Raw genomic sequence first — 60948 nt, 5'->3', positions numbered from 1 at the left:
AGATTCTGTCATAACAATAATAAAACTCAAATGGAGCACGGCATGTGATCTCCAGAAGTTTACCTATAACTTGAAAGCAATTAAATAACTAGGTTTAAGTCTAGACAAATGCCCTAATGAATAACACATAAATATCATATCTTCAGATATAAATTTCCATTTATGGACATTGTTTAATTACTTCTCCGGAACATGATGTAATACCGTATGTTTCTAAAAGTTGGAAATGCGTCAGTTTTTGTTTGTTTGATTTGGGTTTAACGCCGTTTTTCAACAGTATTTCAGTCATGTAACGGCGGTCAGTTAACCTAACAAGTATTCCTGGATTCTGTACCAGTACAAACCTGTTCTCCGCAATAACTACCAACTTCCCCGCATGAATCAGAGGTGGAGGACTAATGATTTCAGACACAATGTCGTTTATCAAATAGTCACGGAGAACATACGCCCCGCCCGAGTATCGAACTCGCGATCCCGAGATCCGTAGACCAACGCTCTTACCTACTGAGCTAAGCGGCCGGGCTACAAAGGGAGGTAATTTGACATAAAATCAGTCCACACTATCTACCCTGGTTGCCTCAGTCAAACTAAAAACAATAATGACATTCCAAATGAGTTCTATCAACATCCATTTTTATTAAAATCAGGGGAGGTAATGATGCATCATTACATTGGTATATGCATGTAGAAGATACAGAGTACAAGCCTATACAACAATATATTAGTAAAGTATTTATATCGATAAATGTTCTATCAAAAGTTACCTAATACGACTATTTCTTACCATGAAAGACATAAATAACGTTTCAAACAGATCTCATTTGAAGATGCTAAGGTGTCCTCATTTAGATAAAAAATAAAGGGAGGTAATTTGTCATAAATTCAGCCAATATGTTTCTTCAGTGATTGTCCAAGTCTATCTGTTGACATAAATGCAATTTCAAATCAGTATCTTCGTTGGTTACGGAGATATATCCATTTTAATTTCAAATAAAGGGAGGTAATTTGAAATCAGTCCATAGTTACCTACCCTGATTGTCTCAATCCAACTAATGACAATAATGATTTTATTTTTTTATTTTGTTGGGTTTAACGTCGCGACGACACAATTTTAGGTCATATGGCGACTTTCCAGCTTTTAATGGTGGAGGAAGACCCCAGGTGCCCCTCCGTGTACTATTTCATCAGGAGCGGGCACCTGGGTAGAACCACCGACCTTCCGTAAGCCAGTAAGACAATAATGAAATTTCAAATAAGTCCTATAAGTACTTACTGATATAAATCCATTTTGATGACAATCAGGGGAGGTAATCAGATATAAAATAACTCATGGAATCCAAGATTTATTGTTGTTGAAGATATTTTGGAAGTTCGTATCAAGTCAAACCATAAAAGAAATCTCTATATGGTTGCAAAGGCCAACATAGCCAATTTTTGACCTTTGAGGGGCCATAACTCTATAGAATCCATGATGGAATCTGCCCAGTTCAAGAATGGAACCAAGATCTTGTGGTGATACACATTGTGCGCAAGTTTAGTTAGAGTCAAATCATAAATGAAGCTGCTATTGTGCAGACAAGGTCAAAATAGCTTATTTTTGGCCCTATCAGGGGCCATTACTCTAGTACCCATGATGGAACCTGGCCAGTTCAAGAAAGGAGACAAGATCTTGTTGTGATACAAGTTGTGCACATGTTTAGTTAAAGCCAAATCATAAATGAAGCTGCTATTGTGCAAACAGGTCAAAATAGCTAATTTTGGCCCTTTCAAGGGCCATAACTCTCGAACCCAAGATGAGATCTGGCAAGTTCAGGAAAGAAACCGAGATCTTATGGTGACACAAGTTATGTGCAAGCTTGATTAAATTCAAATCATAAATGAAACTGCTATTGTGCAGACAAGGTCAAAAAAGCTAATTCTGACTCTTTCAGGGGCCATCACTCTGGAACCCATAATGCAGTTTGGCCGGTTCAAAAAAGGAACTAAGATCTTGTGGTGATAAAAGTTGTGTGCAAGTCTGATTAAATTCAAATCATATATGAAGCTGCTGTTGTGCAGACAAGGTAAAAAAGCTAATTCTGGACAGTTTCAGGAGCCATACCTCTGAACTCATAACAGGATTTGGTCAGTTCAAGAAAGGAATCAAGATCTTATGATGATTCAAGTTATGTGCAAGTTTGGTTAAAACAAAATCATTAATGAAACCTCTATCGTGCAGATAAGAAATTGTTGGCGCACGCACGGACTAACGCCGGACGAAGGGTGATCACAAAAGCTCACCTTGTCACTTTGTGACAGGATGAGCTAAAAACCAAGCAATAATTGGTCTTGTGCAGTAATATCTGTCATTCAGTGGATAAAAAAATAGCTGCAACAATCAAACCATTTGTAGAACCCAGGGTTATTTAGTACTTGTTTCAGTCCGCCCGCTAAGCTTAAGGAATGCGCTGATCTACGTACCGCAGGGTCGATTCCAGGCGTATGTTCTCCGTGACGATTTGATAAAAGACACTGTACCTGAAATCATTCCTCCACCTCTGATTGGGGAAGTTGGCAGTTACTTGCGGAGAACAAGTTTGTACAGGTACAAAATAAATGAACACTGGTTTGGTTAACTGTCCGTCATTACATAACAGAAACACTGTTGAAGTATGAAAACTGTCAATCTACTACAATTTTTGAACAAGTTAAGGCCGAATCGGCCTTACAATAAATCAAGCATACGAGATCTTATCATTTTAATAGCTGAATGCCCTTCATTTTCAAAAAATCAGAATTCAATTAAATTCTGCATTTCAAAAATTTTTGTTTCAAAAGTGCAAAATTGCAATTCAGTAGGTATACAGACATCAACAAATAGGAAAATGGCGCGAAAAAATGGCAGAAAATAACGGATTCTAATAGTTCGCAGTTTTGGCTCTGTAGAAATACATTCCTTTCTTGTGATGCATTCTTTTTGGCTCAAATTATTTAACAGATCTATCCTTGATATGTTGGTAGCATTTTCGTCGTAAAAAACAGAACTTGTCACGGAAAATAAGTCATTATTTCAATTTGTATACTGCACTGACAACATTCCTCAAGAAAAAATAACTAAGTCACAGACCTTTCAAATGGCCCGCGGTGTGTGCATTGTTTAGTGCGCGCTGCAGCAGCTCAAAGTCCCCCTATTTCATATAGAGTATTTAGTGAGTCAATACCTCAACAAACTGTCTACGTGGTTACCTTAGCGCGAAGTGATATGTATTGTATTCGTCTGTTCTTGTCTCGCTTCCAATATAAATTGTCGTCTGCAGCAGTGGCTTCGCACATTAATTGTAAAACAAGCTTAGCTTTTAAAATACTATGTGGCTGTTGCTGACTTAACGTCGTAAATAATTATTTTAACATTCTTAAACATCGCTCTACAATTAGACACAATCACAGCACTGTTAACGGAATCGTGTGCCATGATAGCTCAGTCGTATGGCGTCTGCCTATGGATCGAGAGCTCCGGAATTTGAGCACCACCGGAAGGAGAGACAGAGAAAAAGAGGTCACAGGCAGAGTAGCTGGTCCAGCCAAAAGCCTTTATTCCTGAAAGATACTATCTTCAGATGATGGTAAAAAACTGCAGCTGGCCGACGTAGTGGCTTTCTTCTCGGGGATGTATTCACACAGCTTCTGGTTCGACGCAAGATTTTTTTTTCCTTAGCGGGAACATCATAATCGAGTTTCTTCTCTCCACAAGCGAGATATCCGGACTTTATCGCAGATTTTCATATAAAACTATCGTAATACCTCTCGCCAAAGCGGGCCGAAACAGTCAAATAGTCTATCACAACATAATATCAAAAAGAGTTTCCTGTTGGTGGTTTTGCAGCTGCCTCCGATGAAATATGCATGCAAATATCATTTTCCCGTCATGCAGAAGTAAATTTCCTTTCTCACACTGCCAAATGTTAACTTCTTCTTGTTACCTTGAGCAGCATCATTTGAATGCATACGTAAATATTGTATCATCGTTCCTACGAAGAGACACAACTGTTTTACTTGCCATTCGAAAGCACCTTCGCAGTTCGGTTTATCCGCCAGTTTTATGAAGTTATATGCTGAATATTTAAGTCTCAAATACCGATCTGTGTCAACATTTTGATGTCCATTCGCATGACTTTTTGTTACGTTTACATGACCTGTAAAAAGAACAATAATGTCGTAAATATTGTATTTGTATGACCTGCCCCTGGTAATGAGTATTAGAAAAAATAAATAAAGTAGAATACAAACTTACACCAGAAAATAGAATCAGTTATAGGACGAATTATTTAAATATCTTTTTTACAAAACAACATTGTCATATGACTCTGAATTGCTCACCTAAGTAATATGAGCCACATGTTTAGGCAAACTGATGCTGAAGAATTAGAAAGTTGGTCAGTAAATCACGTTCATGGTCACTGAAAGTCAGTTTTAAGATCAGTGTGCAAAAGTTTTGCCCGAGGTCTGCACTGAAAGATCACAGCTTAGATTATTGACTGGATTGTTTTGTTTTGTTTTAATCATTTTTATTTGTTTACGCTGCGCTGCGTAGTTATGACTATTTCCAGTCAAACTAATCAATCGTAGGCCCAGTGAGATTTGAATTTTGAGACCCGTTGCCAGATACAGGTCGGTGTCTGGATTATTTCCAAAATATTAGATTTATACGATATAATAAAAAGGATGCCTTAATTCAAGGCCCGGGTGTTAGTTTTGGAACATGTCGGGGTCTTGGCTGGAGTATTTATTGTTATTGTAATGTTTTTTAAATGTTATATCCCCCTAAATTGTGTCTAAATTGCCAAAATAATAAATAGATTATGAGATATATTATATTAAATTTTGTCATCCAGGTAAGAGCCGCGAGTACCTTTTCTTACACTCCTGAAACGCCTGAGATGAACTGCCACTGACCACACTCTACTACTTTAATTTATTATCAGTAAACTTTTTAAACCTTTAAAACTTTAAAAACACATCTAAAACATAGCATTTATATACGTCCGATTGTTGACAGTACACAGGTTATTTATAGATTACACGCCACGCTTACTGCATAAATGTGTCATATCGATAAATATGCTTATTCTATATTCTCGTAAACTTTGATTGTACTTTAAAAGTAGACATAGTACTAGAGCCGTTTTACGCAATCGAATACCGCCGGAAGTAGAACATTTATGTCAACACCGGTTTCGTATTTCACGTGAAAACAGCTGAAAACTGAGAGGTTATCAACAAATTATTAAGTTACGGGTACCATGGGGATTTTTCATGCATTTAAACGGTAAGTATAATGTTTATGGATTATTCAATACAGTATGAAAGTAAACTTTTACACTTTAAATGGAAATTATGAAAGAAAAATCGATAAGAAAGTATTGACTTTCTACTTTCACTTTCATTGTCGCTTTTAAATTGCCCAAATATGTTCTTTCTGTTAATTTGTTTTTTCTTGTTTTTTGTTTGTAAATCCTATAGCAAATTATTGTGTGAAATGACAGTTTATTTAAAGCATCTGCGATTTACTGGGCCTTAGTTTACCGATTTTTTCCATTTAGAATGACCTTTGACCTTATAATAGCTTATAGTCTGTTCTATGTATTTTAGCTGTAGTCAAAACAGAATGTAACTGAGCTAAAATGAATTTTCAAAATAAACTGTTGCAAATTGTAGGAATAGAATAACGTTGTATATTTATTATTAGTTATTGAAATATTATAATTCACGCATTTCAGACAGAAGTACAAGCCAACAAATGACACATTACAGTGGCTGCAGAAGCTTGAAAAGTTACTTAGAGCAGGGGCAGTCAGAACAATGGGATAATGCTTCTAATAGTATGTAATTTATTTTTAAAGGCAATTTATATAGGATAGAAGGGTATCACATACAATGTTTTACAATTTACATGTAGTTTTATCTCTCTTTATGATGTTGCGAAAACACAAGTCAGTGACATCAAATTTATAACAACACAAACTATTGACCATTGATCTATATAAGGCAGCATTTGAGAGCCTATTAGTATTCAAAAGAGCAAACAGTTGACGATTAACAGGCAGGTCATTCTTTTAAATGACACCATAAATAAACTTTCAAAATTTGTTTTTCCTCAACTTCTGAATTTAGGCTGGGAGCCATTCCAAACTATGAACTGGTAAATTAAATAAGGAGTCATGTAATGATTATGGATGGGATACATTATATTTTTATGGACAATAATAATTTGAAATAATAATATTTTTTTTAAGATCAAGGTGTTAAGGTGATTTTATAAAGATGTTGTTATGTTTTTTGCATGATGAGTCTTTTCACAGATTTTATTATTTATATATTTCAGGGTGTCCTACATGTCTAATCAGGTTGACAGAAGTGGAAGATGGTCTAGTGGTACAATGATGTACGGATGAAAATCTTTAATAAGTTTAACATGTAGAAGGAAATGTAATGCCAGTTATTAAAATTACATTCCCCTAAGCATTTAACAGATATACAGTGTAAATGTAATTAAAATGATTTTATGTAAGTTTCATGTAGGATTGTACAGCAACCATTTTGAATTAAGAACTTTTGATTTAGGTAAAGATATCTATTCAGACTTCTTAAATCTTAGCCCTTCAGATGATACAGGGATAAAAGGTCTACTATTGCCAGCCACTGTCCATGTTTCAAAGTTTTTAAACACACAATAGCAATAACCATTTTGTTAAAATATCTTGTTAATGCAATGTTTTCTTGATATCTGTCACTTGATGTTTTCAATGGATAAGAGTCCTAATTTAATGTAAAGTCTGTATTTTTCAGTAATTGAAGTACAAAATTTGTAGGAAGTTGTTTCTTTATTTCAGTGTAAAATGTTCTGTGGATTCATATGATGAGAATGCCAGTGTTGATCTGTATGGTTTAATTAAACACAGATATTGATACCTTCAGGTAATTGTTTACACTATTCAAATAGTTACAATATAATTCAGTTATTGATTTGGTAAATATCACTTCAAGAGGCTTGTGTAAAGTTTTTTCCCATGAGACCAATGGTCAAGTATGATATATAAACTTTACACTTGCAGTAAGAAATGATACAGTACCAAATAATTACAGACTTATGAATGTAATTTTCCAAATATCTTACAATTTTCTCCTGAAATTAATTCAAAAGGTAAACACAATTCTATCGTTTTAAGCTTAAAAAGGTGAATGTAAGATATAAAATATGAAATGTCAGGTATAATGTGTGTTATTGTTCAAAGGAATTTAAGATATAGCATAAAATATAGCCTGCCATCATAATATTTCAAAATACAAAATATATGCAGGCTATATTGGAGTCACACATGTCTATCTGTCCACTTCGTATCTTCTAAACTTTTTAAAGGGTTTTCATAAAATTAACACCAGTTGTTAAAATGCAGAGTGCACACTGCATGTCACTAGTTCAAAGGGAACTGGTAACAAGAAAAACAAATATAGGAAAGCCATTTGAGAAAGGAATTTGAAAATTGTATTATCGTTTGATAAGTATGAATATTGGCCTGAAAAATATCCAATGGGTTATCTCTGCAGTTTTTTCGTTGGTAAACATTTAGTTAGATGTATACCCTTGTGAAAATCTTGGGCAAGCATAACCTTCCTCTTTCTATAAAAAAGGGATTTGAATGTTGCAGTATTGCTTTCATGTAGATCTATAGTTGGAAATATATTTATATGACTTTTCCTCTTTAATTGCTTGGCGGATCTTTATTAAATTTGGCTCAAAGGTCTTTATTCAAATATGTTAAAATGGGGGCACTTTAACTGTTGCATTTTTTTTTTTATATCAAACACTAATGTTACTATTAATTTTTCTGTGTGCCATACATATATTTTAGATCAAATAGTAAAGGTCAAGTGAGTGACTTACGGTCACTATTGGCCTCTTGATATATTCTACTAAAATGGCTCTTATGCATAAGATATATCGAAGTTTTATTAGTCCAGAAACAGTTTGACTTTTATTCTACCTTATATTCAGAAATATACATATTTTGATTATTAAATAGCTGCAGACATCTCGAATGCAGAGTTACTACATTATGTATTTGTTTCTTCAGATATACCTGTGAAATCTTCAGTGTCACCATTCAGCTATAGTTCAAGATCAGTGTCTGAAACTTGCACAGTTTAGTATAGAGGAGCCTACTGGATCAATTTTGTTACATATTTACTGTTATTGTAGGACACACATGTAGAGAGCAGCAAGTCCTGTACAACCGTGCATGTAAATGTGATTCAGAAACTCTGAGAATTATGTAAACATTACACTGTTATAATTTTCAAAATACTATGTCTTGTAGTGTATCAATACTGTTTTGTCTCAGTTTATAGCACAGTATGTTCACAAATCAAACTTAAGATCATAGTGATCAGTATTATTAAAATCACTGATTATTTATATGGTGACAAAAATTAATTTCATGCAATACCACAGTAAAACGTTGGATAATTTTTGCTTTTGAAGGTGTAAGTTTAAGGTTAGCATAAATTGTTTTTCTCCTTCATAAATCTAAAAAGTGATTAGTCATTATAATTGCAATATCATTTTAGTATGACAAAGTTTATTTATATTTAACTAAAACAACAGTGTAAATTTTTAAACTACTCAATGCGTTTTCTTCAGTCTTAAAACATTTGTTTATCATAAGTATCATGGTCAATAACTCCTCCATATTACTTGTGTTTTGTCCTTTATAATTTCACTGAAGAATAGGTAGAGGTATTGCACATCCATTTTTTAGCATCCCGATTTTGTAAAGTATTGTATGTAAGCTTTTGTCTCAGAATTATGTTTCATCCAAAGGTGGGGAGACGTATTGTTTTTGCCTTCTCCTCCGTCTTTCCGCATAAAGCCTGTCCAGCTTTTACAGGACAAGCTGCAGGCCAGATTTCGATGAAACTACACAGGACTGATCATTACCAAGCATAGAGTTGTGCATATCGCTTGCATGTTCCATTTCGCTGCACTAAATTGCAGCCAGAGCTAAAAAAAAAAGAAAAAACTTGTCAGCTTTCACAGGTCAAACTACTTAACAGATTTTGATGAAACTTCAAAGGAGTGATCAGTACCAAACATATTTGTGCATATTGCTGACACTTTCATTTTGGTGCACAAAATAGCCGCCATAGTTAAAGGTATACAAAGATTGGATACATGTTTTGTCATAAAAACACCTAAAGCACCTTCTAGTTTTCTAATGAAAAATGTATCAAACTTCTTACACTTGCAAAATGTAATAATTTGACATTAAATGCACTGGCCCCTTAACTGCATTTGGCATTTTTACAAAATTATTGCCCTTTTCTTACCATAGAAATATTTGGTGTATTAGTCTTCACGAAACCTTGCAGAACAATTTATTTCCTTATGTTCCCAGTGTCAACTTTGATAGTGACATGTTTACTTTAGAAACACTGCAGTGATGTAACCACTGTACTAGTCAAACGTTTCGTATTTCAGTTTTTTATCACATTACAGGCTACTGGTTTTTATCAGCCTTCATAAAACTTTCATATTTCAAAAAATGTTGTATTTGGATTTGAACTGGCATTATTCAAACATTAAGAAGTAGTACTATAAGGCAATATTTGACCTCTTGCCCAGTACTTTTTGATTTTATCTGTAACTATGAAATTGCCTTTTCCTAGAAACTGGTTGGCTGTTTTTTGGTGAACTTATGTTTTTAATGAATTGTAGTTATGATCTCATGAAAATGTCTATTTTTATAAAATTTATAATTTTTACTGTCAACAAAGTGCAATACCACATATTTATCACTTTCATTAACATACTTGTACTATATTCATTAAACATTATATAAATCATTATATTTCATATGAACAGAATTAAATAAATATTTAAGAACATCAGTATTTCCTGATTACTAGATGAAACAGACCATAGGTCAAGTTGGGGTCAATTCTGACACTTTATATGCAAATTGATAAGGGAGATAACTAGTACTGTCTTAAGTAACCAATATCAAGTTACACAGTTACCTTCCCTTTACACAAGTAGGACTATTTGTTGTTGATCATCTTTTGAACATTATTCCATCACTGATGACAGAACATTGAAAACAAACGTTGTTCTATCATGCAATTAGATCATATATAAAAAATATACATTTTTATTCTATTTTTTAAATGTTCTTTAAATTAGGTACTATGCCTAGTACATGGGGCATTCTAGCAGTATATACACCCCCATCTCTTAAAAATAGCATATTTTAGATAGCATTGACATCTTGCTTAGATAAAATGTTTTTTGATTTTGAAAATCTCATGTGTTTAGGTGACCTGAATTACGACCTCTTGACAAAAGCAAAAAGTAAACCTTTAATCAATATTTGTGACAGTTTTAGCTTAGAGAATATTTTATCAGAACCCACATGTTACACAAAAAATGAAGAACCTACTCTGATTGGTGTTATTTTAACAAATTCTACAAACCTTTTCTGTAAAACTATCAATTTTAACTGCGGACTAAGTGATTGCCATAATTTTATTGCAACATCATTAAAGGAGCATTGTCAAACTGAAAGTAAGAAAAAAATCACATTTAGGAGTTACAAAAACTTTGACGAAATAATAACAAAGAATTGTTAAATATTCTGCTTTTTTCACGAAGAGCATGAATTTGCCGTGTGTGCAAAACCGCGTACAGTGCGGTACCGGGTATACTGACTCTACAGTTACAACCAGCTCAACTCATTCATCCATAAGCGAGGTACGCAACGGGGGAAGAAGTTTACTTTCGATTTTTCTAGCGGTGATAAATTACTAAAAACTTTAAATTAGAATATATCATTTTAGTTTAGGGTAACAAAACTACTAAATATGTTCCATTTAATATGTACCTTCTGATAATCAATGTCATTTAAGACTAAATAAATGGTTTATCTTCTCAGCGCGCACCTGTTCCATGTCCCGATTACTACAGAAACTAGGTCAAAATCCATGTTATTCAACTAACGCCGAAAAACATTTCTTTCTTCCTTAGCTCGTTATTGATTTAGAAAGAGGTGAAATGTTAAATCAAGCGAGGCTTTTCCTAGTGGAGTTTGTTTTTACAATACTTTTTAACCCTTTAATTGCTTCGATGTTTTCAGTTCATAAATTATGATAGTGTTTTTCTTGCGGGTATATCGATTAAAATGTATAATTACTTCACAGTACAGTTTTAACGTTGGACGCTAGGTGATAAATACTTTTGGGATTGGTTTTATACTTTGATAGTGACCACTCGGGATGGATTTTATGTACTTCGATAATGACCTTTCGGGCTAGGTTTATCTACCTTAATGTTTTTCGGGACTGGTTTCTATACTTTTTTTCCAACAACTCGGGATGGGTTTTATGTGTTTTGATTATGACCATTCGGATTTTGATATTGACCGCTCGGGATGATTTTTTATACAAAGAAATATCGCTAGGCAAACGATTAAATTGAAAAAAGTAACCATTTTTACAATAAATTTAAGACATAAAGTTAGTATTCACCAAAACAATGGTTTTGTATCGGCAACAGTTTATCCGGTGGCCATTTTGTTTAAACTCCAGGGTCACGACCTATATTTGTTCAAGGGAAGCTACTCCAACAATCAGTCTGTTATAATTACACTGCACACATAAAAAAGCGCTGCACACAAATTTAAACTGTTAGTAACTGGTAAACAAGTGTAACTTTTGAAAAAAATGTAATTTGAACACCATTTTAACAGTCTTAAACATATTTACAGTTTCTTTTTTTTTACTTTAAGTTTACTGTTCATTTTCTATGTTTTCACAGTTGGGGCACAGAAATGGAGCCCCACACCTCAAAGCTCTTACAGGGGTGCAGAAAGCAATGTGGACCCACCCATTACACCTGTCACAACATCCCCACTTTACAAGAATGATGAAGGGAAATTTAGTTGTGTCAGGGGAGAACTTCTTACAAATTATGCATTTTTCCTCTTCACCTACTTCTTCTTCACTCTCACTGTCAAGTGTAATAGCAGCATGCTGAGACTTCCTGCCCCTTTTTACGGAAAGACCGGATGTACTGGCCACAGGAGATTTCACAGTTTTTCTCTTACTGTTGCTACATTTTTTCTGTTTATCATTATGGTCCTTGATTTTGTCAATTATTTGTTCTTCTGTGATAGGTTTTCCACCAATAACTTTGCTGAGTATGTTTCTTTCTTTTTTAGCACTTTGAACATTTTAAAGGATTTTGCCACCTTTACGCAATAAAAAGTTTTCAGCTGATTATGGCACATTGGAGTTTCCTGAACTTTCTGTGGGTGGAGGATTCTGGGATTTGAAGGCTAGTTGACAGACATCATATCTGGTTATCAATCGCCCGCCTGACTCTCTCATGTACTTCTTGCAAGCAGAATTCCAGGCAAACTCGAAAGGGCCAAAACAGCTCACGTCAAGGGGCTGGAGGATGTGTGAACAGTGAGGCGGCAACACAAACAATATGATTTTCTGTGACTTGGCCCATTCTTTCAGTCCAAGAGAGCAGTGTGACTTGTGACCATCAAACAGGACTAGCACATGGTCATTATCTCGTGAAGGAAGGTATTTCAGCAAATGGTCTTTCATGTACCGACAGAAAATTTCAGTATTTGACCATCCAGTTGGTGAGACTGTGCCCTTTGATCCTGGAGTAAAGCCTTCCATCAATCCATCAATCATGTGTGCACCTGGGAAAATAAAAAAGGGCGGAGCCTGTTGTATAATCCCGTTGACACACCCAATGACAGTAGTTGTCTTGGACTTGCCTGAAGTTACAGCCTGTGTCTTGTTAAATTTTCCAGCGACAACCTGTGGTGGCTTATGGTCAGTATTCAATCCTTTTTCATCCACATTGAAGATTCTGTTCGGTTTATCTTCAAGATCATATTTCACTAAAATTCTTTTAAGTTCTGTGAAATAATTGTCAACTGCATCTCTAGTTGCACTCTTTGCTCTGGCAATCTCTAATGCTCTAGGCTTTTTCAATTTTAAGTTCTGGCCAGCGTCCCAAGAAATTATAAAGCCACTTGTCAGACACAGGTCTATCATCCTTTGTTCTCAATCCAAGTTCAATGGCAAAATCTGTGGCTAAATTCATGGTTTCTTGGCGGGTATAACCATATCCCACTTCAGCCATAGTGTTAAGATGTTGAGCCAGAAGAGCCTCTTGCTCCTGACTAAAGAGTGGGAACACCCCTGACTTGACAGTGTCCACACTGATCCGTCCAAGGATTAAAGATGAATCGTTTCTTGCACGCTACATGGAGATATTTGTTTGTTTTTAGTGTGATATCGAAATATACCGATAAGGGAAACAATTTAATATTTTCACGAAGGTGAATAGAGCTATTTCATGTTCATAACGAGTGTAGGATATTTACCCAACCAAATAAATAATTGTCAAAGTTGACATATGCTCCCCCTCCCCCAGATGAAATGGTAAAAAAGACACTTGCATTCCTTACCCCCATAGCCTATTTTTTAAGTGGACACTTGCCCCACCCCAATATTTGCCCTAATGGCCCGTACATATTATATGACTTCTGTTGCACTTAAGGAACTTTCCAGTTGCCAAAATGTGTTTTATTGTTTAAATAATACATGCCTAACTGCGTAAATTCCCGTTACATATTTATGTTAATAGTTAAATTAGAATATTAGTATTGCTTTAAACTATACGCTGTGAACAAAAAAGTGATAATCGTAAACTTGAAAAATAAAAATTGGTTAAAGCTATACGTATGTAAAAAATTGTATTTTAAGAACCATTGAAGATAAACAAAGACTGTATATAATTAGCGACATCAATACTAAAACTATTTTGCACAACTGAGGATTTCCAGATGTATGCTTATTCTTTGAATCGGTGAAATTAAATATAAATGTCTTAATACCTTTGCTTAATACACTTAGAAGAGAGATATATATCAAACAGAATGGCACACTGGAGTGGATGGAATGTCTTTTTCTGTTTGCATGATGACATTAGAATTCACAGTGAAAGTAACACGCACTAGTTTGAACATTGATATTACAACTTACAATTTACAATTACAGCGGCATGCCGATAGTCACTCCGAGAAACTGTCTAAAGACTAGCCATTGCCGAATAAAGACTCAGCCACAAGTTCAACCGTGAAGTTTTATAATAATGTAACACTGGATATGATGACCATAAGTGTGGAAAAGGTTTCCCCTAATAAGAAGAGCAAACATGAAAATATGTTATCCTTTTGCCTACAAACGACAAAGAGACATAAACATTGGTCAATAGACTACCTTTATAGATTATTGTGTCAATAGTTCAAACTTTAAGGTAAAGGTCGCAGGGGCTTTGAACTTTTAAAGTGGTTTCTCTTCAATAACCTTAGACTCATTTGACGTAGAACATTGGAAGTAGTTTCATCTGAAATTTTCTTAAAACAACATATTAGTTAAAGCTATTTTTATTGCTTTAAATGCATTGTTCTGAAAGGTAATTAGCCCACCACTTCCTTCATAAACAAAATGGATGTCATATGCACTGAGCAATTTGTTTTAAAAGTAGAAGGAAACAGTGTCATGTGTTATTTAATGAAATATATTTTGCACACTTCATTTGTAAGATATATGACATTTCTATGCAAACAGGTCGTTATCATTTTTATGTGATCAACTGCCCTGTTGACCGAATAGTATATTTATTGTCAAGGTTAACTTTGAACTATAACAAACGATCAGGAGCTTACTTGAAGACCATTCCGATTTTTTTTCATGTATTCTAATTGTTGAATGTAAAATGTTCATGCTGTTTGGGTTTAAACATATCTATTCCCAACAATGTACATAGCTATATTTACATCATATATTCGGGTGCAGGAAGACGCGGGTTCGATCACGGCCGCGTCATACCTAAGACGTGAGAAATGGTACCAGTAGCTCCCTTGCTTGGCGCTCAACATTAAAAGGGAAACTTGCCTCTTCTCTCATACCCTCGTGGCGATGGATTCTATCAGGAATGAGGTGTCGAGAGCGGTTAATATAATTTGTTGAACTCACTTCACAATCGACCTAAATTATATTATATTATCATTATATTTATTATATACAAATAAACAAATAATGTTTTGTAAAATAAATCTGTCACAACAGAACCTATTTCAGTATCAATGCCCAGTTTTATGTGGAAGTCATGCACACTCATCACATTTATGCAGTAATTAGCTGCTTCTTTTAATGTCAATAAGTATTCGTTTGTCTTGCTCTTCTCTTTCCTCTTAATTTAGAATCAGAAATGCGGTCTCTGTTATGCAAGCAGTTGTATAATTGTAAAATCATCAAAAGAATTATAAGCCTGTTCTTCAAAACAACTTGCAGTCTTCACTATACCTCATATTAACCAAGTTGTCGATGAAAACATTTTGCGACGACAAGAAATATAGGAAACTATACCTGTTACAGAAAACGTTTCTTGGCAAACAAACTGATTAAAGGCTATTTATTCATCCATACATCTATCTTGTCACATTCTTCCAAATACTGTATAACAATACTCTCCGAAAACCTTGTCTGTCCATTGAATTGCACTCTGTGTAACACTGAATGTTCCATGTACACCTCCGTGTATGTGTCTCTAGATTATATTTTTGTACTGGTGGCATTATGTATATGTTGAGTTCTGCTAGATGGCGTGGTAGCTAGGTAGTATACATTTCCACTGCCGTCACGTCAGTGAACAGACACCTCACCATTTGCCCAAATCAAAGTTTTCCTTCTGTTACAAAGTTGTCCCTTATGTAAGCGGGTTCCATGTATTTTGATATTTTCTGAATGAACATTATTTTTCTGTTATTTATTTTTTCTCTGCATATGTCTGGTGCTATCTTGTGATTTGCCTTTTTGCGGTTTTTGTCGTTAGGATACTATAATATTTTTGTCATTTGGGTGGTGTTTAACAAAATGACATACAATGTCCTTAAATTCGTTCGTCGAGCCAGAGGTACACATAAACAAGTTGAATCTGCAACAAAAATTTAAAATAAAGTATTTATTAGAAGGGCCGGGCTTTCTGCAAGATATAGAGAGTAAGGCTTTCTGGCATCCCAATGCAAAATTTAAAAAGATACTTTTAATTGTTTTTGAGATAATTCATGTTACATCAACTTAAACAATGCTCAGTGGAAGAGTAGAACATATATACATACATTTACAACTGGTAAGCATTACAAAATTTATTGCTCACTGTTGCACTATGGTGACTGTGAGTTACGTTTAGGCTTATTATATAAATTACAACAGAGTAAACGCTATAAATATCAATGTAAAAACATCACGTATCTTCAGGACTAAAGAATTTACTGTTTTGTACTTTGAAAAGGAAATGATAATGTACATTTTGTAAGATTTATTCTGTGTGAGGTACAGGTCAATACACAGTATATAATTATATTTGCAATATACAGTACACCATCGACGCTCATTTATCACCGATTTCTCCGTCATTTGAACATTTACAAAGCTGAAATTCTGCACACATTTTTTTGTATGTAACTAAATAAATCATACCATTCAGAATTTTCATCACAGCACAATAAGTGACGAAATCGGGAGAAATGTGTCCCTGATCTGCATTTATCAGATGATAAAGTTGCTATTTTATTACAAATTTTAGCATTCCTTCATTAGATTGACTCATTAAACGCTTGTGAGAGCATCTACACAGTATCCAGTTATTAAAAATAATGCTCTTTTCTTCTAAAGTAGTAAAATACAATAGTAAATCGGTGTTTTACTTACCTTGTTGGCGGAAGATATGCAAGTTTTCGGAAAAAATGGAAAATACCTTATCATTAATGGCAATATCTGATGTACGCATCCTCACCATGATGCTGTTGATGAAATAACGAGTCATATGAAGATGTTGCAGTTATACTTTTGGCTTTGTTGTATTGTACTAAGAACAGATCTAGACCATTTCTGAATTTCCTGGTTTTAGTTTTACTCATTGAGAAAATGTCTACACACGAATAATTGCTATACAGCATTTTTCATGGGAGTATTTTCATGGAGTGATGTTTTTTTCTAAACAGATTATTTTTCTTATATGTAACATAACATTTCAATATTTTTATTCAGTATCTTTTTCTATTTTTGGTAAGACATGTTATTCAAAATGACTATATATGGTTCCATATCCATGAAATGCTCTAAAGTACCAAAATGGTGTCTCAAGATTTCATTGTTCACACGAAATAAAGACGGAACTGAATTGGTATAGTGTAACCTAAGGTAGCAATTATCTTCCACTAGTCATTAGCGGACATATATATTGGTGTAGCTGGGGTGCACCCATCTATTTTCATTTTAGAAATACGCGGTGGAGGCAAATATCCTTTATACCATTTATATTGGAAGCACGTGTCCAGAAGCCGACAAGATATGTGGCAGATTATAAACCAAGGCATTTTGACCCTTACCAGTCCAACCCATCGAATAGTTTGATTTTTAATGAATATAAACGTAGTTTACGTGACAAATGTATTCCATATTTCTTAAAATTAACATATAAATTGAAACTTATAACTCGAAATTCGGTAAAAATATACCTAAACCTGTCCGATTATTTTTGATAAATATTTGTTTAACTTTTAAAGTTATCGCATGGTCCCACTTTGTGCGACAGACGGACTGATGGACGGACTGGGGTCATCGGTGATCCACCTGTAGGTGACTAATATCTTTTAATACACTCGAGCAAAGTTATTATTAAGTATTTTATAATCATGGTATATAACAGTAACAAAAGTCAGGAATATTTTAAATGTAGCTTTTCTATGTCCGTCAATGCAATACTAAATAAAATAGAGAAAAGTGGAAACTTCACAGGTCGCTCAACACGACAAAAACGAAAATGTTGCAGGCGCGGTTTGATTGAGCCTGAAGTCTATGATAACGGACAAAATAAAGGAAATAAGAACATTCGTTCAGTCAAAGAAAATTATTTAGTCAGTCGAATTATGTAAAATGTGTTCACAGACGTTTCAAGTTCACGATGAAAGAAAACTTTCAAACGATTAAGCGTCTTTTAATAATTCTCTCCATTCATCTCGGAAGATATCAAAGGAAAAATCCTCGTCTTCGAGTTTTTTCCCCTACTACAGCAGTAGTGGGATGAAGATTCATGAAGCGGTTCATGAGAAGAGGTCATTAAACGTGTTTATATTTTTAGCTAAACTGGTCCCTATCCCCATTTGTAACAAAATAGCAGGAGACCTTACGATATTGTTACACATCGAGTCTGATAAAAACATTACATTTTAGTGGTTAATGTGAAGAAAGGCATATCTACTTTTAGCTATAGCGGTCCCTGATACGGCCCAAGTTCCTGTATAAATAAATTTGGAAGAGGACCTTATAATGATGCTCCAGACCAAGTATGACAAAGATCCACCAAGCTGTTAATGAAACGCTGTATAAAGGCATTTCTAGTTTTAGCTCTAGCAGCCCCTAAAAGGGGTTAAATGTCCCAGGTGAACAAAGTTGGCTGCGGGCCTAATAAAGATGCTACAAATCAAGTTTGATTAGAATACATGATAAAAAATCAATTAAAGGATTTTTTTATTTATTATTTTTATTTATTTCTAAAATAGGCCAACTGATCCCGCTTTAACAAATGCATATTCGCTATTCATGAATCTTTGGACAATGACGTCACACCTATAAAAAAGTGAAGGTCAAGCAAAACATACAATTGTAATTATTTCAATATTTCTGTTTCATAAGCAAAGTTTGACCGTAGTCATATCACATAGATAAACTGTATGCAGCGTACCTTCATTTCAGTGTAATGAGATTCAGTCATTATATAGCATATATATAATTAAACAGATTTCAACTGAGTTCAATATTTGCATACCATACTAAAGAAAAATATTCATATATAATAAATCAGTTAAATAATTTATAACAAATATATCAAAGCAAACAAGTACTCATTTTAATATGCAGTCTGAACAAGTCACAAAAGCAAGAAACCTTTTCATATACAGACGACAATTGTTACAAGGAAAATCTATTAAACAGCACTTATCTACATAAAAGACTTTTATCACACCCTTATTCATGTGATACGCAGACCGTATTCAGCTCTTTCTTTAATTTGATATATGTTGGTATTTGAACAGGTTTTTATCATATTTATTAAACTTACTTATCATTTTGAGATATATCAATATTCTTGCTAAATATACTGAGCCAAAGTTAGCTTTAAAACTGTGAACCGCGTCGTTTAGGATAAACGCTTTGTCTACATTTCACTCAACGTAGCACAATCAACAGAGTGAAAGAAATTGACACTCTCGTCCAATCAGACAGAGCGTTGCATAAATCTTCCATTTTGATAAATTATCTATAATGCGTTATCAAGTAGTTTGATTTGCAAACTGAAGTCACGTGGCATAGGTAACGAAAACGAATTTAGACGGCGTTCGCCGAAAAAAAGAAAACTATGTCACTGGGATAACAAAATAGTACGAGCGCGGAAATGTGTTACTGATTCCGGATAGAAACGGTAACATATCTCTACATGTTCAGTGTATCCTCGAGATCCAGTTTACTTTTAGAGATTGAAAATATAGCTTCTCTGGTACCAGTCAGTTAAAAAGACTAAAATGTCACTACTGATTTGTGAGAAATGAAAACGGAGATTTGAATATATATGCAAATGCTGGCCAGTGCAAATGTGTAGACTATTTCAGGCAGTTAAAAAAAAACGGGAAAGTGGACAAATACATAAAACTCCCGTGTTAAGCAAATTCTTTCATATTTAAGAGTAGAAGATATAACACGTTTGATTTAAGGCCATAGTCATTATCAACTTTTAGAAAAATGTTTGGCCACTGACAATGGTACTTTGGTAATATAATGTTATGTATTAAGGTCCGATATTGACAAAATACCCTGTCACAACTTTAGGTAGCATATTTTGGTCTACTAACTCTGCCAGAAAGATGCTTTTGTATGCTGTTTTTGCAAGTAATTGTATAGGTGACATGTACAAAAACAACTTAGCAAAAATATTTGAGCAGTTTAGAAACATAAAGACATTTTTTGCTATATTGTCATGTTACAGAAATCTCTGGGAACTACGTTATCATTTTGAGCTGAACATTAAGTCAATGCGTGTATAGATATGTACTATGATCAGCCTCAAAGACAATCAAAACAAAACATAGACAAGGTGCAGTATGAAATTATTTCGTTCATACCTCTTAAAAATTTTTCAAAATGTCCCCTTAAAATCGATAGTTCTTTTAATTGAGTTATATCTAGTTCACATTTATGTACGTTAACTGTGAATACTTTTATTTTTAATATTAAGCGTAAAGCAGCACTAAGCACATAATTGATCAAAACACTCTCAACTGAAATCCTTATACATAAATGTTGTTCCAGTTTTTATTGTGATCACTAGTCAATATTCGTGAGCTGTTGCAGGGTTGTGTGAAATATTTGAAATAATTGAATTTAAAGTAATTATCAACTGAGACAAAGGTCAATTAAAACAATTGTAATTAATTAATAACAGACTCAATTTTGACAAGATATTGTCAATTAAATCTAATACTTCTTAATCATTGTGCCTCTTCTATTAGTGCTGAGGTGAAATTCCACACTATAAAGTAGTCATAGTTTATACGTATTGTGCCGTAAATAACTAGTAAAGACTTTGATGAGTTTGATATTGGGTTATCTGGGATAGAAAACTAGGGCACTAGGTCAAATCAAAGAAAAAGCTTGTTAACACTCTAGAGGTCACATTTATAAACATATCTCTATGAAACGTAGTCAGAAAAAGTCAGAATATTAATCTTGATGATTTTTAGGTCAATTTCAGATCTGGGTTAAGTGGGGTAAACAAAACTCAGTCACGAGGCCAAAAAAATCAAAGGAAAAACTTGTTAACATTTTACACGCCATATTTTATACTTTGTTTTCATGACCTAGAGTTAACTAGCTTTTCTATTGATTTGAAACGGTGACTTAGTTTTATTCCACATGACCCAAATTCAAATTTGACTTAAAGATTATCCAGATTAACAATCTGGCCAACTTTCATGAACACACAGTATAAAATATGGCCTGTAAAATGTTAACAAGTTTTTCCTTTGATTCTTTGACCTGGTGACTGATTTTCTTTTACCCCACTTAACCCAGATCTGAAATTGACCTAAAAATCATCAAGATTAATATTCTGATAGTTAACAACCTTTACCTTGAATTTGACCTGGCAACTAGTTTTTGAGCCCAATTAACCCAGATTATAACTTGACCTTATAATCATTTAGAATAACATTCTGGCCATGTTTCATTTATATAGGTCATTTAGGTAAAGGTTGTTAACTGTCTAGAGGCCACATTTATGACTGTTTTTTCATGAAACTTTGTCAAAATGTTGCTTTTTATGATCTTTAGGTAAACATTTAATCTGGGTTAGATTAGGATAAAAACTAGGTCACCAGATCAAATCAAAGATAAGGCTTGTTAATACGCTAGACACCTAATTTTAAGTTTGAAACTTACGAGAATTGATTAGAATGTTTGTCTTTTTGACCTCTAGGTCAAATTTAAATCTTGGTCATGTGTTGTCAAAAACTACGTCACTAGGTCAAGTCCAAGCGAAAACAATTAAGGTGTCACATTTGTGACTGTATCTTCATGAAAATGTTAATTGTTATGATCTTTAGGTCAACTTCAAAGTTTGGTTAGATGGGATTAAAAACAAGATCACCAGATCAAGTCAAAAGTAAAGCTTGTTAACACTCTAGAGACCTAAATTAAGTTTGAAACTCATAAGAACTGATCAAAATGATTGTCTTGGTGACCTCTAGGTCAAATTCCAATCTGGGGCATGTGGAGTCAAAAACTTGGTAACTTGGTCAAATCAAAGGAAAGGCTTGTAAACACTTTAGAGGTCACACGTATGACTGTATCTTCATGATAGTTGGCCATAATGTTAATCTTGATGATTTTTGGTCAGTTTGGAATCTGGCTTATGTGGAATCAAAAACTAAGTCACCAGGTTAAGTCAAATCTAAAGCTAGATAGCACTCTAGAGACCACATTTATGACCATATATTAATGAAACTTAGTTAGAATGTTAATCTTAATAATCTTAAGATCAAGTTTCAATCTTGGTCAGGTGGGGTCAAAAACTAAGTCGCCAGGTCAAATCAAATGTAACGTTTGTTAAAAATCTAGAGGCCAGGCCCAAATTTCACAAAAAACTAAAGTAATTACTTAGATAAGTCTGTTTTATTTTAAAACATGCTATTGCTTAAGCTATTGTTATTTAATGTTGATTTTTTCTTTACCAATGTATCTATAGCTAAATTAAACTATGGTTAGTAGTTTTTGTTTGTTGTACTTTCAGTCACACAAATATGATATTTCTATCTAAGCATTTTATAACGAACTTAAGTATTTGCTTAAGTATATTTCTTATTTTTATCCTTCATTTTATGTAAAATTCAGAATCGTGTTTTGAGCTATGAAATAGTCATGTACAGGTCTGATATGAATGAAAAAGTCAACATTGAAGACTCATAAAGGGCAAAAAACAAACATCTCAAATGACAGACTTAGTTAAGCAATTACTTAAGTTTTTTCTTGAAATTAGGGCCTATAACTTTATCTTCATGAAACTTTGACAGAATGTTAATTTTTATGATCTTAAGGTCAAAGTCGAATGAAGGTTATATGAGGTCAAAAACTAGGCCACTAGGTCTAACCAAATAAAAATCTAGTTACCAGGGTTAGAATTAAGTCAGGTGAATGATACAGGGTCTTCAGGGCTCTCTTGTTCCAATTTATTGAATATTTATAAGTTTTTGTGTGTTGATGATCTTTTCATGCTTAAGACGAATAAAAATTTTGTTATGTTATTGAAAAAAAAAGCACAGAAACAAGTTTATGCCCAGTACTGTTTATCAATATAAAATGTTTTTACATAAACTGAAGAGTGATTTCTGAGTAAATACAATAGTGTCACTTCATAAACACGGACAAACTTGTAGGAAATACGTTATTAGTCTGAATTGCTTAGGCACACCATAAACCTGGCTGCATTGAAACGTTTTATTTTGCTGAAAGATAGAAGCGGACATTCAGACTGGCATTAGTCGTTAGCGTCATTAAATGTAAAGCACCTGGTCGTAAAATCAATCCTCTCTAATACCACTGTCTGAAAAAATATCAATATCTCTTACCTGTGTCTCTAGCCTAGAGAGAAAATATCAGTGTCGGAATCAAGAAATTAATATCATTGCAGATTATTGGATCTCAACAGACTTTGTAAGTCTAGTGGACATTTTAAGGCAGGATTTGAAAATTAATTGTAATTAATTACTTGTCAAGTTATTGTAATTAATCAATGGTTTGTCCTCAAAACCAAATAATTTATTGTTATTTAATTGAGAAGAATGTCAACATATTTGTAATTAAATAATTAATATATAAAATGATTAGGCACAACCCTGAACTGTGGTGAATATACGTCTATTTTGAATACGAGGATTGTTCAAATATGAATGCATCTAGAACGTTATCTTGCTCAATAATGCGGAAATCACGAGGAAATTAAGATTATTGGGTAGATAAACATGCACAATTCTGAACTGCGGCGAATATACGTCTATTTTGAATACGAGGATTGTTCAAATATGAATGCATTTTCTAGAACGTTATCTCGCTCAATAATGCGATAATCACGAGGAAATTAAGGTTATTGGGTAGATAAACATGTTAGTTTTACATTGATGCCACATCCATTAAAATTCATTCACTTTAGCTGTGTCTATCGCTCGCTAAACATTGCCTACTCGTGTATACTAATACAGAAATGGTTGGAAGAAGGTCAGCGTACGCCGTTGAAATACGGTCCTATATTAAGAATCGTTGTATTCTTGGCATAGGGTGTAAAGACATTTTTGATGAAATATGCTCTGTTTATTGGCATAATGAAATGTCTTTTTCGACAGTTATTCGTTGGTTTAAGGAATTCTAATGTAGGTTAGTTTCAACAGAAGATGAACCACATGGCCGTCGGCCAAAAACAGCAACGTCTGCCAAGACGTTTGTTAGAGTGAAAGAAATAGTTGCTACTGATGCAAGATACACCGCTTGGCAAATAGCTAGTATGGTTGGCATCTCATTAGGAGCAGCTCATACAATTCTGAAACGTAATTTGAAAATGAGAAAGATCTGTGCTAGATGGATTCCTCATCTGTTGACAGATTAGCAGAAATAGGCACGCGTGCAATGCGCAAAATTGTTGCTTAAACAGTTTCCAAATTACAATGCACGGTCTTTCGCAAATGTTGTCACTGGTGACGAGACATGGGTTCACCTTTTTGAGCCCAAACGAAAGATTTAGAACAAAATATGGACAAGAAAGTCTGGCAAAATACCGTGCATTGCAAAGCGGACCATGAGTGTCAAGAAGGTAATGTATGCCATATTCTTCACAACTCATGGTCCTGGCATTCAGGCTGCTGTACCTAAAGGCAAATCTGTAAATGCGAAGTTTTACAAGACTAAAGTTCTTCGAAAACTAAAGAAATATTTCAAAAATCGAAGATCAGCAACTGGTTTGGCCAATGTCAGATTGCTACATAACAATGCATCATCGCACAAGGCGTCTATTGTACAAGACTTTCTGAAGCAGGAAAAGGTTTTTGTGCTACCTCACCCTCCTTATTTGTCTGACCATGCCCCGGGTGACTTCTTTTTGTTCCCAAGGCTCAAAAAATACCTTTCTGGTCGAAAATTTGTGCAGCGCGAACACCTCGGTTCTGCAATATTCCACTGTCTTCATAGTATACCTAGAAAAGACTATGAAAATGCCTTCAAGGATTGAATTAGAAGACTGAAATTTTACTGTATTGCAATATAAAATTGTCATGAAAATATTTGGCTTTACTTATGAAAAATTCTGTAGCATAAAATAATGGCGATGCTACATTCACTTTAAAAAATATTTTAGTGGAGTTTTCCTATAGAATGTTGCAATTATTTCTCATATGCATCGGGTTATTTTACCTCATATTCAAAACGTATCTGTTTTGTTATTACACGGACAAGTTGTACCTATTTACTAATTACGTTAGTTTTACCACATGAACATGGACAGGGTCAAAAACATAACCGAACTGCTTCTTAGTGGTAAAGTCATTCTCATGATAACATGGCTGGAACTTTATGGATAGATTGCTTGTTGACTGAGCGGATATTTCTGGGTGACGAACAGCTGCCGATTTAATCTAAAGGAAATGAAGAATATAGTAAATACAGACATAATGTAACTGTTTATTCTGAATGAGATTTTAAATGTAGAGTTGTCGGATTGTAGTGGTGCTCAGTGCATGTGTGTGATTGTTCTCAACTGAAATGAAATTATTCATACTTCATTTAAAACTTCGGACACGGTGATTTTGTATAATACCAAATATCACTTTTTGCGTGCAAGTTCATTCTTTTCGGTATATATAATAAGTTGGATTTTGCGCGCCTAATGGATACAGCGGGAAAGAACATTTTTTATTAGTGCCACGCCAACCTATACACATATTAATAAAATATTATAGCTGTAAAATATCGCGGAACATTTGACAGACGCTTTTTGTATAGGGATTTAGCAGACACTTTAATATCAGAATTTTTTTCGCACACCGGACTGGCGTTTCCGGCGACTTAACCCATGCCGGCAAAACCCATTCCAAATGACTCTTGTGCTGTTAATGACAACTAATGGTTCGTGCACTGATAATTTATTGTTTATGTAAAATACGAAAACGGCAGGTACCTTGATAGTTTCTCTCCGTTCCTTATAGTATATTTCTCGATTCAAAATACGTTAGTTTACCGTTAGAACATAGCGCTACGCTACAAACGATAAAACTTAAGTGGAACTTTGTTATTGTGCGTGACGCAAAACATCATGATGTCACTTCTGCTTACGGACGTTAATTTCCCGCGCTTTGTGTTCATTCTCTTAAAAGAAAGAGTGCTACGTTTGTATTTCTACCTGTCATTTGTACAATACTGTATGCAATAAAAATTATATGCCAGAGTAAAATGCCAGCATGTATACGATATGCAAGTAAAAATATCAGTCATGTGTTTACGTATCGGATAGAAATATCCGTCCCTCGGCCACCTGCGCATTGGGCAGTAATGAGGCTTTCCCTCGGGACGCATATTTCTATCCGATTCGTAAACACATGACAGATATTATTAACCTTAATATGCAAACTGGTGAAACACTGAGAATCATCAGTGAGATATTTCTCTTTATCACTCACAGCGCCGAATTTCTCTTTTTCGTCAGAAAAAATATCTAAAATAATTATCACAAGACATAAACTCAACCTTACTAATATGCCAGCATATACGTCAAGTTCAGTTGTGTTCCATCCCAATTACGCGCCACTGAATTTGTCATATTATGCAGCACCTATATCTAAGAAATAATTATAGCAAGAGAGTGTTTTAACACTGTGTATGCACGATGGGCGGTTATAAGTCGGGTGTAATAATTCCACGCAGCCCGAGTGAAATTATTTTTACTACATACTACCACCCGAGTGTTTAAATAATGTTAAAACACTGTTTTTCTATAAATTATTTCGATTCTAACACCTTTAATCTAAAACAGTAGATAAAATATAGTAGTGCTTTTTCTTGGTTACAGCAAAAACATTGACGTCACAGCATGTTAACGTGACGTCATTCTAGCATATAGTATATAGCGTAAGAGTGTTTTAACAGACAAAAGCATTTATAGAATGAAATGTCTTAGCTATTGCTATGGAATCCATGATTATATTTAATTCAGCAGTTGTTTACAGATTTTAGGGCTGTTTTTTTTTTTAAACTGAACTTCAACATGTGTTTTTGTAAACAAAGCAATCTCCCGGTCATTCAAAGAACTGGCGGCAATGGCCTTAAAAGTTGTAAATATGCATTTTTAACTATTGAAACTTGCCACTTTTGGCCGCGGATAACAAAAAGTTATATTTCGTAGTTACAAAACTTTTGATGAAACAGCCTTTAATGATGATCTATCTCAAGTTCCATTTCATGTTGCACATGTTTTAGATGATATATTTTGGGCACACAACACTATGTTCGTAGACATATTAAATGAACACGCACCTATAAAAAAATACCCCCAAAAAGACGCACCATCATATATGAACTCACAATACAGAAAAATTATATATAATACACGTCAGGCACATAATAGATTCTTAAAAACCAAAAGCACAAGGGAATGGGAGGGAAAACTACAGGAAATTAAGAAACCGTAAAACAGCTATAAAAAGATATTCAATAAAAGTCTACTTTCAGGAAAGGTGCGGCGGCGGACCAAAGACTTTTGGCCTACAGTCAAACATTTCCTATCAAAGAAATCCATAAACAAAAATAGTTGCGATATAATTATAAAGGAAAACGACACACTTGTACCAGATCAACCTGAAGTATATGAATCATTCAATGATTTCTACGTAAACATTGCAAAAAAAACCCATAGGTATACAGTCAAACCTGAATACAGACCATAGTCATAGAAGCATTCAACACGGGGGAGGAACTATTACACGAGACTCGGTTGTGGAGGATATCATGTTACAGATTTAGGAACCTACTGTTACAGTATTCCTGGATAACGTTACAGCATTCGGACGATGATAATCGCTGTCCAGGGAAATGGTAAAGATTTATCTCTTTTTTTTGGCAAAAATAAAAATTGTATTTCCAGATCAATGGATTGTACGTCATTTGAGACATGGCGTGGAGTTTCCACTTTTTCTATTTTAACATGCGAAACACTATATTGATATCTATCAAGCGTTTTATGACAAAATTTGAAAATTTGATAGAAAATTATCAAAAAGAAATGGATTAAAAGATATTTCAACCGTATTTTATGCTCATTTGAATTGATAAAAACCGTCTTCAAGCATGCACTTATAATATCAGGTAGAAAAATGTGTGTGGGTCTAATTTTTCGTGGTTTTATAAAATATTACAGTTTAGCAGGATATGTTACAGTTCTTGGGTGCTATTTCTGAATGTGTTACAGATTTAGGAGGATACATTTTTCTTCTTCAGGATTCTGTTGTTAAATATGAATACTGCCATACAACATTTATTTCGTAATCTGAAGCAGTTAGGCATGTACTAGAGAGGCATCCAAAGAATAAAGTTTCTGTAACAACGTTTAAAAACAAAGGAAAGAAATTAACTAGAACATTCAACCTAACAGGAGAAGATGTCGGTTGTGATATGTCAAGAATCACATATGATGAAGAGTTAAATAGAATTCAGATTCAATTAAAATACACTACTGACAGTCCAGTTCATAAAATCAAACGCGTTAATATACCAACTTAACATGTTTAAAAACAGCTATTTCCAGACATTGATTCAAGCAAAGAGCTATACAAATAAAATATCTTTCTTTGTATTTTATACTTCTTTGATTCAAGCAATGAGGATCCTAGATCAGAAGTTTATGATGAAAAACCTAAGATTTCAACAGCTGATAATCCATGTTATGCAGAGCAAATCTCCTATCCTTTTTCCATGCAAATTAACCTATCAATTGAACATCTCTAAAAACATCGGTTGTTAAAAAGCGCAGACTTTTGTTATAGCCTCAAAATAAATCAACAGACATATCGCTGATCGATATCGAAAATGCTCTAATTGTTTCTTTATCTATATTTACATAGATTACTTTCGTTCAAATTTAAGACGATAGCGAGTTACTATGGTTATTAAGTAACTTCTAATTTTTGAACAACCCGAATTTAATTTGCTCCTACTAGCATGAACACAAAGCCAGATAGTGGACATTACAGCCCTGAGACATGCTTCGAATGGCGCACAGTCCTGAAAAAAACCCCTTTACACCGGCATACATACAAAGACAAAGACAAAGACAAAGACACATACAGTTTTAGATGAAAATCCTGACACATTTAGACATTTTAACAATGAGTTGAGTGTGACATCCTCTTAAATGATATAGGCTCCTTAATGTGCTTCAGATTAGCCAATTTGGTTGCAGGGTTGTCGTAATGCTAATGCTAATGCTAATGCATTAATTATGCATTATTTTTTTCAAATAATGCCAAGTAATGATTAATGCCACAATTTTAGCATTACAAATAATGCTAATTTAATGCCAAAGTTAGTAATGCTAATGCTAATGCTTAGCATTACTTCGGCATTATTTTCTGTATCAATGGAAATCCAAGGTTCAAGTTAACTTGGTGTGAACCAGATCAGATCCAGAGATATACCACAAACCTCAATCTGAAGGACATAAAACACAATCCAAATGTTCAGGTATGCACAATATTCTGCCTAAATACTGATAAAATTTCAATCATATATGGGCTATCTAGTTATGAAACATTTTTGAACATACAATTTTACTTAAAACACTAACACTGTTTGTTTGTAACCAATTAAATTTTCAATAACATTCACAGTGTATCTAATGCAAATTAATGCATTGAACTATACATTTAAAATCTGGGACAGCTCCAAAGCGCAAATTCATAATAACAATTAAAGTGTGACATAATTAGTTTTGTCAACCAAAATATCAAACAGAATCTATTGTTATCTTTAAACACCTTTTTATCAATTAACAGTATGCCACTGATAGTGATGTTAAAGACCTTAAGGCAGCTAGCTTTTACATGTCATGTCAAATTAGGCTGTTAGGGAGTCATTAAACAGGTACTTGACTTTCAACATAAGTGTCTTTTATAAAGTAATGGTAATGGTAAAAGAAAAATTCAGATATAATATAAGAAAGTCATGCATGTATTTAACTATAGATTACTTAGGTAAATACTGTAAAGCAGACTAAACGCTCAAATCTTTGAGCAGCTCATGTTCATAAAATGCAACAATGATAAACTATAATACATTAACAATATCAAGCACTGGAGACATAGACAGATACAAAAATACTGAAGAATTTAAATGCTGTGTTTCTTATGGTGCTGTTGGATCATGTCAAGTATTTCATACAAATTATATATAGTCCTTAGTTGGTAGATTTGACTCATTACAAATGATTGTCATGTGTTGCTGCTATGAAATAAACAACTAAAATGATTAAATGAAAAACAAACAACAAACAAATAGTGATTCGATTATAACATGCAATGATTCACAAAAAGTAATGCTAATGCTAATGTTAATGCACCCTATGTAATGCTAATTTAATGCATTATTTTGACAAAAATGAGTAATGCTAATGCTAATTTAATGCCAATTTTTTCTAAGTAATGCTAATTTAATGCATTACTTTGCAAGTAATTATTAACAACTCTGTTTGGTTGTGCATGTTTGCCAGATCTTCATTACGCAGCTGCATATCTGCGTGTAGGCAGCTATGCGCCTGCAAGCAGACATTGATTCGGTGGTTATTCCAATAGTAAATACGTTTACATGCTTTTACAAAAAAAAAGTATCTTTTGTTATTTGAAATCAAGTTTTATTGCACATGTACGAATTTTCTTTAGAAAAGACAATTAATTTCTTAAGTTCTCCAACCGATTCCGAGAGGATATTTTCTTTTAAGCATATTTGTAATTGAAATTGTTTTTAAAGACACGCATTGCAGAGCCAGGGCTCACGCTGTCAGTCACCATTATCGCCATTTGCGATTATTTTTTTTAAATGGCAAATATTTTTTTCATTTTGGCGACAGGAACTGGCGATCATTTTATTCAAAAGCTACATAAATAATTATGCCAAGTGAGATAGTAACCCTCTTCTGAAGCTGGGTCATACCGGTTGCTTGATAGCCTAAACAGGTATTATTTATAAAGGATCAGCCGATTAAAGTACAAACGACGATTCAATGCGAATTGGTGATTATGGTATCATATACATTGGGTATAGAACACCAGCTTTCAATTAAAATGTTTAAACTGTAACATATCCTGCTCAACTGTAACATTTTATAAAACCGCGAAAAATTAGACCCACAGTATTTGTTTCTACCTCATATTATACGTGCATGCCTACAGGAGGTTTTATCGATGCAATGAGCACAAAATCAATTTCTTTATGATAATTTTTTATCAAAATTTCGAATTTTGTTATTAAATGCTGGATATACATCTATATACTGTGTTTCGTATGTTAAGCCATGTCTCAAATGACATACCTACCACTGATCTAAAAATACAGCTTTTATTTTTGAAAAAAATGAGATAAATCTTTAACAGCTCTTTGGCAAACAAAACACCGCCAGCGATTATTATCCTCCGAATGCTGTAACGTTATCCAGGAATACTGTAACAGTAGCATCCTAAATCTGTAACATGATATCCTCCACAACCGAGCCTCGTGTAACAGTTCCTCCCCTGTGTTCAAGAAATATATAAAAAGAAAAACATCCCCAACCCGGTTAACTTTAATTTAAAACCAGAGAAAATCGAACAATTTTTAAAAGTTGTTGAGCCAAAAAATGCTACTGGATACGACACAATACCACCTAAAATACTAAAGTACTCAGCAAATATAATTTCAACACCCATCAGTATCATAGTAAATACAATGATAATAACTAATAATTTCCCAAATAGTCTTAAGGCAGCCCAGGTTACACCAATTTTTTTAAAAAAATGACCTGTTTACTCTTAAAAACTACTGCCCTGTAAGTATTCTTCCGACAATGTCAAACATTTTTGAAAAGGTTATTAATGAACAGTTAAGTGAGCATTTCGAACAAATATTTCATGATTTTCTTAGTGCCTTTCGAAGAAATTATGGTTGCCAAACAACTCTCCTACGTCTTGTGGAGGACTGGAAGGAGGCCTTGGATAGAAATGAGTATGTAGCAGCCATACTTATGGATCTGTCCAAGGTCTTCGACTGCCTCCCACATGACCTCATTATAACAAACTAGAAGCTTATGGCCTCTCACATGAAACATGCTCTCTGATAAACAGTTACCTTAAAATAGGAAACAAAGAGTGAAAATAGGCCAAAACTACAGCTCCTGGCTCGAGACCATTAAAGGCGTTCCCCAAAGCTCAATACTAGGACTGCTAATATTCAACATCTTTATTGACATATTTTATTTTGTTGAAACATCAAAACTCTAAAATTACGCTGATGACATTACCCTTTCTTTCAACCATCCAGACCTAGACATTTTAAAAACTACCTCAGAACAAGACAGTGAAAAATTAATAAAATGGTTCGATTTTAATCAAATGCAAGCAAATCCAGAAAAGTTCCAAGCTATAGCTATAGGTAAAAACACACGTCCTAAATTATCAACTGTCACTATAGGAAGTAATAATATTATTTTTGAAGAATCAGTAAATTTATTAGGAATAGATTTAGATTACAGCCTAAATTTCGATCACAAGATAAAAAAAATGCGTCAAAAAGCCGCTAATCAATTAAATGTAATACTAAGACTAAGCAATTTTTTTTAATTTTGAGTGCAAACTACTTACATATATAAGTATTTTGTTAAATCTACTTTTAATTATTTCCCAGTAGTTTGCATTTCTACAGATAAATCAGAAAAATTACAACATAGAGCCTTGAGGATTGTGTATAATGATTTCGAGTCCTCATACAACGAACTTCTAGAGTAAACATGCCAACATTACACCTTGGAAGATTAAGAACTTAAGCAATTGAAACTTTTAAATGTCTTTATAATTTATCTCCACCATATTTACATGACTTAGTAACTTTTAAAAACTCAAAATATTCTTGTAGGTATACCAATACAGTTGAATTCCCGAACGTAAGAACCACCAGCTTCGGTAAGAGATCCTTTCGGTTTGAGGCGACACAGGTCTAGAACAGCCTACCAAACAATATACGCCAAGTAGAGAACTACAAGGAGTTTATTAGGTTAGTTACAGTATGTTTGATGTATGCTCTCGTATTGCTTGCTTTCTAGTTTCTTTTTATTTGAATTCTTATTTTTCTGTTTCAGCTTTTGTTTGTTTGTCAGCTTTTGATTGTCAGGTACAGCTAGTCAGCATGCTCGCTAGCCTTTTGATATTCTTTTTATTCCTTTTGTCTTAAATGTATTGACATATGTCATATTATTATCCTGCTTATTGCTAGTCATGTTTGTTTTAACCATGTCTTAAATGTCTTAAATGTATAATCTTAACTTAAAATATCTTTTAGTTACAGGTTTTTTTATTGCTTTATTGTCTTAGTCGGAAAATAGCATAATGCTAATGTTATACGTTTATAAGACCGACTCAAAATAAAGTTTCTTTTATCTTGTATTTTGTATTTGTTTTTTATAAACATAATGGCGCAGTGTAGATTTCACGGACCTTATCACCAATACTCGATATCAATGTACATAAGTGAAAATGGTGTTAAACTGAGGCATCATATGTAACATAATAGCCTAAATAAATCCGTTTTGTCGTGAAGTATCGGTATGGGTCTCACTTGAATATGTAAGTATAAAATAAAAAGAAATTTTGTTTCGTTTTCAGCGAGATATCGGAATATATCTTCACTGATAAGACATACAATTTTAATATAATCAAGAAGACTGAATATTAATTTGTCTTCCTTATCGGTGAACATATATTAGAGAATCATACTGCAAACAAATAAATATCCTATATTTACTACATGAATGTGAACTTGTGGACGTACGAAATTGCTTCAAAGTCATTTTTGAAGCTGACGTTTACCAGGAGACACTTTTAAAACACAGTTGTATCAAAAATTAAAAGCAATTCAAATAACTTGGCAATAACACTCTTGTCGATTTGTTTAATTGGATGTACAAGACAAAGCTTCTTCTCCTCTCATTTAAGCGTACTTACAACTTCAATTATGCTTCACTGACTGTTGGTGGGCATCTGGTCTTCCTCCTTTGCTTTGTCATATGATCTCATGTATCTTTATGACTTAAAATCAAACAAAAGCAAACATAGTGATTAACATTTTTTAGATGTAATTTTTGCAAGTCTGATGCAAGTCTGATGCAATTTTACGTGTCTTTTCCTCATTTTTATTTGCGGGCAAATCGATTTCATTAATGGCGGCTTTTAATTCGTCAAGATTTAAGTTACTTTCTGCCATTTTCTCTAAACGAATAATGAATTCACGTTTTGTTTTTCCAATCTTCTTTAGTCAATCCAAATCCTTTTTTAGGCTGGAAAATTATAGCTACTGCCAACAATAATAGGACCCTATAATCTGGATAGACCTTTCCTTGATGTTCCATGTCAAAGGGTAAAGAAAAATGGAATCATCACAAATGGTCTGTCTGATATGGGCGTGAAAGATGAGAACGTACAGTATATTATTATGATATATCCGAACTACTGTCAAATGATAAAATGTCTTAAATAAAAGACAGAACGGGGAATGTTTCTTATATAATTTCAATCACTCTCTGTGGCAAGTTTTCGACATAGGGCCTTTATCAAGTCAAATTCACAATATTTAGATAACATACTTGCAATTCCTGTGTCCTAAAAATGGATAAACTTAATTATATAGATGAAAGTCCAGAAGAATTTTGATATTCTTATTGTTCTTAAAGTCTTGATTGTTACTCTATATTCCATGTACTTATTGTATGTTTTTATTGTTATTCTTTGCTTCGATATTCATTCACTAAAAGTTTTTGTTTAAACGGATATCTTTCATCATCCTAAAATATGCTTTTAAACAGAACATAACAGAAACTTAGTAAAGTCTTAAATGCATAAATCATTGAAATGATTTTGAGTTTAGTGCCCAGTTTTCGAAACTCATGGCGCCGAACGATTGGATATCAAATACTGCTGAAGTCCGTCTTCAAAGTATTTTACACAAACTGTTTGCACAGTAAGAGACACATACTGCATCCGAATGTTTAGATACACCTAACGAACGCAACAGCTTTAGATATTGGCTTAGTAACTTGAAGGCGTATTTTAAAGGTTATAAATTATTACTGCCCGGAACTCGCTGAATTACATTGTTACGATATCAGTTACTAACAATTTATAGTACTTTATGGATTACAGAAACTTGCAGATAAATCTGAAGCATTTCACTTTAATTATGGTTGCTCTAGATTGTAAATTTGATTGTGTTGTGCCATATAATTTTCTAGAAAGGAAACAACTTATAGCATAATTTCAATAATGAAATGAATCTTGCATGCTAAAATTGAAAGTTAATGTTAATATGTCGTTTACCATGCTTAAAGGATTATGACAGCTCTGTTATACCATATTTTTACAAAATAAATTCTTAGCAACTGTGACCAGTACTATCCTATTATTCACACATATTTTGTCAACAGTTATGTATAAAATCATGTACAAAAATGTAAAAATGATTTTTCACCTTTAATGGCTGTATTTGCTGCAAAAATAAAGAACTTTCGACAAAAAAGCTAGGGACCAATGGAGATGTTGCCAACCCCCAACCATAGCCCCCTCCCCCACCTCCAACCATCCAATTTGTGCGTTCCCACCCTGATACTCCTACTCCTACGCGTCCTCTTACATGTGAAAAAAATGCATTTAAATCATTAATTTATTTATATTAGTAATTATATTATTATTAATCAATAATATTATACTATATATAGTATTTTTACTATTAATTATCATATTTAATTATTATAATAGTTCACTTATGGTATGTCGTCGTATACATAAATTTACGTGTAAAATTATACATATATTCAATTATATGAAATGAGAAATAGAAACGTTTTTCAACTGCAGCTCCTTAAGACAGTACATTATGTTCAACAAAAATCTATAATATTAATTAGTATTGAACTTCTGATAGAACTCAATAACCACGTGATATCCGAATGAGATGTCGGTAACTAGTGATCATGCTTTCTTTGCTCTTTACTTCATTATTTGAATTTGACAGAATTATGCTCCTTTTTAACTTAGAATTTTTGGTTAAAGATTTTGATAAAGTCAAATATCTCTGTTACTATCAAAGCTTTTTACTTGAAACTTAAAATACATATTTAACATCAAAGTCTACACCAGGCGAAACAATCCCCATAACTCTTGACACAATTATGCCCCTTTTTAACTTGGAAATTTTTTTACTGGCAAAGCTCTAATTCAGAGTCAAGCGCTGAGAAAAGTCGAGCGCGCTGTCTTACGGACAGCTCTTGTTACTCTTGTTTAGCCGGTAGTCCAACCGGTAGAGAATTTGATTCAGATTAATAGTTAGAGAACGCTTTATCCTATGTTTACCAACCTTCAAAGGATGTGTGTTTGTTGTCAGCGGATGACTATTTTGTGGTTCTATAGATCAAAGGTCAGGAACACGGTCACCTTGTGACTAAAAACGGTTTCAAACAAATAACTTTAGAACTGGAGAACGTGCTAGTCTGTGGTCATTGATCTTCATAGGACTTCTTTTTCGGAGGTCAAAGAAAGTTAAATATCAAGGAAAAAGCTTTGGCTTTGTATGCTCACTTGAGGACTAATATTTTGGGGTCAGTATGTCAATGGCCAACGTCACATTGACCTTGAGAGTAAAATGGTTTCTAATCAATAGCTGGAGAATCTTTGGGCCTACAGCCTTTAACTTTCATAGCTTCCTTGTGTGTGGTCAGTAGATGGCCATTAATTTTTAGGGAACCAGACAGGTAAAGGTTAAGGTCAGTGTCACCTCGAGACTGAAAACTGATTCCGAACAATAGGATGATTGCATGTGTTCAGCAGATTGTCCCTATCGTTTCAGGTGTCACTAGGTAGGTCAAAGGTTAAAGTCACAGTGACATCGAGACTAAAAACTGTATTTGATCAATAGCGTAATTGTATATGGTCACATGTATGGGCATTGTACAATTACTGATTACGACATTAATTTTAAAACTGAGTTTTTAGACCTGTATCATCTCAAGATGCAGCTTTGCCATTGCTCGATTTCTAATTTGTGCTCAGAAACAACCAGTTACTTTGTACATGCTGGAGTATCTAGACTCGATGAATGAACAGATATACTGTTACACAACGTTACGATAACGCTTCATATCTAGTTAAACAGTACGAAGTTATATGGAAACTTTTCCATCTTTTGTGCAATGTCCAGTTTACCAGTGGATTTTCGTCAGAGTAAAAACTGTCCACATCTTTAAGAAGGTCAATGTGTACTGAATGTTAGCTCATTCTTAGGTTTCATCAACTTCAACAATTTTCATTAATGCCAGGTTTAACTAGAAATTTCGTGACTTCTTCCTGAAGTTTGCCCCATTTTACAAAGAATGTCTGGCTTCTGGCTTTTATGCACTTTTATAATGACTTATAGGCATTCAGTAGACGCCCTTTTGATTGTATATAGAGACTTACCCTAAGCCTTCTTTACCCAAGGGAAACAATCCGTTTATGTAGTGAAATTGTTGAGTGAACACCGTTTCTTAGTCCTAATCCTGTACATGTTATATCAGTGCAAAGGAAAAGTAACCTATGTATGTTAAATGCCATGCATGATAACACAGTTATGCATCTAGCAGTCCTGAAATTGATTTCTTCGATTTTCTCATATTTCTAGATATTTTTCCCATACTTTGACGCATATGTATGGGTAGTTGAGATTGTTCTCTTTCCAGCAGTAGCCTTTACCAACATATTTCACCTTGTGAAATTCTGTGGGTTTTGACTTTTTCAAAAAAATCGTCTGTTTGTTGACAGATTTCATCACAGATAATGGCCCACTTTCCCCAGGGCAATCAATTACTTGATCTTTACAGTTTTGTATTCAGGTTGCTAATCCATGTGGCAAGTATGCATGCTTTTTCCAAGCATAGAGGTAAAAAGGGCCTAGTTTGCATGAGGTTCAAGGTCAATAACCACCTAAGCCTATCATAAAGTCTAAACAGAGTTGTCTCCATTTTTTCCAAATATTTTACCCGGGATCATTTTTTTTCCAGCTCAAATAACTCTTTTTCAGGAAATGCTGTACTAATATTTTTCTTTCAGTCCTTGTATTTTGATGCAGGTAACTACACATATATCTAATATAGATAGCTCCTACTTGAAGTTTGTATTTTAGTTACAATGCCTATTCTACAGAGTTGCTTTTTATGTTTTTACGCGAGCATTTTTCTGTGTTGAAAATATCGTACTTTTGTCACAATTGCACCTGTTGGAGACTTGAATAACTTTTTATCTACCGTGCCCTGGAATATGGTTGAGACTTAGAGTGAGGTTTCGTGCGCACAATAAACCTGTTAAAACTCATTTTGTTCCGATACATGTGTGTTTACTCTATTTACTATGTATCTATTTGTTTTGGGTTTTTTTGTTTGTTTCTTTTTTTTTTTTTTTTTTTTTTTTTTTTTGTTTACATGTCTTTCATTTTAACATCGATAAATAAACTACTTAAAGGTTTCGTTTCAGAGAGGCTGTATACTTGAACCGTGACTATTTGTATTTTGATTTTTTTTTTTCTTGCATTGGTGTCAGCTACTATTGACTGCTCAGAAGTGAAATCTGCAAAGTACCAATTCTACTATTCCATGATTGCTTTATGTGGTATTATTTTGTAATCTGCTAGCACCAAAGTCTGATTTAATTTCAACTTAAAACTATCGTTTCTTCATATCAAATGATCATAAATGATAAAACAGATGCAGACTTGCACTTGCTATGTTGCAGAGTCGAAATGTAGCAATATCCTTATTTATTTTCACCTACTGAAAAATCACTGAGTCTGAAATACCTACTAGTGACCAAAAAAATGCTCCTTCTTTTGATACGAACATAAACAACATCGATTATTTTATTGACAATACATCCAGACTACTGTTGGTGATAAAGTCATAAGCAAAGAAAAGCTAATGTGAAAGGAAAGTCTTTCGGGAAATGACTTACTTATAGCAAGTAAGTAAAAGATGATTATGATTAAAATAGATTGTGTTCAATTTGTACTTCATTCTTATTGGCTATAATGAAATGGAAAGGTACATACATTCAAACCTGTATTAAGCAACCAGTACATGGATCAACAGTGGCTTATCACATGTGGGTACTTGAAATAAAATATGGTCGGCGAAGCGGTTATCTAACCTACATTAGGCGTTAAGATAATAACAGTCCATCACATAATAAGTATAATAAAAAATTATCTCATCTATATTGCGAATATTCTATGATGATAATAGCCACTGTTTTATTTGCTAAATTTCTAACAGGGTTTCGTAAATTGCTTTATTTTCAAGATTAAGATATAAGTTGTGTATCATAAAGATCTCCAGGTGCGACAGTAAGATCTTTTTCTTTTGGCATTTTTAAGTTACATGTATCCTTAATAATGTCAATTTGATATTTTCCCTTTTTAATTTGTTTTACATGTAAACGTTTCTTTAATGCTTACTAAGGTATGCAGAAAGTTTTTTAACAATCCATCGGCAATTAAATTCAAAATTGAAATTTAAAAATCAACAAGTTGTCGCCAAAATGGCTCAAATAACAAATGATATGAATTGTATCATCTTATATTTAAAGGAAATTATGGACAAAAGCTTTATCCTACAGTATTTATATTAGGCCATGCTGTCGCTTTTTTGAGTTTAATCAGATAATGAATTTTATTCATTGTATCACCGAAACTCTTCCGCTTTACTTTATCAACCGGTTGACACACCAGTATGAATTGGATCACATTTTGATCAAAATAGCAAATTTGGACACCCGTTTTAAAACTGTTATCTTGTTCTTTTTTGGTGAAATTTCAGGATCATTCGAATTTAGGTAAGTACATTCTGTTATCGCTTCTTAGAAGTAGCAGTTCATTATACTTGTACTCCGGCCATCCATCTTTACTCGTTTATATCATGAAGAAATTCACAGTTCTACCCTTCTATATATTAGGTACTTTTACATGGTAGTAAACAGGTAAAGGAAAACCAAAATGTCGGAATATTCAATCTTTATAGTCTTAGACTTGATTTAAGTTGAATTATATACAATTTTTTATTATGGTTGAGCCTTGCAGTATGGTAATAATCTATTCAATGTCTACACACTATTTGTTTGTCTAAAAATACAGATGAAAACGTATGAAATTTTGTTTCTTCCTAATTTAAATTATATATATTCATTCAAAGATCTTCCATAGGGAAGTAGATATAATAATTAAAACATGACACATGGCAAAACTAATAGAGCTTTTAGATCTTCTCCTGATATATGTTCCTGCCACATTTGCCTACTGATATTTAAAGGGGAGGTAGCTGACACCACAAAGAGACACACATACCAGACAGTAACACATACCAGTTGTAGTGATACCAATTTAGTGTATGGATTGCTATGCAAACCATGCAATAAAACAATATATGTTGGGGAAACTGAGAGGAGTCTGAAAGAAAGAATAAGTGAACATTTGCGTGATATCAGACAACAGGTTGACAAGCCTATTAATCGTCATTTTATAGGTCATACTGAAAGGGACTTGCAGGTGGTAGTACTGCAAAAGTTATACCATGAAGGCCGCCTTTACAGACAGATAATAGAGGAGAAATGGATGAAGAAGCTTGCAACGAAATTTCCACATGGTTGCAATGTTAAATATAACACATAAATTGAGTGACAGACACATGTGAAATAATACGGGAAGTGACGTTACGTCGTTTGACGTCGTGTTTACAGGAAATGACGTCACGTCATTGAGACAAAACAAGTATTATAATATGGATGTTACATAGCTGTATCAATGACTTTTCATGTTTTGATAAAGGCCAGGTGGCCGAAAATTCAATAAAAGAGTGATTTTTAATGAATTATTAAATCATATATATCAGACATATCTAATTGCATTGCGTTTTAAACAGAAACAGTAAGGCCATATCTTAATATATAACTAGTCAGCACTTATTCTTATACCAATATTTTAAATATTAACTGAAGCACATTTCTGAAATTTGGCATACAATTATATAGGGAATAGGAAATTTGTAAATTTTCACCTTGTATTAAATAAATTCTTAATATTGTTAATTATTAAGTTGTATTAGTCTTATACATTCTCTTTCTCTTGCGATCTAGCTAGCATGTGCAACAGCTATGTATCCTTTCATCTATGTTAAGAATAATTCAATCATACTGAAATATATTATTTTATTTTTAACATTATTTTTATACTTATGCTTAACTTCCAAAATATTTACACTTTTTCCAACAACGAATAATACGGCCGTTGTAGTTTTGTAGGGTGTAGCAGAATGTCAGGTCCAGTGTCTCCTACTTCGATATCTGAAGCAAATCAGAGAATGAACACTGCACTCCACTCATATATCAACTATGCGTCAACACACAATGGTAATGAACACAAGGAACGTATCGCTAAAATCATCATGATTACAGTACCGTTATGTTGCTGTATTTTGCTTCTGGCAATGTTTGTTTGCTGTAAATTAAGGTATGTGTATTTGGCGATTTGTTTTTCTCCATCATCATTAAAAGTATCGAACAGTTTACTTTTACCAGCAAAAGATATTTGACACATATAAAACTTACGCTTTTCGAGTATCATTGTTTAGAATCGATCAAACAATATTTAATTTTAGAAGAACAGTACGTATACATATAACAAATAAGCTGATATTAAATAAGAGTTACCCTTACATTTCCCGTCTTTGACATTTCAAAGATGTGTTGGCTATGGAAATCAGCGTATAACAATACCTGTTTATCAAAATCAGTTTTTGAGTAGATTCTTTAGTAATTAATTTTCTTAAAAATTGTTTAAACTGCATGATCTTTTAAAACACTTTACAACATTCATGTATTAATTAGACCGATTTTCCATAAACACTTGGTTGAATGCCTTTGCATTATCATATGGTAGAGTGTACAATATCACAACCACTGCATACAATGCAGTTACTACTACCATGACCACAGCTATGTAATACAAGTCCACTACAGCATCTATAGCAACCACCTTATTTATACTGTAAAGTAGCCGCGCACTAATCACACAGGCAAAATACGTCACTGCTTTATACCTCTACAAAGTACATCAACAATACCAATCATACTTTAAAAATAATATCTAGCACTACAGTCACCATTACAACTATAAAACACTGTCACTACTCTCATCAAAAACACCAATACAAATGTACCACAGCACTACCATTTTTGTCAAAACTTCACAAGCATTGGATACCATCAGGAATGCGGTTTCGGTAATAATTTATATAATTTCACTATTACCAAAAATAAATTATCATAAACTAAGTCCGCGAATTGCCGTTACCAATTCTATGCTAGAAAAAAAACAATTACATTCGTCACTTATACTACCAGCTACCAGCACCACAAATAGCATAAACTCCACCATCAACATCCACAATCAGCAGAAATACAATGCTGTACTGTTTCTGATGTCAGTATTTCATATTTTCAGACGGCGGCGAGAAGATCCATATTGGTATTCACCCGAAACACAGTCAAAGTCGAAAGTCAGTTTTTTATTTGAATCAGGCTCTGTAATAGAATTGGATGACAAAATAAGTGATGATTTAATTACAACAGCGCCTCGTCTCGTCTTATATTGCCAGATACTGTCAGCTATTCAGATGAAAATACGAATATTGATTTATCGTCATTTTCTCTGGAAAGAAACAAGAGCAAACATCAAAGCAGGGAGATGCATAATTCGGTACCAGAACTTAAGAGAATGGGCAATAATGTCATGAATCAGGAAAGCGATATTCCACACACAGTACCAAGAATAATGAAAGTTAAACCTTTGCTTGCTCCGGACGAAAAACCACAAAGGAAATTCCTGTGAAAACTGTGTCCATCTTAGGTAAATGTTTAATTCTTGAAAACATGTTTTCCCCTACGAATATTGGCGTTACCATCACCTGTCTGTATTGTAACATGAATAATATCAATGTAGTCTTCAAACTGGGAATGTACCATGAAAATCAAATACCTTTTCACAGTTTACACTCAGAAGATAATTGAGGAATGTTGGCCTGCAAGCGAGCAATATACCGTTCATATAGCACAAAATATAGACCTTTGATTTATTGATGTAACCATATTTGCTATTGATTATGCATAATTGATGCCTACTTATTTCGTTTTTGGGTAGTTAGTATGTGTGTGTGTGGGGGGGGGGGGGATTGTGTGTGTGTGTGTGTGTGTGTGTGCGTGCGTGCGTGCGTGCGTGCGTGTGTTCGGGTTAAACGTCTTTTCAACAATTTTTCAGTCATATTAACGACGGTTGGGTTGTTAAAAGTTATATCTTTAAAACAATTCATTTCAAAACTATCAGTCAGCACATAGCTTTATTTTTACTAAAAAAATCTTAACTAGCGAAACTTTTACATAAAGACTATGTTCCACTTAAAGTGCCGATCATATCTGGAAAAAAATACCGCGGTAAGACTAAACTATCATGATATGTTGCGTTACGAATAGAAGTTATGATATCCAACATTCGTTATCCTTAAAACCGCAGATAACTTCCCACAGAAGTCATATGCAGGGGACGAATAAACGTCTAAAAGTCTGCATTCATTTTTCTATCATCATAAAGATCGATCACCTAATCACAGTTAATCGAACATTCAGAATCAGATCAATTTTTAAATCATCCTTAACGTAAATCTCACGGAATTATAAACAAGTAAAATCAAAGTGATATTGCTAATCAACTGTTTTACAGAATGCATTATTTGACTAATGCTACAGTCTCTCATTTCAGAAACTTCACAGCAACCCTTGGACTGGAACAAAGTATTCAATTTCCTCGTCTATACTATAAATCCAGCCACATGGAAACTGTTTTTCGTTGATCTGTTTGGTAAGTGAGTTCATGAGAGTATATTTGCCTGTATGCTAATTTATTCACTGTGTAATTGTTTAATTTTGAAATACGTTAATATCTAATGTATAAATAAGTTCAAACAAAAATGTGTTAATAATAATCATACAAGTGTATACCGACATGAAAATTAAACAAGAGCTCGTCGAACACGAAATGCCCCCCCTTAATGCATTCAGTAATTGCACAAGGAACAGAAATTATATGCTCACTGTAAATTAAAGTTCTACCATTCTGTTTTAATCTGACTTTGACCTTTAACCTAACAAGAGGTTACAAAGTGATATTGGTGCCATCCACTAAGCCATTGTTGAATGTTCCAAATTTCAAGACTAGCTCAAGGTCAAAATCAAGGTCAAATTTCATTTCGGTACAATATAATGTGTATGTGGTCCAAATTTGAAAGCTGTGGCTTGAGAAATGTTAAAGTAGGTCACTAGATCAATTTCAAAGTCAAAGTTCATTTCGGTAGACAGAAATATGCAAGTGCGTCAAAATTTGGAGACTGTAGCTTGAGAAATGTGAAAGTTGGTAGTAGGTAAAAATCAATGTCAAATTTCAATTCAGAACACAAAAATAAGCATGCAGTCCAAATCTGACGTCTGTACAATCAGAAATGGTCAGAAAGTAGGTCACTAGGTCAATCTCAAGATCAAAGTTCATTTCGGTACACAAAACTATGCATGTGGTCCAAATTTGAAGCCTGTACCTTCAAAAGTGTGAAAGTAGGTCACTAGGTCAATTTCAATGTCAAACTTTTTTTCGGAACACAAAACTATGCATGTGGTCCAAATTTGAAGACTGTAGCTTGAGAAATGTGAAAGTAGGTCACTAGGTCAAAATCAAGGTCAAATTTCAATTCGGAACACAAAACTATGCGTGTGGTCCAAATTTGAAGCCTGTACCTTCAAAAATGTGAAAGTAGGTCACTAGGTCAATGTCCAGGTCAAAACAATTTTCGGTGCACAAAACTATGCATGTGGTCCAAATTTGAAGGCTGTAGCTACAGAAATGTGAAAGTAGTTCACTAGGTCAAGGTCAAGGTCAACTCATGTCAAGGTTCATCTTGCCACTCAAAACCATACATATGGTCAAAATTTAAATGTTGTAGGTTATTGACAAGAAGATTTTAAAAGCTTTTCCCTATATAAGTCTATATAAACCATGTGACCCCCGGGGCGGGGCCATATTAGATCCCAGGGCAATAATTTAAATCATCTTGGTAGAGGACCACTAGATGATAATTCATACTAAATTTCAAAGCCCAAGGCTCTGTGGTTTTAGACAAGAAGATCAGAAACTGCTTTTACTGTTCCTGGCCAATGTGACCTTGACCTTTGACCTAATGACCTCAAAATCAATAGGGGTCATCTGCTGATCATGACCAATCTAACTATCAATTTTCCTGAAACTAGGCCCAAGCGTTCTTGAGTTACTGCCCGGAAACCATTTTACTGTTCCTGGTCAATGTGACCTTGACCTTTGACATACTGACCTTAAAATCAATAGAGGTCATCTGCTGGTCATGACCAACCTCCTTATCAACTTTTGTGATCCTAGCCCTATGCGTTCTTGAGTTATCATCTGGAAACTGTTTAACTGTTCAGAGTCACTGTGACCTTGACCTTTAACATATTGACCTCAAAATCGACAGGAGTTATCTGCTGGTCATAACCAACCTCCCTATCAACTTTCATGATCCTAGGCCTAAGCGTTCTTGAGTTATCATCCGGAAACCGTTATACTATTCAGGGTCACTGGGACCTTGACCTTTAACATATTGACCTCAAAATCAATAGGGGTTATCTGCTGGTCATGACCAACCTCTCTATCAACTTTCATGATCCTAAGCCCAAGTGTTCTTGAGTTATCATCCGGAAACCGTTTTACTATTCAGGGTCACTGGGACCTTGACCTTTGACATACAGACCTCAAAATCAATAGAGATCATCTGCTGGTCATGACCAACCTCCCTATCAACTTTCATGATCCTAGGCCCAAGCGTTCTTGAGTTATCATCCGGAAACCGTTTTACTATTCAGGGTCGCTGTGACCCTGACCTTTGACATACAGACTCAAAATCAATAGGGGTCATCTGCTAGTGATGACCAACCTCCCTATCAACTTTCATGACCTTAGGCCCAAGCGTTCTTGAGTTATCATCCGGAAACGGATTGGTCTACATTCCGACCGACCGACCGACATCTGCAAAACAATATACCCCACCTTCTTCGAAGGAGGACATAATAAGACAATGTATCATTTACTCTAATAGGTTATATATGCCTAGCGAGCAACATCACCTACTGGAATGAGTTATATTGTCTATATTCTCAACTGTTCCGGTTATGCATCTTCTTGTAGTCTTTGCAGTGATGTTTTCTCCTTGTACCCAGCTATCTGTTTTCTGTTCACTCATTCCTTTCACAGTTTAATTTCATGGTAGATTTTTCATCCAATGTTTTTTTTCAGTCTTTATCAAGAGTTGATATGTACAACATTGTTTTTGTCACACCTCATTCCACGCCCTAGAGTATTCCAGAGTCCTAGTTTGTTTCAAAGCTGAATTTAAGAATAAGTCTCAAAATTCTAGTATGTGACTGGTCAAGTGTTTTGCTCAGTCTTGGTATTGATCAATGACAAAATTGAAATTCAAGACTTGTCTCCTAAATCAAGGTTTATAACCTTTTAACAAGTACTGCTGACGGTATTTTGAATTTGAGAATGTATTTTACAAAATGTCTTGATAAATGACACGTGTTATTCTCAGTTATTTTTACCCAATTTTCTACACATTTAGCGCAGGCACCATATTGCTTTATTACATGTTTCCATTTATTGTACATACTTAATATATATAAATAAATACAGGTAATGGGCAGCATTTACTGAGAAAAGGTATGAGGATTAATTCGATCATTGATCGGGTCGAGCTGAGAAACAAAGGAGCTACGGTTGCTTTGTTTTTTGCTTTGTTTGAAGAATGGCTTAAACTTATGGGTCCTGAGGCAAGTCCGAAGCAAATTGAAAACGCCCTTGAAGAAAGAGGAGACAACGATGCATTGGAGATGTTCAAAGACTTTATGAGGTATTTTGCTTCGTTCATCATTTTTATCCCATTCAAACTAAATGCAACAATTTGCATATGTTTTATAATAAAGTTCAAACTTTGCAACTCGAATTCAAATGGACAGACCGCATAACCTTTGGATAACCGGAATTCGACATAAAAGTGATAGTTTATGCACGTGTATTTTGGACGGAACTTGACATTTTTCGAGATGACCAGTATTTTGAGATAAGCAAGAACAAGATACTGGGTTTAAAATGTATTTCGGAAGATTCAAGCGGTGCATACATACTATTTTTGCTGGAAACAATGATCGGAAGCAGCATCAACATGCTATGTGACATATGCAAAAAATAAAGAGGCTCTATACCAGCTGCGATAGCATTATAATTCTAAACCAAACAGAAATGCATGCCCTTGTGTTACACCAATAGGGCATTTTGTTTTACAAATGTTATGATATTAACATAAAAATAAGATACATATTCGTGTAATGACAGTCTAAATATGAGTTATTGTCATAAATCTAACTAATAAAAGCAACAATTTTCTATACGACTATATGTTGTAAGCACGGAAAGTACGTAGTATACAATACCTAGCAAACACTGTGCACAGTTACGTAATATATATATAAGAAAAACATCCAATGGGTTTCCTCTATCTGTATTTCTGTCTACCTACCGGTTTGCACTTTTCTCTATTTCATATCATAATCACCAGGGCAGACATTGTTATTGTTATTATGATATGAAACCGGTAGGTAGACAGAAATACAGATAGAGGAAACCCATTAAATGTTTTTTCTTTTTTATTTATTATATATTTGTGCAGGAGTAACATTTAATATATATATATATCCGCCATTGTTGTTTGATAAATGTATATTATTCATACCACTGTTTCTTTTACAGAAGTCCGCCATTGATGCCAAAGGAATCGGAGCAGTCAAGAGAACTGAATCATTTTCAAGAAAATCTTAACTTAGCATATCCTAATTTAGATATGCTAAAATTCAACCCCAAACTATCTGGTCAATCCCCACTGCAAGTAATGGCGTTACATAATGTTATCCACACACAGAGTTGCAATGACGTCTGTGGGAGTCTCTGTAGAGTCAAAATGCAACCAGAGCCGTTATCAAAGGCCTACCAGCCAGGCAAAGTAACCAAGAAATTATAGAAAATGTATCGATGGCTCTCAGTAAAGTGGCTAACGGCGGTACAGGTAAATTCCCGATCAAAATAACAAATGGCAGTAGGGGTAAACGACAGAGGGAAGACATAAATTTGCCTTTTACGTCTGATGATGAAGACATTCCTTGTAAATTTAGAAAATATGACACAAATGCATTGTCAGTGGTGAAAAGAATAGGAAGTAAAAGAAAAGGTATATTTAGAAGTTCTGCATATAGCTGCAAAGAGTTGGTGCAGTGGGAAAAGATTGGCGATGATTTCATCATAGAACTAATCAAGAGATTACTGCCGTCTGAAAGTCAGATTCTAAAATCTGAGGAGTACTGTATGTTTCTCTATCATACCATTACAACAATAATGAAAACAACTGGGGTTTCAGAAACGGTAGTGCTTTCTGTATTATTGGAAGACTTCACTGAACTGCATGAATACAAAACAAAGCGCGGACATATTACGTACATAATAGACACAAGTGCCTGTGTTTTGACACTGGATTGCGAGGAATGTGAGGTTCTGAAACTGTATGCCGAATACGCTCGTCCAAGAGTAATTAGGAGATTAGTAGAGGAAAACAGCGAGTACGTCACAAGCAAATACCTGTTTATCGACTATGACGGTAATCCAGTTGTAGAAAAGGTAAAAATGAATATATTATGAGTTTTTAAATTATTATCTCCTGAACAATATTATGAGAAACCAATGGAAACAATAAAAGATTCTTTGGAAACAAAGAACGCAACTAAGAAACATAATACCAGACACGATTCGATTGAGTCTGTTCAAGAAAGGTGATGAAATATGCAAGACCCTCCCGCCCCTAACACCAATTAAAATGGTATTCTACCACGGTAAAAATTAGTGTTCTCCATGATACCAAAAGACCAGGAAAATAACAATACTGAATCCAAGTACGGGGAGACTTTTTTATAGCCGATACAAGGCACTTTGAGACTGCTGTTGTGACAGTTAATAAAATCTATGAAACGATCTCTTGGAAGTATAGAAATCAACAAAGAAACACAATAGCAGACCCGTTCTGATTGAGTCTGTTCATGTGGGGATATGAAACTTGCAAGACCCCTCACACCCCCTAATGCAGGCGTAAGCGGTACTCTATTACAATAAAACTGAGTGTTCTCTAACACTGCTCTTTAAAATGCAACGTTGATATAGTTTACTATAATCTGGACAGGCCTTTCCTTGCCTTTCCCTTTGAAAGGGTAAACAAAATGGAATACTCTCGAATTTACTTTCTGCAAACGTTTTGTCTTTGTCTGCAAGACTTAACACGATTATCAGATGAAAAAGAAAGAACTTACAGCCGATATTTATAGTGGCATATTTCTGTCCCGAGATAACTGGATATCTTAGATTTATTGCGATTAAATAATTGTTCGTTATAATGCTGAAGCTTATCTAGAATGTAAATGTATTTGTAATTCTTACACTTTTACCATTTGTTTATCGTTTAAGGTTGTTATCCTAGTAATGCCCGTTAGGACAGTGCCTTTATTACGGCCTGTATTAACCTTTTATATACAGAAAAAGGAAAACGAAAAATATGAACATCATTTTATTTCGGCAGCCTTTACGTATGCTCGTTCATCTGTCCGTCTGTCTGTCACAAAAAATGGGATCCTGCGATAACAAAGAGCATGCGATTTTACACGAAACCAGTTCTATAGCTTTTGAGAAATTAAGAAAATACATAGGTTTCATCTTTTGGGGATTTTTTTGTATTTTAGATTAAAAAAGCTTGCAAACCAGCGTTGACATCTGGATACAAACAAATATATTCCAATCGTCAAAATCTATTTATAAATAGCTATATCGGTAGCCGATTTATATCTTTTTTGCGATTGCGGTAGCTATAACGAGACATGTGTCACTATCAGTCAGTTGTGTATGTGTTGTGTGTCCGGGTTTAACGTCTTTTCGAACAATTTTTCAGTCATATAAACGACGATGTCTACTTGTAGCAGTGAGCACAATGCCCAACTTTATAGTGCTGCCTCACTGGAATATCACGCCGTAGACACGTGGCATGATACTCCACCCAGTCACATTATACTGACAATGGGCCAGTCCTAGCACTATGCTCTTAATGCTGAGAGGAAGCTACTAGTACCATTGTTTTACGTCTCGCACTCGAAGCGGACGCTCTACCACTAGGCTGCCGAGTCAGATATGCAATAAAATTGCAAAAGAAATTATAATGATTTGTTATCACAAGAACTATGTAGCTTTCTCGGGGCAGTAATATGCTACCGTTGATATTCATGTCATTATTATTACACCTCACATAAATGTCCAATGCAAATTTCCCATCAGTTTAACTTGAATAATATATCGTATTCCCCAGTAATGTTATAACTCATGCGCAAAATCGTTATTTTCAATTTCTGCGCAGGTGATATGATCCATAATTTCATATCACATACGCAACAGCATTATTTTGCTTTTCTGTGCATGTGATACTATTTTTTCATATCACCCGTTGAGAGATCGTACTTTCGCATTGATTAATAGACTGAGTCGATGCATATTCAGACAAGGCGCTTATATAATTATACTTTAGAAATAAAATACCCTTTTCTGGTGCTCTTGCATGTGCGAACCCGGCCGAATTTTTTAAGTGCAAAATATTTCTAAAACAACTTTTCATCCAATATTGAATCGAAATGGAAATGATCTAACTAAGAAAATGACTGCTCACACTTACATGTTTCGTTTAGAAAAAGAAAGTTGTCACCGCTTTTCGAATGTTACTGATTCACGCAATTTTGAAATACTAGTATTAGAATAAATATAGGGGTCAGCGATATGTAAACGTCTCGACTAAATCTATCCAAAAAGTCTTATAACACAGCAAAGTCGCAACAAATTATGAGTGCTAACAAGTAAAGACTCTTTAATTCTGTCTTCATTATTTGGTTAGTAATTACTTTTTGATGTTAAATAAATTATTATGTTGATTTTCCAGTAAATGTTTTGACCCTTATAACCTTTCGATATAATAAAATAAATATTGCATTCCTGAGAGGGTGATATGAAAAATGTTCACCCCTCAAAATATGAATACAGACCTCGGATGGCGCCTCGGTCGATATTCATATATCTCGCGGTGAACTTTTTTATTTCACCTTCTCAGGAATGCAATATTTATATAATATTTTGAACCGCTTAATAAAACAGTTTGTTTTTCTCTCAGTAAAGTTCATGTATTTTCCAAAAATGTTTGTATAAATTTACAATTTTAATTACCATTTTCAGTCCTTCAGAAATAACCAGAATAAAGAGGCTAGGACAGAAGTCAATATGAAGCGTATACCCATATATGACGGTATAGGCAATATACCGGCTGTTCATTGTTATCAGGATGAGCACTCAGACGAAAGTTTGCGCACAACAGAAAGTGTCGATTCCCTAGATTCTGATTCAAGGGAAGCATCGATTTTATCTCAAACTGCTGAAACAATTGACAAAACAGCAGTCTTGCCTAGTGGAAACAGTAAAACCTTGAAAGATTTTGAGTACAAAGCTGGTCAAAATTTTCTCGAAGATATCACACCTAGTAATTCAAAAGTTACACTTGAAGTTTCCAACCCAGGTGAATCACAAACGTCATGTGATGATGAATATGTTAAGGCCATTGCCTTTCCCAATGACGGAGCAGAAACAAATGTGGACTTATTATATGCTAAAGGTAAAATAAAGCAAGATGTCTATTCACTTCCATTTACTGAAGATAATGTTAAGTATAAAACACTTGCTGTTGGTGGCCAGGCTGATGATCTGTCTGATATGGGCGTGGAAGATGGAGACGTGCAGTCTTTTATTGATGATATATCCGAACTATTGTCAAATGATAAAATGTCTTAAATAAAAGACAGTACGAGGACTGTTCTTTACAAATTTTATATCTCTCTGTTTTCGGCATAGGACCTTTATTAAGTCACATGCACAATTTTCAGATTAAATATTTGCAATTCTTGTGGCTAACAAATGGATAAACTTAATTATATTAAATGAACGTACAGAAGAATTGCAAAATTTGTAAACGGAATACTGAGTATCTGACTTCATAGAGGCCCTATACTGAAACATTGTCACAGAGAGCTAACTGGAATAAGTCATAGTTTGAGTTCAGCTTATCTTGTAACGTACCTGACGGGCTACCTTGGGACTCCCTCTATCATCAAAAGTCGCCATACCATACGACCTAAACAGTGTCGTTGTTACTACAACAACCCAACAAAACACATGACATGTGTGGGAAGTCTTGCGTAGTTAAAGTGCGTACAGTCGTCAAAGTAATCTACAAACGTTAAAAATATGTCAATGACGAAGGGCTAATTTGCCAAGGGCTAGCTAATACCCTTACATCAAAGTTTTTGTTTGGTAGACGATGGGTTCGCTTTGGGAATGGCTCAACTGCAACTTACTGAAACAATAGATGTAATTATCAAAGATAATTTATTGCATATATATATCATATCATGTCTAAATATATCGATGCATAAAGACTAAGTGCAATGAAGCAAATCAGTATTCATGAACATCGATATACAAAGCCATGGGTGAAAGGTTAGCTTTTGTTAGCGGAGGGGTAGTATAACAGGATAACGGGACATTTGGATGTGTGGCGTATAGGATCATTGTTGAGTATCACTTATCTTAAAGCTGTCACTCTTTTATAAAAGGATAGCTTTAAACAAAAATTCAATAACCAATTTTTATTTCACTTTATATTTCCATTTAACTTTTTACTCTACGACATACTCCCCCCACTTACTGAAATGTCGTCCCGACATTTAACCCTAGATCAAAATTCAAATCATATATAGATGTTAAAATACGGGTAAAACACAGAGTATATCACTAGTAAGGACACAATAATTCACAAAAACATCGTGAAGTGTACCCCACATGTGACGAGTTACACTGTCATAGACTTAATTTTGATAATATCTACTACAGAGGTATTATCTATGACGATGGATTAATCCCTCTAGAGATAAATATCCTGAATAACAGGTAAGTTTTTCTTCTTTCGATATATTAGGTAAGTATGAAGGTACATGTGCAGGTAAGTAATACTTCCATTAGCACAAAAGCGACCAATAAAACAAATCATCCATCTGTAGGTAAATATACCTACTCAGAGGTAAGCATTTCTATCAATATATCAGGTAAGTATAAAGGTATATCTGCAGGTAAGTATTACCGTCATTAGTACAAAAGCAACACAATATTTAATTGTTTATACCAATTTATCAACTTGTACTCTCATCAGAAGTTCCAATCATCTAATAAAGAAGTCATCGACAAAACTCTATTGAGGACAACTGATAGGTACGTATAACATTATTTGTATTATAAGTTACACTCATCGCTTACTTTCAATCATTCATACAGATTAAAACAATTCAGGTAAGTAAAACAGTTTTCTCTTTGCACAAGTGTTTCGCAAAGTATTCAATAAACACTTAGTCATTCACTGTCTATATCATAAAATCTCCTTTCATCATCCACTTTGGCTTCTGACGCATTCGTGTTGGTCTCCTCTGACGTGACGAAGTAGGACTTGTGGTAGGGCTTACTGATGGTGATACTTCTGGAGATCTCCGCTGTGGAATAACATATTTCGGGACGTCCTCCTGCGCTGGTACTTGGTGAGTATCATCTGCATTATAGTCATCTGATGTAGATGATTGGACTTTTGTTTCCTGATTGTCTGTTATAGTCATAAAGGGTAGAAGAAGATTTCGATGCAGAATCCGAGATTTCTTGTGTCGATTTCCTTCCCTCTTGACTTCGTACACAGGCGTATCTTCGTGAACTTTACGTACAACCACATATGGATGATGTTCCCAACGATCAGCTAGTTTCTGTCTTCCCCTAATTGTGACGTTACGCACTAGCACAATATCTCCAGGATAAAGAACTGTACTTCGAGCTCTGTCATCATAGGCTGCTTTGTTTGTTATTCCTGTCGTTCTAGCAATCTGGCGGGCCTTCTCGTAGGCGGATTTTAATCTGTCTCGAAGCTTTATCAGATACTCTGTTTGTGTTCCAGCTGATAGTGTGTCTGTCGGCAATCCCAGAAAAGCATCAATAGCCAAGCGTGGATGTCGTCCAAACATCAGGAAGTAGGGCGAATATCCTGTACTTTTATGTTGTGTCGCATTGTATGCATGAACTAGGATAGATACGTGTGCCTTCCAATCTGACTTTTTATGTTCTTCTAGAGTGCCTAACATTTTCAGTAATGTCTGGTTAAAGCGTTCGACTTCGCCGTTTCCCATTGGATGGTACGGGGTGGTCCTCGTCTTTTCGATTCCGGCGATGTTACAAAGCTCTTTAATGAGATGGGACTCAAAATTTGGCCCTTGGTCACTATGTATTGATGCTGGGAAGCCGTAATGGACAATAAAGTTGTCAAAAAGGATCCTTGCCGTCGTTTTGGCGGTTTGATTCTTTGTAGGAAACGCCTGCGCATAACGGCTGAAATGATCCGTTATGACTAAGATGTCTTCATAGCCACCCTTGCTGCGTTCAAGAGACAGAAAATCTAAACAAAGTATTTCCATTGGTGCAGTCGATTCAATGGGCACCAGTTTCGCTTTTGTAGCCAGCGTTTTACGACGAATACAGCGGCCGCAATTCTTGACTTTGTCGGCGATGAACGCATCCATTCCTGGAAAGTAGAACCTTTCCTTTGTACGATCCCGGCCTTGATGACCTAAATCGTCATGTAACGCCTGGAAAATATCATCACGTATGTTGGCAGGTAGCACCAACTGTGTCCTGTCTTCCCCATTCACCAGTGTACGCCTGTAAAGTACTCCATTTATTAAGACAAGTTTTGACCAGTCTCTCAGGTAAGTATGGATATGCGGTGTATCTGTCTTAGCTGGTTTGGTACCCTTTGTTAGGTGGTCAATGATAATAGAAATAATCTTGTCTTGTTTCTGGGCCTTAGTCCAGTGTTTGGAGGATAAACTGTTGGCATATAACATATCATCTGGTATCGAAGGTGGATCTTTTTCAGGCGCTTTGTGATCGGGCAAAAGAACCGAGTCTGTTAAGCTGTTAACAGATATCAAGGAAGACTGAAATACCGCTTTAATGACTTCTTTTGGAATGTTAACGAGATCATTCTCCTTCATTCTCGACAGACTGTCTGCATCGACATTCTGTTTTCCTTTTCGGTACTTCGGAACAAAGTCATAGTTTGCCAAAGACGCAAGCCAGCGGTGGCTTGTAGCGTCTAGTTTAGCACTGGTGGTAACATATGTGAGAGGATTATTGTCAGTTATAAGCTCGAACCGTGCCCCATATAAGTAGTCATGGAATTTTTCCGACACGGCCCATTTAAGGGCGAGGAATTCAAGCTTGTGAGCTGGATAATTCTTCTCTGCTGGCTTTAAGCTTCTGCTTGCATAGGCAATAACCCTTTCTTTGCCGTCTTGATTTTGATATAACATAGCCCAAGTCCTATTGAGGAAGCATCTGTGTGGACTTTGAATGGTAAGCTATAGTCAGCATACGCAAGTATCGGGGGATTGGTAAGCTGAGTTTTAAGTTCATCAAATGCGGTTTGTTGAACTGCCTCCCATCTGAACGGAATTTTCTTGAATTTTGTCCTCTCACCTCTCTTCTTCTTAATAGGCTGCCCTATGAGAAGGTTGTTTAATGGTCTTGCAATGGATGCAAACCCTTTTATGAAGCGCCGGTAATATCCTGCAAAACCTAGGAATTTCCTAACATCTTTGACGGATTTAGGAGTTGGCCAGTCTTTAACAGCTTCAAGTTTTGCTGGATCTGCGTGGATACCTGCTGCAGAAACTACATGACCTAGGTAAGTGGTACTGTTTCTAAAAAATTCACACTTCTTTGGGTTAACTTTGAGGTTGTATTCAGCTAGTCGTTGAAAAACTCTGTCCAAACGATCTATATGAGAATCGAGGTTTTCTGAATAAATAATAATATCATCTAGATAGATCAAGCAGTCTTTCAGGTTGAGGTCCCCCATACAACGTTCCATCAGTCTCTGGAAGGTCACCGGCGCATTGCAAAGTCCAAAAGGCATTCTATTGCACTCATAGAATCCTAATCCCCAAACCTGGAAGGCCGTTTTTTCTTTGTCTGTTTCATCTATTTCCACTTGCCAATATCCGGACTTTAAATCTAATTTGGAAAATAATTTTGATCCTGCAAGTTGGTGAAGAGTGTCCTCAATTCTAGGGATTGGATAAGCATCCTTTTTCGTTTTTGAATTAAGTTTCCTAAAATCGATACAAAATCGAATGGATCCGTCCTTTTTCCTGACTATGACCACATTTGAAGACCACGGGCTTTTTGATTCACGAATGGCTCCTACGTCTAGCATTTCCTGTATATGTTCTTTGATTTCTCTAAATAGTGCTGGAGGTACACGTCTGTAAGGTTCTTTGAAGGGTTTCTGGTCCGTTAATTCTATGTTGTGTTTAACTGCTGTTGTGTGACCAAGGTCAGTAGTTGATTTTGGAAATATGCTGTCCCATTTGTTAAAAAGATTATAGACCTTGGCCTTTTGTTCTATAGATAACTGTGAATTCTCTAAAGTTATCCCATAAGATGTTTTTAATGTCTCATCTATATTTGTTTTGCTTTCTATTTCAGGTGCAGACTGCGGATGGATTCTTGCAGATGGTGATGGACGTGCAGTTGGTGATGCATCAAAAGACAACTGGATGAAGAAGTAACTAAAGGACTATCTTCGAAGATTGGTGCACTGCGGAGAACTGAAACCTCATTCAGCTGACATATATTAGCCTTGGCAGGTATAGTAACCATCTTGGCACTTAGGTTACAAACACGAATTGGTACGCGTGATGTATTACCAGGGTTTCTCAACGATACAACCCTTGGGCAAACTGCAACAGCTCCCAGGCAGAACTCATCAACGGGTTCAGTTACAGCGGAATTTACAACACCAGATTTCCGTACAAATCCCGTGATAGTTGTTGCTTCCATTGGATGAAGAGTAATTTTCTTCGTGGCTTTGACAATGCCAATATTAGTACCAGCTATAGACATGAAAGCTGATTTCCATTCATCTGGTATTTCTTCATTTTCTGAATTACACATATTAGCACATTCTCTAATTAGATTTGTGCCTATTATTATTGGAACATCATCATAATAAAGATTGTAATCTGTGGAAGGAACAATCAATATTGGAGCCACAATTTCAACGTTTTCACGAAATGGTATCCTAACCAACACTTCTATATATCCAAGGTATGGTATTTTCTCGCCATTTGCACAAATTATATCTACATTTAGGTCCTGAAGACTTTTTAATTCAGGTTTGCTTTCCATTCCTTGATAGTACTTATAAGACAATGTGCTGATCATGCTACCGGTGTCTATCAGTGCTTTGACTTCAGTGTTTTCTATAAAAATCATGTGTTCATTTGCATGTCCTATAAGTCTTTGTCTGATTTCTATATGATCCTTTATCTCAGTTTTGTTGTTACTAGGGCTTTTCATATTCTGACTGCTCCCATTTCGCCCTTCAATAGAAGCATCAGCTAGTTTAACTTCTCCTTAGAATTACTTGGTTTTGGTGACGAATCTTCTTTCTTTTTCTGCTTGTCACTATCATCTGTTTATCCTCGACTTGTCTGTGAGATTTCTTGTCAAAGAACCCTCTAGTTCCATATTGAAGTCTTCCTCTGTATTGTCCATACCCTCTATATCGTCCGTATCCTCTGTATTGTCCATTTCCTCTATTGTCATATTTATTTGGTTTGCTAAAGTGTCTGAAGTCTGTTTGTGTTTCTGTTTGATATTTTTCTTTTCTGTATTCTTCAACCTTTCTTTCTAGATCTTCCATTTTCTTTATCATGGTTTGCAACATATCTGTATGTTTATCAGTGTCTTTTGTCGTTTTCTGTTGCTGGAAAACTTTACTTTCTGTGACTCCTCTGTTCATTTGTATTTCATGTTCTTCAGCTCTAGCTTTCTTTCTTAGAATCTCAAAAGTATCTGTACTTTCAAAAGAGATTCTCAGGGCATTTTTAATTTCTTTGTTGTAGAGAGACCTCCAAAACTTGTCCTTTAGCATTTCATTTCTTTCTTCTGAAGATAGTTGCTTTTTGGTTGAAACTTTCAATAAGATTTCTTCAAGTCTTAAACCCCAGTCTGCAACCGACTCTTTCTCTCTTGTGAAGCAGTATAATATTCTGTAAATATCGTCTGTTTGCTTGATGTGTCCCCGAAAATATCTTCAATCTTTTCAATAATCTCTTCACTGTCGCTGTCGGGTTAATGTTTATCAAAACTTTTCTGGCTTGTCCCTTTAAAGATTTCCTTACTGCTTGTGCTATTAAGTTATCGGGGTAGATATTTGTTGCTATGAGACTTTTTATTTCTGTTTTCCATTCATCCAGTGTAACCTCATTCTTTGGTATAGGATCTTCCCCAGAAAATGAGCTGATGTCTGGTTTGTGTTGAATCACAGTCTCTTTCTTGTATTCTGGAAGAAGCTTTTGGTGAATCTCTGTCAATAGTTCCTCTCTTCTTCTTAGGTCCAATTCCCGTTTCTTTAATTCTTCGTCTTTACTTATCATTTCCTTTTCTATTTCTTCCAGCTTCGTGTACTTGTCCTTTCCTGATTTAATTTGTCTATTTCGTAGGAGTTCTAACTCTTCATATCTCTGTTGTAATATTAATTCGTCTTTCTTTAACCTACGTTCTCTTTCTGTCATTTCCTTTTCCTTTTCTATTAGTCCATCTAACATTTTCGTTTGTTTTTCTAATTCAGTAATGCGTCTCTTCTCTTGTTCTTGTAACTGCTTTTGTTTATCTTCCTCTATCATTATTAGCTTCTGTAGCTCTAACTTTGACTTTTGTATTTGTCTTAATGACATTTGGCTCTCTTCCTTATAAGCTCTGTCTGTTATATAAGTCTTGTTAGACGCTGGTTGACTTTCTATATTTTCAACACTTCTATCGAGTTCTCCTCTAACTCTTTCTTCAGTTGGCTTTGACACATATAAATCTTTATCGTGTGTGTTACTTATATTGAATATCCCTCCTTCTACCGTATAACGTTTTGGTGTATCATTATGTCTAACATTCGAATCTATCCTTCTTCCTTGTGTCTGTACTATTTGACCCGTAATTTCTTTATTCTTTTCAATCTCTAATCTGCTTTGTAATGACCTTACTTTAACGTCAAACATTTCTAAGTCTAATGTTGATTCTCGTCTAGTCTTTTCTGATGCTCTAAGTTGTTGCAATCTTTCTTCTAATTTTTCTGTTTCTAAACTAATATCTACATTGCTTTCAGCTCTGTCATGAGCACTTATATCTGCAGTTTCCTCATCAGAAACATATGACCTTGTTTGAAGTCTATGTCCATTTCTATTATGTTCATCTGTCCTTATTTCATCTATCCTTCTAGGAACATTCACTTCTCTGACGTCGTGTTCTAAATAATCCCTTCTATCTCTGAAACCAAAATTATGGTCTTCGTCTCTATCTATAACACTATCCAATTGAGCATCTCTTCTTTCTGTCGCCTGTGACTCATTATCTATGCTAGTACCAGTATTCCGGTCAGCTGCATATGTTCTACTTGAAGTATTATTACCTCTTCTGAGTACTCTATTCTGATCACTAATTGATCTTCTAGGTCCAACATCTGACATATACCCAATATAACTTCCTTGATTCCTATTCTGTTCTCTAAGAGATTGAAATTCATATTGAAGTTCCTCCATCCTAAGTCTGTTTTCTTCTTCCTCTTGTCTAATCTCTCTTTGTCTCATTCTCAAATCCCTTTGTGTAGGAGCTTCAGCCATACTTATGTTTCTATACTTTATACTTTGATCACTTTGCTATGAGTTTTTTGCGTTTCAGTGTAACAACACACTTTTCAAGGTTTATATTGCTTTCCAACTCTTGACTCGTATATAAATATCGCTTCACTTCTCCGCTATTTACACTGCTAACACTTCAATCTCTTCTGCTTGTACAATTGCGCTACCTTTCACTTTGCTATTCACTGTTTACTATAATTATTCTTTGCACTTATTTTAACTTTGCAGCTCTTTTAACTTTTGCTATAACTTTCCCTTTCCTTCTACTTCAATTGCACTAATTTCTTACTTTGCTTCTCTTTTCCTTGCAGCTCTTTTAACTTTTACTATAACTTTCCCTTTTCTTCTTTAAATGCACTTTCAATTGGCTTTTCCTTTCTTCTCACTAATTTTTCACTTCACTTCTCCTTTAATGCACTTTCACTTTGCTTTTCTTTTCTTTGCACTGAGTTTCAATTTATTGCTCCTATAATTGCACTAAATTTTACTTTCCTTCTATTTTAAATGCTAATTCACTTTGCTTCTCCTTTAAGTGCACTATGTTTTACTTTACTTCTCCTTTAATTGTATTATGTTTCACTTTACTTTTCCTTTAAATGTATTATGTTTCACTTTATTTCTCCTTTAAGCACACTATGTTTCACTTTACTTCTCCTTTAAGTGTGCTATGTTTCACTTTACTTCTCCTTTAATTGTATTATGTTTCACTTTACTTTTCCTTTAAATGTATTATGTTTCACTTTACTTCTCTTTTAAGTGTGCTATGTTTCACTTTACTTCTCCTTTAATTGTATTAAGTTTCACTTTACTTTTCCTTTAAATGTATTATGTTTCACTTTACTTCTCCTTTAAGTGC

The 60948-nt window shown here is 34.6% G+C and overlaps 2 protein-coding genes and 2 long non-coding RNA genes across 4 annotated transcripts; 1 reads left to right on the top strand and 3 right to left on the bottom strand.

The window, feature by feature from the left end:
• The first annotated feature begins 5122 nt into the window (after positions 1-5122).
• On the top strand, positions 5123-9921 carry LOC123555548 (uncharacterized). Its single transcript, XR_008368745.1, has 4 exons — positions 5123-5305; positions 5757-5858; positions 6362-6954; positions 8112-9921. It is a non-coding gene; the product is annotated as an uncharacterized LOC123555548 (long non-coding RNA).
• LOC128551259 (uncharacterized) lies at positions 8902-11617 on the bottom strand. Its single transcript, XR_008368746.1, has 3 exons — positions 11557-11617; positions 10507-10591; positions 8902-9037 (listed from the first exon to the last, which is right to left on the bottom strand). It is a non-coding gene; the product is annotated as an uncharacterized LOC128551259 (long non-coding RNA).
• A 689-nt stretch (positions 11618-12306) lies between these two features.
• Positions 12307-13107, bottom strand: LOC128551009 (uncharacterized). The gene has a single exon (XM_053531248.1). It carries the CDS (start codon positions 13105-13107, stop codon positions 12307-12309), a length of 801 nt encoding a protein of 266 aa, XP_053387223.1.
• A 45284-nt stretch (positions 13108-58391) lies between these two features.
• Positions 58392-60074, bottom strand: LOC128551008 (trichohyalin-like). Its single transcript, XM_053531247.1, has one exon. It carries the CDS (start codon positions 60072-60074, stop codon positions 58392-58394), a length of 1683 nt encoding a protein of 560 aa, XP_053387222.1.
• Positions 60075-60948: the final 874 nt, after the last annotated feature.

Source organism: Mercenaria mercenaria, chromosome 19 (assembly GCF_021730395.1).
Source record: "Mercenaria mercenaria strain notata chromosome 19, MADL_Memer_1, whole genome shotgun sequence".
Classification (NCBI taxonomy): Eukaryota; Metazoa; Mollusca; class Bivalvia; order Venerida; family Veneridae; genus Mercenaria; species Mercenaria mercenaria.
Note: the sequence above shows the minus strand (reverse complement) of the source record. Positions and strands in the feature narration are given on the sequence as shown.

What these genes read in the sequence shown, in the direction of transcription:
- LOC128551009 (XM_053531248.1), bottom strand. Translation starts at nt 13,107, where the DNA reads ATGATAGACCTGTGTCTGACAAGTGGCTTTATAATTTCTTGGGACGCT.
- LOC128551008 (XM_053531247.1), bottom strand. Translation starts at nt 60,074, where the DNA reads ATGGCTGAAGCTCCTACACAAAGGGATTTGAGAATGAGACAAAGAGAG.